The sequence below is a fragment of the Pecten maximus genome, chromosome 10 (genome assembly GCF_902652985.1).
Source record: "Pecten maximus chromosome 10, xPecMax1.1, whole genome shotgun sequence".
In the NCBI taxonomy this organism is placed as follows: Eukaryota; Metazoa; Mollusca; class Bivalvia; order Pectinida; family Pectinidae; genus Pecten; species Pecten maximus.
In genome coordinates this window covers 40,106,970-40,179,058 of record NC_047024.1, presented here as the reverse complement: position 1 = coordinate 40,179,058, position 72,089 = coordinate 40,106,970, and the positions used below count along the sequence as shown (strand labels likewise).

At 37.1% G+C, this 72,089-nt stretch overlaps 5 protein-coding genes across 5 annotated transcripts; 3 read left to right on the top strand and 2 right to left on the bottom strand.

Annotated features, from left to right (window-relative positions):
• Positions 1–755: 755 nt before the first annotated feature.
• Positions 756–16,068, bottom strand: LOC117336486. The gene is made up of 3 exons (XM_033897035.1): positions 15,132–16,068; positions 5,655–5,691; positions 756–2,385 (listed from the first exon to the last, which is right to left on the bottom strand). Exon 3 carries the CDS (start codon positions 2,341–2,343, stop codon positions 1,522–1,524), a length of 822 nt encoding a protein of 273 aa, XP_033752926.1. The 5' UTR covers positions 2,344–2,385; positions 5,655–5,691; positions 15,132–16,068; the 3' UTR covers positions 756–1,521.
• Positions 16,069–19,015: 2,947 nt separating this feature from the next.
• On the bottom strand, positions 19,016–35,654 carry LOC117336485 (DNA repair protein XRCC4-like). Its single transcript, XM_033897034.1, has 12 exons — positions 35,506–35,654; positions 35,122–35,263; positions 34,266–34,453; positions 31,523–31,693; positions 29,724–29,780; positions 27,993–28,047; positions 22,454–22,486; positions 21,719–21,812; positions 20,912–20,939; positions 20,174–20,292; positions 19,861–19,938; positions 19,016–19,505 (listed from the first exon to the last, which is right to left on the bottom strand). The coding sequence occupies exons 2-12, from the start codon at positions 35,261–35,263 to the stop codon at positions 19,487–19,489; spliced, it is 984 nt and encodes a 327-aa protein (XP_033752925.1). The 5' UTR covers positions 35,506–35,654; the 3' UTR covers positions 19,016–19,486.
• Positions 35,655–36,039: 385 nt separating this feature from the next.
• LOC117336484 (transmembrane protein 101-like) lies at positions 36,040–39,301 on the top strand. Its single transcript, XM_033897032.1, has 3 exons — positions 36,040–36,173; positions 38,215–38,395; positions 38,630–39,301. The coding sequence occupies exons 1-3, from the start codon at positions 36,064–36,066 to the stop codon at positions 39,095–39,097; spliced, it is 759 nt and encodes a 252-aa protein (XP_033752923.1). The 5' UTR covers positions 36,040–36,063; the 3' UTR covers positions 39,098–39,301.
• Positions 39,302–44,691: 5,390 nt separating this feature from the next.
• On the top strand, positions 44,692–49,659 carry LOC117336483. The gene is made up of 2 exons (XM_033897031.1): positions 44,692–44,771; positions 47,175–49,659. The coding sequence occupies exon 2, from the start codon at positions 47,183–47,185 to the stop codon at positions 48,422–48,424; it is 1,242 nt and encodes a 413-aa protein (XP_033752922.1). The 5' UTR covers positions 44,692–44,771; positions 47,175–47,182; the 3' UTR covers positions 48,425–49,659.
• Positions 49,660–57,466: 7,807 nt separating this feature from the next.
• Positions 57,467–67,531, top strand: LOC117335700 (glutamine amidotransferase-like class 1 domain-containing protein 1). The gene is made up of 8 exons (XM_033895867.1): positions 57,467–57,545; positions 60,603–60,679; positions 61,059–61,164; positions 62,487–62,594; positions 64,044–64,141; positions 64,769–64,862; positions 65,398–65,509; positions 66,307–67,531. The coding sequence occupies exons 1-8, from the start codon at positions 57,494–57,496 to the stop codon at positions 66,332–66,334; spliced, it is 675 nt and encodes a 224-aa protein (XP_033751758.1). The 5' UTR covers positions 57,467–57,493; the 3' UTR covers positions 66,335–67,531.
• The last annotated feature ends 4,558 nt before the right edge of the window (positions 67,532–72,089 follow it).

Here is a 72,089-nt window from a genome sequence, read left to right as displayed (position 1 = left end):
TTAGTCATTCAAAAAAAAAAAACTATAATGTAAGACAGTTAACAAATTACCGATAAATATTTAAAAATGTAATATAAAAAATATAAAAAATAAGGATATTTGATTTCGTCCAATAAGGTATATTAACCTGGTAGAAAGATACCGACCGCGGTTAATATTTTTCAACCAGGTCGATATAACGTCATATTTAACTCTTCAAAGGTCCACAATAGAAAAGTATTTTTAAATGCAAGACATCTCTATTACATAGTCATACATTATAGTATACACGTAACCCGGAACTACATGTAAGAAACCACATAGTTGTTTGATTATGATTTTGCTTTGCATGAACTACGAACTGTTACCAACCTATCGACACATTTAATTTATTATCGCGATGTCCATACTAAAGTCTAACATTTTTAATAAAATTAATTATCGGTTCATCTCAAATAAAATTGTGTACAAGAGGCTCCTGAGGTGAACGGAATGATGATTTCTGAGTTGTCTCCCCTACAATATGAACGTATTCTTGTAACAGCTGTAGCCGGAATTTTAATTGACAAAGGAATCGTCTGCGTTATGACGTGAAATATTTGGTAGAAAGACAAATGCTCCAAAGTATCTATTTAAAGAAATGTAAGTCGGGGAAGTAGGCCAAATAAAGTAGTACTTCGGACAAACACAATATTTACAGATCCATGTCTATATAGATCTGCATGTGTGCAACCGAGATATAACTTATAGACTGAATTAAATCTGCTACAAATAACTAACTGTCAAATATCTTTATTTTTTGGCTTGTAAATCATAAACAAATTAATCATATACAAGGAGTGGGTATATGTAGACATTATTCCTGTTCTTCTTACATGGTGCGAATTAATTATCCTGAGAAAGCACGGATTCTCCAATAATCAAGCCAACACTTCGTTGCATTTCTTCGTATAGAAATATAGTAAGTCCGGACAATCACTGTGGAGCAGAGTTTCCAATAGTAACTGCATTCATTATTCTGGAATTTGGTGTTCTTGTAGAATATCATCTGTTCAATACATTGCATTTTTTAAAACGAATATCTCCAGACGAGAGGAAAGTCTTCTTACACATAAAATGTCGACAATACATTAATCTTCCTACACAACAGATGCCTACGACATTTGTCTGTGTATCTGTTTTTACACACAAAATGCCTACGACATTAGTTTGACGTACACAAAAAATGCCTACGACATTAATTTGCCTTACACATAGAATGCTTACGACATTATTCTGCCTACAACTAAAATAGCTACGTCATACGTCTGCCTACACATAACATGATTACGACAGCGATGACCATTTACCGACACACTCACTAACAGTACATTCACAACACTTGGTAGCATTTGGCTGATTGGTCGTAAATCCAAATTCTTTATGAAAGGACAAAGATTACGGATCATGTAACTATTAAGATAGCGAAGCAGTGCACCATATATATAATGCTTATTGCCATTTATTAAGGATTTTCATAACTCATATAGAGGCCTATACCGTTTATACTAATGAACCAAGTCTGGTGTTTTCGGTCGTAAATTCTTGCAAATGTTCCGGAAATTTTGGATATTCCTTTTTAAAGCTGGCGCTTAATTCGTTAAACCCGTCGTTGCTGACTGAGGTTCGAACCAGCGAACCTTCAAGACTCTGAAACCGTGGATCTTCCGTTGTCTTGTCATAGAATTTATACAGAGGAACAATATCGGAGAACACCCCTTCGTTGTCGATAGTGTGAAATATTTGCGTGACGCCACTAGCGTTTTTGAGTTTGAATATAACATGTGGACTATTGTGGTCATTTGACGAAATTTCCAAATCCGGCAATTTTAAAGTTTCCAGTTCAGCAGAGGTAACTCTGCCGTTTCCTCCCACCGAACTGACTGCTCTTTTGGATAGCTGACTTGTTAATCGCGTTAGAATATCCTGCTTTTTATTTGGGTGGTCAATATCCGGCAACACAATTCCAACCTGCTGCATATGGTGTTGTCGCTTCTGCTGTCGAAGTAGGAATGACCTCTTGTGAAGGTCAAGGAGGCGTGTCGTTCGAGTCTTTTCAATCTTGATGTGTGAGAGCTTCACGTCAAGCATCTGTTGTTGGGTGATATTATCGTACAGTAAGACACGTGACACCTTGGTTTTCGGGAGAAGACTACGACGCTTATTTCCGTAGTTTGGCATGATACGTGGAGGACCATGCATGTACGCTAGACTAACACCTGCTTTCCCAGGTGACTTATTGTCACCGGAAGTTAATCTGGCCGCCGCCATATTGTCAGTTGGGTTTTGTTGGATACCAGGGATGGAAGAAGGTTCGGGATCCATCCTGGCCAGATATGTACATGGGAAGAAGGTCAGTCAAATATTCTGAAACAGAAGCAAAAACGAAATAACATTTAGCATCATCAAGAAAGACAACAATATACACTGAAAAGTGCATATATAGCTGAGCAGATTCTATTCTCGAATTTTGAAAAAGTGCATTTGTGAAAGCGATACTCACAATCAGGATTTTAACTTACATTTGTATATTTATAACCACAACATTTAAATCACCCTATCGAAAGATTTTCTAAATTACATTACTAACGAGACAAATATTAGATGTTCATATGGTCACAACAATTATCTAAACAGTATTTTAATCGAAATTGAAAATATTCCTTCGATAAAATAAAATTACACAGGACAATTTTACCGTAAATATTTTTTATTTTGGCCGAGTAAAACATAGCATATCTGAGTTTAAGATATATGAACGCAAAAATGAATTGGCGCACCAGGAGTGTTTGTCGAAACAAACAATATTCGGAAACTACAATTATCAGTTACAGTAAGACAGACATATATATAACATTACTTATATAATGGTACATGAAGATGATTAGCGAAAGATTTTTTGTTTGTTTTTTGTTTTTTGTTTTTTTTTTGTTTTTATTTTGTTTTTTTTCATTTGATTTTTCTGTATTGTAAAACGACGACGTTGACGTTTGATTGGCTAGTAGAATTGTGGAGGAAGTTTGTCACCGTTTTAGAGAACAATCGAGACTTACACATAATAAGAAATATGTTACTCATTGGGTGGTTGCCTGTAAAACAGTTAGGTTTTGAAATATTTTTGGTCAAATTGTCCAAATCTACTTGTTGTTGGTAGAAAATGTGGTCACAGAAACGACGGTAACTATATGACTGGAGGAGACGTTGGGATGGAAAAATGTCCATCAGCATTAATGTGCCAACACATCTTTCCGCTTTTAAGCTGACTAATGCGATATGGTTATGTAGGAGTATTCAGACTTAAAAGCCCACACTGTAACAGGAGACGCGATCATGTTATGCGATCAATTATCTTATGATTTTCAGGACCGTCACAAAAGATAAAATACATCAGCAGCTTTCAGATTATATCTACAGTCACATAAAGCAGAGCCGAACATAAATTGCATCACAGCCGCCCCATCTCTTCAGGGCCCGCCAGCGACGTCATGACAGAAACTCCCGACAGCTAGAGAGTCAAGAAGGAAATTCAACACAGGTCGCATTATACCTGAAGCCGTAATACCAACTCATTGTCGATGAAACTAGGAGAAGCTACGAACAAAATAAAGATGTATACGAATACCTTTGAACAAATGCAAAAAGGAAACATATTGATATTTCAAAGTTTGGTTCTGGATACTTTTTCATTGTGCGTAATAATTAAATTGATCATATACTGTAACTTCGGGATAATGAAATAAGATACGGTTTGTAATGAATGCAAAATATATAGGTCACGTGTCCCGGTGGGTTAACCTCGCCTGCTTCGTAGACGACACCCACTATCAAAATCTAGGTCTATCGCAAACACGAGTAGTGACAACCTATCTACTAGGCCTATCGACAAGTATCAAGAACGTCTTACTTCATATCGCATAAGGAAATATAATATTTCCAAAAAACAACGTAGGCCACTAGGCCACGTAAGCTATAATGAAAATAGCGATTGTGCTTGTATTGCCTCATTGCTAAAATGAATCCTACCTACAGCGAACAAGAGTTACGAAATCGTTACTTACGAAATCTTCCGAAGTCAGGTTTACGACGAAAACTTACGAACGCTTTAGTAAAACGGGCATGTCGTAACTTACGTTTTAATCGTAAGTTTTTTGTTGTTGTTGTTGTTGTTGTTGTTGTTGTTGTTGTTGTTTTTTGCGTAACTTAACATGATTAGTAAAACTCAGCCATGATGCCCATCATGGTCCCATGGTTGTTTCGGTAGTAATCGAAATTTGTCGCAAAAGTCTTGATAATTGGTGGATGTCCTTACACGTAGGGGAATCACGAACGTGACTTTCCAGAAATGAATAGTAATTGGAAATTGCGATCATCACATTTATCATACAGCGTAGTTGTAAGATGTCCCTGCTGTGGACGTTTTAAGAAAAGATCGGAAGTAAGTAACTGATGTTGAAGAATATGTAGGGCTCTTGATTGCATGGTCTAGAGGGTATATCTGATCGAAGGTCAGATTTTTTTTAAACAACTCATTGCCAATACTGTATATCTACGTTAAGTTTGTGTCGCATGTTATGATAAACTCTGGTATATGTTCAGCCTAACATGAAAGCAAAAACAAGTAGGCCTAGAGAGAGCACAGTTTGTGCCCAAGTTTAGCCAATATTTTGTTAAAAAGGTCTTGATACTAAACGCAACAAAGAAATTCAATCATTCTTACAATTTTATCCAGTGCATTTCCTCTTGTTCTTTTGTCGTGTTGTTAACTGTATACGCCAAAGTATAGGCCACAAAACAACGCTTAATATATTTCAGGAGCGTTGTAGATATTTTTATGTTTTCTGTTTTTGTGATGAGAGACGTAATTCACTAGGACACCTATATCATTTTGATGATTGTGTACTGATTTAGTAAGACATGAGTTCTTGTAAACAGCCAACCATATTTGATATTAGGACAATGAATGATGTAGTGAAGACTCTTTTAGTCATGACGTCACAATTTATTATGTTCAATAACTATATTTTCAGCCCTCTTCCTACGCATGCCATGATCAAAATTAACTATAAAGCCGTGCGATTATACGGACAATAAATTCCATCCTGCGAGCCCGTTGTGACATCATGATTGTAGTCATGAGAATGACGAAATGGCTATTACCTCTAAAGATTAAAAGTAATTTATTTTACTTAAATTTAATTGATGTTTACATAAGACATCAAAGTTGAAGGCATTTTAAATATTGCCAATGAAATGTCTTCTTATTGTACTTATAGTCGTATGAATGACTTTGTAGGAAACCATAATGTATTGCTCCTAATGCAGTTTAGTTCTTACCTTCTTAATCTGATCCGCGAATAATGTGTAATAATAAATGATGGTGTAAACATTACCAGTGTTATGCTTCAGTTAACAAAGTTTGTTTACTTTCACTTTAGTATAACATATTATAAAATATACTTTATGTTTAACACATTAGAAATTATTATTTTATATATCTAGATCGGCATCTGGATATATATTTTCTCCCATATAACAACAGGTCTTATGAACCATTGTTTGATTTGTGGTTAAAATTGATAAAAGGCATTCTGATGACTTCGTTAAACAATAAACCAAGATTAATTTATATAGCTTACCTCATAGGGTCATCCCAGTCCAATAAATCCAGCACATCTGTGAGATAGAAAAAGAAAGATGTCAATATTAGATATATATGGTTGTTTGGTTCCCTCTTATGACTACACTCCCTATACCACACTCATGCCGTGCATTGAATGTCAGAATTACAACGCATCCTGAACCCATTATCGCCCAAACTACTCGCAGCCCTGTCAGCCGAGCCCAGTATAAAAGACAGCAAAACAGTTCGTCTATCTGAGGAATAATAATTACCATAAATCGTAAACATATTTGTTACCTTTGTATTATCGATTTTTAATACGCGTACATTTTTATGAAATATTTCTTCATACAAACTTGCTTAATTAAGCAGAACTTAATTTGCGTGAAGCTATCACAGGTAGACCTCGCATAACCCACTTGATTGACAATTTCTATACACCTATGTGAGGCGTCAATAATGTCTCGCTTCAATTGACCTATAGCAATTCCTCTTTTCATTTTTATCCAATAGAGAGTCTATCCAATACGGATTTCTTTCACTTAAGCGAACTGACACTATCAGATATCCGCAGGCAATGGGTTTATATAATGCATTTAACACTGAACAAAATAAATATACATATGTATATATATTCATACTTTACAAGTGATGTAAACACACGTACCGCTATATAGATATCCCCCACTAATAAAAAAAAAAGTAGAATGTATTCAGGGCTTTCTGATGCATTTTAGATGACGTGAATTTTAACAAGATCTAACAGTTAGGGGGATGCATTTGGAGATTTTAAGATCAAATACACCTCTTAAAAGATTTGAGAGCAAAGGATGCATGCTGATAAAGTATCTGCATTAAGATAAATATTGATGTACTTCTCCTTAGGAGTGGTCGTAAACAAACATGCTTCATTACATGTTCTTCAGCTGTGACAAAGCATGTTTTCAACGTTTAAGACAGTTTGACATCTTTACATATTTTTAATATTTTCATGACCTGATTTTCAAATAGGTACATTCTGACCCTTAGCATTACTGACGAGTCCTAAAAGGCCGAAAAATGTGCATGATGCATTTTTTTGTATCTAACTGTATCGAACTTTAAATTTGTATTAAAAAGTGTCAGTATCTTGTGTATATCTTGTACCATCCGCTTAGGACATTACATACATTATACATGTGATGTGCTCATGTTTATTTGATGCTGTAAAACATTATTTTTCTCCAATTTTCTATTCCTTTCATATCTATGGTAGCCCGTTTGGGCCAACTATCAAATCTCGCACTCTTGCGATCTTATGTCGATAACGCGAGAATGCGAAAGAGCAAAAACGTGAGAATGCGAAAACGCGACGACAAAAACGCGAGATTAATCTCGCATTCTCGCCGTCGCGTTTTCGCTCCCTCGCCGTCGCGAGATTTTATATCTAACGAGCCACCATACATATCCGCCTGTCGCTACGGACAACTGAGGAAAATATAGGTTTTCACTTGTAGGTATAAAATTATATTATGTTATATTTGGTTATTTGACATTTCTATTTAGATTTTAATTGAGATTTAAGTCCTCGTAACGGCTATAGAATTGTGAAAAAATAGAATGCCATGTTTAATTAGAATCCGGGTACTATCAAAACCAAGAGGTCATGCATAACGGTTGATTAGCAAATCGACTTGAAGTGGTTTCTTTACAAAATGTTTTCTACGGTTCATCCATCACAGTAATTCGTCCTTAATTAAAGATGTTTAAGGGCGCAAAGTAATTAAACTGTAACATGAATGTAGGATGTGTGTATAGCTGCTCTCTTGGACGCTAAGTCACTGATGGGTTTATCATGTTCACTAACATAGTATTTAAAGAGTAAACTATTATTCATCAATAAAAGCTACACAAGTGACGTCACGAATAACATGTTCTTCACTTAATATGTGACGTGTGGCTTTAACTAAACGCAATTTAAACCTACCCTTAATCCAGCACAATGCTTTTAACACAACCGATTAAAGTGATATTAAAGTGTAAATGTTAATGTATTATTTCTATTTGTCGACCCGATCTAGTTACCAATACAACGCTATCATAACAACAAATTATCCATGTACACATATGTCAGAAGATGGAATGTTGGATAAATTGTCGTTAAAGTGCGTTTCGTTTTTAAACAAAGATGAATTCGTTCGTGAAGGTCAGAACGAACAAACGCGATGCCAATGTCACTCAGGAAATATCTGCTTAAGGCTCATTTAAATTAAATACCCTAGTGAAAGTATTGGATCAAACAAAAGACGTTGTCGTTCACCATGAATGCTCCGTATATTCAAGCTGTTTCAGAGACATTTGGTGATAGCTCTAACCAATAGTCTTTCACATAAGCTAAATAAATAGTATTCTAATCAGATACAACAGCATTTTAATATGTTTATATACCTAAATGAAATTAGTTCTAATGCATTGTGTTATCATGAATTTGACATTATGATATTATGATGAGAGTATGGATTTGACATGACGACAATCTGGTGAGAGTATGAATTTGACATGATGATATTCTGGTGATAGTATGAATTTGACCTGACGATATTCCGGTTTTGGTTATGGTTTTGTTTTTGTTTAACGTCCTATTAACAGCCAGGGTCATTTAAGGGCGTGCCGGGTTTGGAGGTGGAGGAAAGCCGGAGTACCCGGAGAAAAACCACCGGCCTACGGTCAGTACCTGGCAACTGCTCCACGTAGGTTTCGAGCCGATTTTCTGATGAGAGCATGAATTTGACATGATGATATTCTAGTGAGAGTATGATTGACCTGATGATATTCTGATGAGAACAAGAATTTGTCATGATGATATTCTGGCGAGAGTATGAATTTGACATGATGATTATTTGGTGAGAGTATGGATTTGACATGATATTATTCTGGTGAGGATATAAATACTATCTGTTCAGGAGTTAATGAAATATTTCGTACACAAACCTTTGGGCTACAGATGAACTCACACACGAATACACACAGATCATGGATAACCGTCCGCCCCGTTTACTAAATGGGAGTATAATACATTAGCAAGGTAAATTAAAATCCAGGATGTCCTTAATCTCTAAACATTATAGAGTATTGATCATACTGTCTGTTTACATACATATACAAGGATTGTTTGTTTTGGTGTGGTATTGTTTTAAGTCTTACAACGGTATAAAGTAGGTAAGTAAGTACAGGAACAATAAAGTCATTAACAAAATCAAGGTCATTGATGACTTCCCAATTTAAACACTTATTAAATGGTACCAATTGCCATGTGTGTCAATTTATCATCACTTTTATGCATTCGTGTATTCAGTCACAGATTCTAAGGAGTTTCCTACCCCCTCCATAATGTCATTAGATTTGCAGATAGAACAACAGTCCACATGTAATACTGTCTTCTTTCTGACATGCTATATAACTATCACGGAGCAAGTAGTTCACTATTATGTTTAATTTAGCTCAGCACCGACATTCTGCAGTAAATACTCCATACATTTGTTGCACATATAGATGAATGATTTCCCGTGGAATATAAATATTTTACGAGTATGACAGAAAATCGTCATCGAGTGGGAAAACAAATATCACTATATTCTGTCATATGAGTGAAATATATATACTATATTCAACTGAATGGGACATCATTAAGTTTTCTTCTTATTTCGTGTTTTACTAAGAATACAAAAAGAAAAATCTATGCATAAAAAATGTGCAGGTATCAGTAGCAGTATCTGTGACGTCGTGTCCTTATGACGTCACGCTTGGCAACATGAAGACGGCACTTTAAAAGCTTGTCTTGCTTGAATAGCGGTTGTCAAATAAGTACTTTATCAAAAACTGCAAATTATTATGCAGATATACAGCGAAATAATCATTTATTCTACATACGCTTCATTTGCATCTGAACCGAAAAATCGGTGGATTTCAATGCGGTAGATAGAAAGCGCCATTCTGATTGGTCAAAAAAGAAAAGTTACCATCACAGTGACAATACAAGAGTATAAACAAAGAGCATATACGTTTTTATCAAGTTGATAATTTCGTATCTTAATGTCAGTGAGATAAAAGTTTAAACAAATATAAACATTCGCTCCGTATTCATTTTCGCGCTATCTATAATGACCGCGAATAGAGCATAAAGATATACCCCACGAATATTACTAATTGTACAGTATATGACTTGTACAATTTCACACGTGAGATCTTATATCTTATTGATGTGTTCTTTTTAACAGAGAAAGTTTATTGTTGTAATAAATCAAACAGTAGGGTAACTCAATAACTGGTAGTTGACGACCATTGTTGTTTAGATGTGGTGCCGGGGTGTACCTCGGCTGACTATTACACCATAGGCAGAACTTCTGCTTTCAGCTGCCAACAATGCAGAAACACGTTGTCGGGGTCTTTAGAAACTATAAGTATAATATATGGTTCGAATTTACCTCCCCGAATCATTGATATTTAATGGGACTTTGGAATGATAAACTACTTCTAAAATTACATCATTGAATGCCATCGGTTTAAATAGGCTGTTCAACGAATGATCCCGGCATCGTCGTGAAAACAGGATTTAAACATTTCGATAAATTCTTGTAAATTCATATAACAAATGTTTAAAGTGACTTAACACTGGTATAAAGGATACAATATTTGCCGGATATACATTTTTTTGTAAACAACTGTAGCGAATAGATCGTTATCATATACTCATTCACTGTAAATTAAAATTTTACATTTTTCTGAATCATGGCATGTTTAACTGTAAATAATATTGATTTTTTTTCATGTACCGTATCGTCAATAAATTACCTTCTAACATAGCATATATATATTGTTGGTAACTGGTTTCACTTGGTTGCTACTAAATGAAGCAGGTATGGGATTAGGAATAGATTTACAACAAAATGGCGTCGTTTATGTTTTTAGTATAGCAACAGAAATATGAGTAAGTGAGTGGCATCAGTTCTAATGTAATCAATATTCTTCTCTATAAAATGTCACACCACACGCTAGATACATGATATATTATGTGACGATTTCAATAGTTGACAACACCTAATTCTAATTTATAGACAAGGACGACAACGTTTAGAGGTAGTCACATTGTGTCATAAAATGCTCTTCAGGATTAAGGAAAGCCTCGGCAGCTTCTAAAATGCAAAATATTTACATGACGACATCAGTATACAAAGGGCAATTTTATGAATACCTCTCATATATGACTTACACTCAATATATACTAGTTTTGGACTGGGTGAAGCTATAAAAAAAAGGTTTCCTCTGCCAATGAGATTCAATGTTAAGCAATATTTAACATGTTTCTGTCAGTATTTCTGTATTTAGTTTATTTTTTATTCATTTTTTCTCCCTCACTTTTTCAGTAATTCAGCAGGTTTTAGTTATTCTTATTAAGTATTTCATCTGTGAATCCAGTAATTTTTTTTTTACGTTTCGTCAGTAAATCAAGCTTTTTTTCGGTATTTTGTCAGTGAATTCTGTACTTTTTTATATTTCGTCAATAAACTCCGTTCTTTTTCGGTATTTTGTCAGTAAATTCAATACATTTTGATATTTCATCCGCAAATTAATTTTTTTCAGTATTTTGTCAGTAAACATAAAACTGAGTATTTTTCAGAATATCGTCAGTAAATTCTGTATTTTTAATACTACATGATACTGTACATGCATACATATCCTTGGTGGTGATCTTGACGTTGGGGATCAATAAAGTTGGATTAAGGCCTACACAAGTCATCAATCCTCGAAATAACAGCGAACTTTCATACTCAATAAGAAAGCATTATGCGTGAAAATTCATTAATTTCCACAAACCCCTGTTGCTTTATCCCAAGAAATTCGTATTGTGTGGAATATAAATTGAATACTTTCATTTCCGTAATGACTCCTTTTTAAAACAAATTTGCCCGCAATAATTAATAAGTGAGTAACCGATGAATCAGTTGGGAACTATTAAAACATTTCTTTTCAACGCGATAAATAACCTGAGCGTGCCTGTAGTATGTTTCTACTCGGAAGGTCTCCGAGATTAATGTATGAACCCTGAAGGAAGTACGAAATATCCAGTCATTATTTTACAATTGATTGATGTATCGATCTTGATATTTCAATTGTCGTCAACATTAATTATATATCCTTTCTAGTGAATTTTTATTCGAATTAACATCAGAACTACAGTCCATACCCCGATAAAACATTTTCCTGCGATGTCTTGACAAAGACGTTCAAAATGGAAATGGGTGCATTGTGTATTCAAATTGGTTCAAATAGCATGACACCAAAATCCCGAAATAAAGACACATGTATAATGTACATACATTTACATCACATTTTACATCAATACACACCTGTATATACATTGTATATGCGTTTTGAAAAAAAAATTAAAAAAAAAACGTAAACATATAAATAAACAAAACAGGAAGCATTCCTGTACCTACAACATTATCTTAAAACCAAATTTAACATCTAAAAAAAAAGAAAACATCGCAAGCAGAACTTTTACTTTTGATAAAGCCTGATCTAAAAACATACATCTATGCCTAATTAAAAACAGACATGTGGTCAGCATAACTTGTACTTTATATATAAAGTGATATCACTCGATTTAAAAGCTCACATTGAGAATTAAATCGTGGGAGACATAACACTAACATAATTAGTACTGTGAGTATAATATATTTACTCTGCCATAGTGTATTACCGCACACCGTACACATTCCCAAATATTTACCCTGTCTGAATAAAAATATAAAATATTTCTGTTCACGACTTAAAACACATTATTACCAAACTGACGCGTTTTACAAAAGGAATTTGCCCCGATCTTTTCTTTGTAGTGTTCAAATACACCTGGGAAATGCAGATTTTTTCTCTGTGTGTGTTTGTCTACGAAGCGATATAAGAAACGATTATTGATGTAAATTTGACCGGGTGGGTTATCGACAGCCGTCAAGTGTTTGTTTAAAACCTTTCTACACTGTTTGGCTTGAGGGTTAATAAAATCTGTCATCTCGATAGTTATTTAAAACCACTCTTGAATGAGAAGACTACTTTATAACGACTGAATAAGAGTCCTATACAATGAATGACAACAAATTTGACCTCCTCGTGTCGCTAACAGTATGCCAAGTATATATACTTCAGTCGGTTATATACGTATTCTCAGGGTACTTAATGGAATATACTGAATATATCAAAATAGGATAAGGCGTTCACAATAGATTACCTTTATTAATATAGGTAGCTATCATTACAAAAACATACTTTAACATAGTCTAATATAAGTATACCCCGAGGCTGGTAGATCAATATATTGATGATTTTACACTACTTATTGAAGAAGGTACTAGGAATGTCAGTTTTATGAAACAAGATCCCCTCCAACGAATTTCTGATAATTTAGATAAAATATAGGTTTCACGTATCATACAATGTATGATTTATCTATGTACAGTATTTCCAACAGAGTTTAGTAGTCTAATCTGGCAGACATTCTAGAGTGGTACACAAGCGGTCGCGATGCCGTAACTTGATGAAATATCTACAAGTGATGATAAGAATGTGTAGAATTTGACGTAAATGTTTAATTAATATCTTTTTAAAAAACAAATCTCAAAAGAAGAAATAGTCAATGCATTAAAGTATCAAAAACAAGATGTAACAAATCCCTGTCGTCCAAAAAAGGGAATGTTCAACAATAATTTAGAAGTCTGTATACATCAATGACGCTAGAGGGAGAATGTGAAGAAATAATTGCAGAGATCCTTAAAAATGAATCAAGGAAAACGACAGTCAATACTGACAATAAAAAAGAAATTATTAATCCAACTTAAAACTGATACAATAAGGGGGAAAATGGATTTGCTCTGAGGCCCTTAAAAGTACCAGGAGATAAGACCAGGTGTTTCGGAAGAGTAAAGTCTTGGTTAGGTCACATTATCAAAGTGAGAACTAGGGTGGTGACAACAGAACCACCAGGTATATCAACAACCACATAACTAGGGTAGTGACAACACAACCACTAGGTATATCCATATCGAGTAAGGTAATAGAACAATGCCATCCAAATTAGGATATCCATATCGGTTAAGGTAACAGAACAATGCCATCCAAATTAGGTCATATATAATGTCGAGTAGACCTTAAAACTTCGTCATGACTTTACCAACCTGCGTCTCCAGAAACCTTGTGTTGTTTTTCCATTAGTAATTGACATCTGTCTCGGAAATTTCGTCACAGGGAACATGTCCTTTGATATCGAATCAACTGATACGTGTGAACAGCGTTGATAGCGAAAGCAGGGATTTCACCGTCCAGAATTTCGGAACTTAATAATTTGGATATTGAAAACATCCCGCTTATCGCACCGCCTGGTTGCAAACTATCCCTGCTTTCATGGTTACGATGTGACAAGCGACGGCCATTTGTGATCCTACAATTTTTACTTGTGGAAGTTCATTAGATACATATGAGAAAGTGATAAAAGCATCAATGCGTCCTTGACCGATGTCATCTCCAAACAGACAAAAATACAATACAGCGTGTTGGGAGAAGCAGATGGCTCTATGGAGATTAAATGGCGAATACTATTGTTGTCATTTTTACAGGGTCCATGACTATTATCGTGAGGATGATATTACCGTGACGTAAACTGGTCCGGATATTGAAAGGCCAGCTTTAATTGTATCAATTTATATGTGATCAGAAGTTTTTATGTGAATGAATACTTACCATGTAATGGTGCAGAACATCAATCTCTGAAAAAGACTCCAGGAAAATACTCGCAATATACTGATCCATTTTACGTCACGGTAATATATTCGTCACGATAATAGGCATGCACCTTGTATTGTTTAAATGTTCGACTGCCTTTACGAAAAATGCCAGTGCAGTGATAGTCATGCTCCGGTTCCCATTTTGAGGACATGACATGCGTTGGCTATGACGTACAGCAATGACGGGGATCGATCACTCGAGCAGGCAAAAGTTACTTAAGACTCTGAAACACTTTTTCTTGTGATTTAACCAGATTTTATCTGGATTTGCTTTGGCAGCTCGGTTAAATTCATGAAGAATTCGGTATTTGGTTATTACAGAAAATGGTATGTAGAAAGAGAAGGCGTGGAGTTCAAATTTTCGCTGCAGAGTAATTGTGTTACGAATTCCAATAGCTGATATCTCCAACTATTGCCTAAGTACTAAAGGAACTACATTAAGTCTTTTAAATGACGATTATATGTAATTTAGTAAAGGCCAGGATGAATGAAAAACAAAACATTTTGTCGTTTGAATCAAAGTTATATTCAATTTAGTAAGTACCAAGATAAATATATATATATACATCTATATACAACACAGAACATGTGTGCAGCAATGCAAACATAATAGACTTAAAACTGTGCAACCAGTGGCTAAACAATTATATAAGTATATGGTATGTAGTTTTACCTACCTGCTAATAAAGCACAGTTGTCTTCTGTCTCAACTTAAACACTGTCCATTATTTTCCAATGAATGACAGACACCGAACACGTTTCTACATAAAAGAGCATTCTTAACTGTACAAACAGTTGTCAATTTGATATCCAGCACCATAAAACAACTTTGAATCAATTCACACCTCTCGTCTGCTCAAACAAGAGTAAAATGTATTGATCTGGATGATAACGTCAGAAACGTTATCGGCTAAGTGCACTAGTGAGATGGATTACTCCCGAGTTATCGATTTTCGGGAAAGCTATCGGAACTCTCCTGGAGGTATTACTCGTAATGGGAAAACCAGCACGATGCTTGTAGATTTAAAGAGATTCGATATATCGACTTTGAAATATAAACAAATCTCAGCGAAGTGGTTAAATTTGTTTAATAAGCTTGTGTGGTAAATTAAACAAACATTAGATAGCCCCTATTATTTTATCGCATCGTACCTTAATACTGGGTCAGTGGAGAGACTAGTAGTTATAACGTATCCAGGTATCTCATCGAATTCAATTCAACCTAGACCTATAAATTTGATGGCTACCGGTTAGAGACATCAGTATATGCCTCGACCAGGGGGCAGAACCCCAAGTCATCACACGGGCGAATGTTCATCTACCTGACCAGGGGACAGAACCCCAAGTCATCATAGGGGCGAATGTCCATCTACTCTCCAAGGGGACAGAACTCCAAGTCATCACAGGGGCGAATGTCCATCTACTCGACAAGGGGACGGAACCCCAAGCCATCACAGGGGCGAATGTCCATCTACTTGACCAGGGGACAGAACCCCAAGTCATCACAGGGGCGAATGTCCATCTACTTGACCAGGGGACAGAACCCCAAGTCATCACAGGGCGAATGTCCATCTACTTGACCAGGGGACAGAACCCCAAGTCATCACAGGGGCGAATGTCCATCTCACTCGACCAGGGGACAGAACCCAAAGTCATTACAGGGGCGAATGTTCAATTAAATACCTGATGTGAGACAGCGTCAATGTAGATTTCAGACAGGAAACAGTTATTTAGAATTAAGAGAAAATATAAGATCCCAAAAGTAGTTGCAGCTAACCGATCATGCAGTTTGGACAACTATGCCCTACTTGCAGAGCAGAGAAAGCTTCTTTATAGGAAATAAAATATCTAGTTAACATATAAATTAAGCGTAAAATCACAACTGCTATTTAAAACAGTACTGCTACAATTGTATGTCAGTAAAGAAAGGGCTCTAATACAACTAAAATGTATACATGTATAAAGTAAACAGGCAATGACACGGTCACAGCACCCTTTTTATCCGGTCTGAAAGTTGGTCGGCTGAAGGAAAGTCATCTACATTGTACATGCATATCGCTTTAATAATTATAAAAGATGACCCTAGAAATTCAAGCTATCTCTAGAATGTCTCAGCAATCCATGGGTCATTACAACCATCAATTTTATATGATTAATCCGGGTAAGGAATTGGTCCTGCGTAAAGCCAGATATTTAGCGCAATATACACCGAGCAGCAGAAATATCGATTAGATAGCGTTTAGATTGGGGATCGGACAGAGAAATCAGTTGTTTGGAATGATTGATAGATATCAACATCTACATTTCATTACGGAAGATTCACCAGGCTTCTGTTTGACCGTCCGTCCACGGTTTAGAACTTTTGTTAAGTTCCACGTTTACCTATAATTAGCTATATCACACAGGCGATGTATTGGAATCAAACATAATTTCTGTTCATTCCATTTGATGAACCTGGCTACTTTTTTTTTTACATGTCTCGAATTTTGTTCAATTTTGTGTAAAACCGTGAGCATATGGGCGTTGGTGTCACAAACATTTGTAAGCAGGAAAATAAAAAAAAATCACATTAAAAAGATGGAAAATAAGAAATTTGACATTTGAATGCGATAACAGATTGGATATAAGAAAAAAAACTTTTAATCAAAAACGGAAATATAAGTATTAAACGCGCGTAATGATTTTTTCTGCAATCCTCAGAGATACAGTACAACTTTCCAAAGAAGGACGGCAGTTGGATTATTGGGCAGTCGGCAGCGTGGCGTTGTAGATGCGATAAACAGTTTTGACACCATTCTTGAATGGCTGGACAAGACGCTGCATCAAAATCCTGCCATTATCTACAGTATGTCAGACTCTGTAACATTTAAATGGTTGTTACTATGCGTTTAATATATAAAAATGATTATCTTCTTTCAAAGATAAAGCGAGTTGTTCGTTATTCGGAAAAAAACGAGTCTAGCTTTACTTTTTCGGGGGTAAGAGCATATAGTACAGTAAAGTAACCTGTTTTGACGGACAAAGGCTCCCGATTCATCATTCGAACCGCGCATTAGATTTTTGTTTAATTGTCCAACTGCTTTACTTCAACTCTGAAATGAAGTCGGAAAGTTATCACGAATAATAAGCTTAATTTACAAGGAAAAACTCTTTACGATTTGTATACGTTTTTGTTCGGATTTCGTTGTTCGATAATTGTCTCGTACATAGGAAAGGGGTCATCTCCGGCTTCTGGATTTGAAAAAACAAACAAAACAAAAACAAATAAAAAAACCCAAAAAAAACCCAGCAAAATAAAAAAAACACCTGTGAAATACTATTCTCTGACTATATGGACAGTGTACCGAAGGGCTGGTCTCATTGTTTAGTTTATATCGACGAGATTACACTCTAATGTAAACAAGACAAGCGACTGATGCATAATGGACAAAATCGGTGAAAGAGCAGTGATACAATATTTGCATTAAAAGGTTTAACGCCTAAGGATATCCATAATGATATGGTAGTCATACAACAGTGGAAAGGTAGGTTGCAGATTTTAAGCGCGGCCGACACAGCCTTGAGGATGGCCCTTGTCCTGAAAGGCCTGTCAATGTTGCAACCCCAGAAATGGTCAATAAAGTTCATGATATTGTTATGACAGACAGACGAGTCACAGAAAGATGTATAGCCAGTAGAGTTGGCATTTCTCAGGAAAGAGTTAATTTTATTCTGACCCAGGACCTTGCAAAATGAGAAAGCTTTCAGCCCGATGGGTACCAAGACTTCCGACAGTTAATCAGAAGAACACCAGGCGCACATTATCACGTGCTAATCGTAACCTTTTTGAGGAAGATCATGCCAACTTTCTTCAGAGATTTGTCACATGGGTCCAGCATTTTACCCCAGAGGTCAAACAACAATCGAAACAATGGAAGCACCCTGGCTCTCCCCCGCCAAAGAAAGCAAAGACTGCTCCTATTAGTACGATCTCTTTCAAAGATGAATCATTGGTTTCGAGAGATTCATGTCGACTATGGTACTCATCATTATTTCAAAAGAAATTTTCCAATCTCTTGTGTGATGTAAAGTTCAAATAGTCCATTTTTGATGATATGCCCTATGGTTTCGCTGTCACAAATTTCACTACTGGTTTCTTATAGTTCGAAGTACAGGGGCTTGACACGATTTTCCAAATGATGGTCCATATACATACATGTATTAGACACTATATAGGCCAATGCATGTATATATATTGACCATCATTTGGAAAATCGTGTCAAGCCCCTGTGGTTGGAAGGTAACCGGGTAGTGACAAGATGGTGGCTACAAACATTTAATATATTGTAATAAATTAATAACTTGGTAGAGTTGACCATAACATCAGAACCGTATGAAACAATTCCATGAACTGCAATGCTATTTTACAACGACTGCTCTATTCATTTGAAATACTTATAGCGCCTGTAAAAATATATCATGAAAATTGTTTTATCAGTTTTGAACCAACCCTGACGGATGTCTGAAGGCAGATCCCTCACCAAAGAAAAGGTTTTTTTTTCATGTGACAACAAACTTTCAGTTGTTTTGATATGTTTATTTACACAAAATATAAATATGTATGTAGATCAGTATCCTAAAAAAAATGTAATATGTGACGTCACTTATTGTACAATAGATAGGATCATAGACTATTGTTCGTCAAAAGTTTCACAAAAACACAACTGACACTCTGCTGCCAAGTTAAAATTTCATTCGAAATTTCATGATGATGATGATGATTATAAGGAGAATCGTCTGACTGAAAAGTTTGGTGAAGAATATCTGTTGGTCCAACTGATGACAAATTTTCTAAGAAAACATAATTTTACTGTCACCAAGTATCATTAGTGTTGATATTACTGCATCATGATTCATTGAGAAAATTAATTAAATTTTATTTCATCTACAAAAAAGTTGTCTCTACATGTCATCTAGTAAATCGTCAATATCCACATTATCAGATGATCTGTTTGACCGGCCAGAATTCGACTTCCTCACGCTCGATCTCTTGTTAGGTGCCGGAACTGTTACTGAAATATCAAAAGGATGATGACTTCAGTATTTATCACGAATATCATTTTGTTCATGTGATAAAATTAACATACATGTATTTAAAACTTTTAACATTAACAGCACTCCATGGTATACCTACATAAGCTCATCAAATTCCAAGACTTTTCCAGGACTCTCTGTCATTTTTCAATGATTTTCCAAGATGTTTCGAACAAAACAATAAACTTTTGGTAAAATTAATATAGTTATGTAACATACCAATGTAGTACAAAGTTCATTTATGTCTTGATTGTCATCATATTAACAATTTTGTAATAGTTCGATCATTAAAACGTTTAATTTGAAACATGTAATAATCGTAAGGATACTTACGAACTATCTGAATTGACTCTCGGCAGGACCGGTTTAGATGGAGTCTGTTTTTTATTCCCTCCTGGCGGTCGTCTAGGCCTGAACAGAAAGAAAATGTGATACAAAAATAATTCCTCTGGCACCATTTATCTTGACACATAGATAGCACAACATGGCATATTGATGATTATTACCCAGATGATAAACATGGAAGAGGCCCAAACGGCCTATGTCTTTCACAATTTTCATTTGAAGTAGGATTACAAATATTTTTACATTTTGGTATAATAAAATTATTTCCCTAGATGTACAGAACCTTAAATCCGCAACTTACCTTCTGACGACTTTAGACTTGACGGTATCGATACTCTCGTCTAGTACTAATCCATCATCATCCTCTGTTTTACTTGGTTTAGCACCTTTCTTTCTCGTTCGTCTCGAAGGGGAGGGTGTCTGAATATTAATTTGTATCTCATATTATAATTTAGTACAAAAATGTATCTGTTTCTTTTGTTTGTGATTGTGTAAGAATACTGCTTCGAAAGATGACTGAATATATAACACGATATATATATAGTGAGGTATAATTCATAGTTTGAGGTCCAGTCTATAAAACGTAATGGAAACTAGTTTGAGATTCTGTTTATCATTAAAATTGGAACCTTCCTAAGTATTTCATCAAATTTTAAAAACAAATTAAAGGTAAGTCACAATGATTTTTTTTTTTGCATTTTAGAAATCCTAGTTGATCATTACTAATCACAAGAATTATAAATGATAATTAAATTGGTGACCTGAACTATTGTTCAAATCTAACAGTGCAAATCCTGATAAATATCTAATGCACTACATACAGTGCAGGAAAACTTATTGCCTTAACAGAGAACAGTGTGTCTAGTACATTTTTATAATGTTTTCCATTTTGTTGCGATACATTAATAATCTAATCAGTTGTTGAAGTTATAGATCTATAAAAGTTAGATTTAGGTTCAGATTTAGTTTCAATGTATCACCAATATGACTTAATAATTTCAAAATATATATATAAAAAAAAAAAAAAAAGACAACTCACCAGGTTTTCATCTGATGTATCTCCCTCACTGCAATGACAGGACGACATATTATAAGGTCTATACTCTACTGACACAGGAAGTCATATTGATACTCAGTTATGAGGGGGGAATATTTATATCTACTGTACAGTGGAATGTATGATATCTAGATTTATACGGCAATGTTATGATACATGTATTAACTTTCTAAAAAGGTTGTACAAAAGACAAACAAGATATTATCACCTTTTAAAAAACGTCATTGTTAGATACACTTATGCTGAATTATTTTTAAAAAAATGCATCATGTATTTTTTCATCCTTATTGATTATTAGTGATACTCAAGGCCTGAAAAGTGTTGATACCTGGCAGGAAACGGAGGAAATTTAAAAAAAAAACCTAGAAAATGTCTGTATGCCTCCAATGCCACCTGACACCCCAAAACACAGTTCCTGATATTAGCTACATGTAGTTACTTTACATCGGGAAAGGACCCGAAGGGATGGAACGGACATGGGTAACACTATATCCCCCCATTTAATGGTGGGGCATAAAAACAAAAAAGTTAAAAAAAAAAGTGTATTCAAAGGACATTTAATGACATCCAGAGTTGAAATCTATAAATGGAGATTTTCAATTTCCTTAAGGAGAGTAGTTATAGAGATAGGCTCTGCCTGGTGTCCAATCCTACTGACAACTTTTTTCTGTCAATAAAATTTGTTGAAATTGAACACATCAGTCATTTAGGGATACATGTAAAATGAAACATAAAAATATCTGAAGAGGAATTACGGTAAGTATAGAAGACATGTAAAATTTCCATCACCTTTCATCTGATGCTTTTCTCTTGCGAGCAGCTGTTGCGTTGGATGTTGTTTTCCTTGTCCCTGAGGTACTGGCTGAGGGTTCTTCTTCACTGTCTGTTGAAGGCAAAATATAACTGTTTTTACATTCCAAATAAGCCCATGGCTGATAAAAAAGCCCTCCCATATCGATTGCAGTTAGTCAAAAATGTTGCTCTACACGGTTTCATTGTCCTGTAACAGGCCCAACCCCTACATTGTAGTTTGAGTTAGAAGTATATATCTTGCCTTGTAGTAGCTGGTGACTACCTCACTTAACAACATACAGGAGGCCCATCACATGCTATCCAGAGAACACAACCACAGCAGCACAGACAGGCTTGATTGACAGCTTCCCAAGAAACACAAACCGACACAGGTAGTGAGCATCGAACCATTCACCTCGGATCTCCACCTGAGATATCAATGGCGGGCACTCTAACTAACTAAGCTATTGTGGCCCCTCTCAATGGATCGGAGATGGAGTTCAGCTAAACAAACTACATATACCAGTATACTAATCTTTACATAATTTGGCAATTCAGTTAAATTGTTGAAATTGATCAAATCAAACAAGAATTCTACAAAAGCAAATGGAAGTGCCACCTGAACAGTCGACAATCGAGAGATGTTCTTATTCGTATTGCCTTAACACTTATATTCTATTAGATGTTAGGGTATAAATTCATGTTGCATTTAAACTTGTAATGATTTTTTACCTGAAACAACAGGAGTGGGAGCTCCATTTTCTACTGCAAAAGAAAATTTGGCACACATTACTCATAATACTGGATAGATAAAAGTAAAATAAAACTAAAACCAGAGGGATCTTGGCGCCCACCATTGAATGATCTTTATAGGTTCCATGTCAGATTGATCTTTTCCCTACTTTTCCCTTCCTCTAAGTCTTACTAATCTGTGTAAATTCAGAAACAGCCCTCTAGTACTTTTCAAACAAGGGGAACCTATATATAAAATTTAAGATTTAGCGATAATGGCTGTCTGTCAGCCATGTTGTTTTCGGATTGGTCCCAAAATGCAACACCAGGGACCAAGGGGAACCTATATATGAAATTTGAGAAAGATCCCTTCAGTACCTTCTGTAAAATAGCGATAACAAACTTCAATTGTCAAAATCCAAGATGGCTGCCTGTCAGCCAGGTGGTTTTCTGACTGGTCTCAAAATCCAATATGCATAACTAGGCATAGAGGGCAACCTACAAATGAAATTTGAGAAAGATCCCTTCAGTACCTTCTGTAAACAAGAGATCCCAGAGGGATCTTGGCGCCCACCATTGAATGATCTTCATAGGTTCCATGTCAGATTGATCTTTTCTCTACTTTTCCCTTCATTTTACTAATCTGTGCAAATTGAGACATCCCTCCAGTACTTTTCAAACAAGGGAATCCTAGCTATATAAGAAATTTGAGATTTAACAATAATGGCTGTTTGTTTGCCAGGTTGTTTTCAGGACAGACTGGTCCAAAAATGCAATACAAGGGACCAAGGGGAACCTACTTATGAAATTTGAGAAAGATCCATTCAGTACTTTGAGAAATAGAGATAACAAACTTCAATTGTCAAAATCCAAGATGGCGGTCTGTCGGCCATATTGTTTTCCAATTGATCTCAAAATGCAATAAGCATAACGAGGCACCAAGGGGAACCTCCATATGAAATTTGAGAAAGATCCCTTCAGTACTTTCTCAGAAATAGCGATAACAAACTTCAATTGTCAAAATCCAAGATGGCTGCCTGTCAGCCATGTTATTTTCAGATTGGTCTCAAAATGCAATATGCATAACTAGGCACCAAGGGAAACTTACATATGAAATTTGAGAAAGATCCCTTTAATACTTTCTCAGAAATAGTGATAACAAACTTCAATTGTCAAAATCCAAGATGGCTGCCTTTCGGCCATGTTGTTTTCAGATTGGTCTCAAAACGCAATATGCATAACTAAGCACCAAGGGAAACTTACATATGAAATTTGAGAAAGATCCCTTAAATACTTTCTCAGAAATAGCGATAACAAACTTCAATTGTCAAAATCCAAGATGGCTGCCTGTCGGCCATGTTGTTTTCAGATTGGTCTCAAAACGCAATATGCATAACTAGGCACCAAGGGAAACCTACATCTGCAATTTCAGAAAGATCCATCCAGTACATTCTCAGAAATAGCGATAACAAACTTCAATTGTCAAAATCCAAGATGGCTGCCTGTCGGCCATGTTGTTTTCGGATTGGTCTCAAAACGCAATATGCATAACTAGGCACCAAGGAAAACCTACATCTGCAATTTCAGAAAGATCCCTTCATTACTTTCTCAGAAATAGTGATAACAAACTTCAATTGTCAAAATCCAAGATGGCTGCCTGTCGGCCATGTTGTTTTCAGATTGGTCTCAAATCGCAATATGCATAACTAGGCACCAAGGGGAACCTACATGTGAAATTTGAGAAAGATCCCTTCAGTACTTTCTCAGAAATAGCGATAACAAACTTCAATTGTCAAAATCCAAGATGGCTGCCTATCGGCCATGTTGTTTTCGGATTAGTCTCAAAACGCTATATGCATAACTAGGCACCAAGGGGAACCTTCATATGAAATTTCAGAAAGATCCCTTCAGCACTTTCTCAGAAATAGCGATAACAAACTTCAATTGTCAAAATCCAAGATGGCTGCCTGTCGGCCATGTTGTTTACCGATTGGTCTCAAAACGCAATATGCATAACTAGGCACCAAGGGGAACCTTCATATGAAATTTGAGAAAGATCCCTTCAGTACTTTCTCAGAAATAGCGATAACAAACTTCAATTGTCAAAATCCAAGATGGCTGCCTGTCGGCCATGTTGTTTTCCGATTGGTCTCAAAATGCAATATGCATAACTAGGCACCAAGGGGAACCTACATCTGAAATTTCAGAAAGATCCATTCAGTACTTTCTGAGAAATAGTGATAACAAACTTCAATTGTCAAAATCCAAGATGGCTGCCTTTCGGCCATGTTGTTTTCAGATTGGTCTCAAAACGCAATATGCATAACTAAGCACCAAGGGAAACTTACATATGAAATTTGAGAAAGATCCCTTAAATACTTTCTCAGAAATAGCGATAACAAACTTCAATTGTCAAAATCCAAGATGGCTGCCTGTCGGCCATGTTGTTTTCAGATTGGTCTCAAACGCAATATGCATAACTAGGCACCAAGGAAAACCTACATCTGCAATTTCAGAAAGATCCCTTCATTACTTTCTCAGAAATAGTGATAACAAACTTCAATTGTCAAAATCCAAGATGGCTGCCTGTCGGCCATGTTGTTTTCAGATTGGTCTCAAATCGCAATATGCATAACTAGGCACCAAGGGGAACCTACATGTGAAATTTGAGAAAGATCCCTTCAGTACTTTCTCAGAAATAGCGATAACAAACTTCAATTGTCAAAATCCAAGATGGCTGCCTATCGGCCATGTTGTTTTCGGATTAGTCTCAAAACGCTATATGCATAACTAGGCACCAAGGGGAACCTTCATATGAAATTTCAGAAAGATCCCTTCAGCACTTTCTCAGAAATAGCGATAACAAACTTCAATTGTCAAAATCCAAGATGGCTGCCTGTCGGCCATGTTGTTTACCGATTGGTCTCAAAACGCAATATGCATAACTAGGCACCAAGGGGAACCTTCATATGAAATTTGAGAAAGATCCCTTCAGTACTTTCTCAGAATAGCGATAACAAACTTCAATTGTCAAAATCCAAGATGGCTGCCTGTCGGCCATGTTGTTTTCCGATTGGTCTCAAAATGCAATATGCATAACTAGGCACCAAGGGGAACCTACATCTGAAATTTCAGAAAGATCCATTCAGTACTTTCTGAGAAATAGCGATAACAAGAATTGTTTACGGACGGACGGACGGACGGACGGACGGACGGACGACGGACCACGGACGCAGGGCGATTTGAATAGCCCACCATCTGATGATGGTGGGCTAAAAAGCGATAACAAACTTCAATTATCAAAATCCAAGATGGCTGCCTGTCAGCCAGGTTGTTTTCTGACTGGTCTCAAAATCCAATATGCATAACTAGGCACCAAGGGGAACCTATATATGAAATTTGAGAAAGATCCCTTCAGTCCTTTCTGAGAAATAGAGATAACAAACTTCAATTGTCAAAATCCAAGATGGCTGCCTGTCGGCCATGTTGTTTTCCGATTGGTCTCAAAATGCAACATGCATAACTAGGCATCGAGGGGAACCTACATATGAAATTTGAGAAAGATCCCTTCATTGCTTTCTCAGAAATAGCAATAACAAACTTCAATTGTCAAAATCCAAGATGGCTGCCTGTCGGCCATGTTGTTTTCCGATAGGTCTCAAAATGCGATATGCATAACTAGGCACCAAGGGGAACCTATATATGAAATTTGAGAAAGATCCTTTCAGTCCTTTCTGAGAAATAGAGATAACAAACTTCAATTGTCAAAATCCAAGATGGCTGCCTGTCAGCCATGTTGTTTTCCTATAAGTCCCAAAATGCGATATGCATAACTAGGCACCAAGGGGAACCTACATATGGAATTTGAGAAAGATCCCTTCAGTACTTCCTGAGAAATAGCGATAACAAACTTCAATTATCAAAATCCAAGATGGCTGCCTGTCGGCCATGTTGTCTTCCGATTGGTCTCAAAATGCAATATGCATAACTAAGTACCAAGGGGAGCCTACATATGAAATCTGAGAAAGATCCCTTCAGTACTTTCTCAGAAATAGCGATAACAAACTTCAATTGTCAAAATCCAAGATGGCTGCCTGTCGGCCATGTTGTTTTCTGATAGGTCTCAAAATGCGATATGCATAACTAGGCACCATGGGGAACCTATATATGAAATTTGAGAAAGATCCCTTCAATTCTTTCTGAGAAATAGAGATAGCAAACTTCAATTGTCAAAATCCAAGATGGCTGCCTGTCGGCCATGTTGTTTTTGGATTGGTCTCAAAATCCAATATGCATAACTAGGCACCAAGGGGAACCTACATATGAAATTTGAGAAAGATCCCTTCAGTACTTCCTGAGAAATAGCGATAACAATCTTCAATTGTCAAAATCCAAGATGGCTGCCTGTCGGCCATGTTGTTTCCCGATTGGTCTCAAAATGCGATATGCATAACTAGGCACCAAGGGGAACCTACATATGAAATTTGAGAAAGATCCCTTCAGTACTTTATGAGAAATAGCGATAACAAACTTCAATTGTCAAAATCCAAGATGGCTGCCTGTCGGCCATGTTGTTTTCTGATAGGTCTCAAAATGCGATATGCATAACTAGGCACCAAGGGGAACTTACATATGGAATTTGAGAAAGATCCCTTCAGTACTTTCTGAGAAATAGCGATAACAAACTTCAATTGTCAAAATCCAAGATGGCTGCCTGTCGGCCATGTTGTTTTCTGATAGGTCTCAAAATGCGATATGCATAACTAGGCACCAAGGGGAACTTACATATGGAATTTGAGAAAGATCCCTTCAGTACTTTCTGAGAAATAGCGATAACAAACTTCAATTGTCAAAATCCAAGATGGCTGCCTGTCGGCCATGTTGTTTTCTGATAGGTCTCAAAATGCGATATGCATAACTAGGCACCAAGGGGAACTTACATATGGAATTTGAGAAAGATCCCTTCAGTACTTTCTGAGAAATAGCGATAACAAGAATTGTTTACGGACGGACGGACGGACGACGGACCACGGACGCAGGGCGATTTGAATAGCCCACCATCTGATGATGGTGGGCTAATAACATGAGGATAAATAAAATTATAACTTATTAGAATCATTGTCTTATTTACTTGTACAGCTGTTTTTCCATTCCACAAAGACCTCATTTAAGTATATCTGTAGGTGAAATAGTTAAACCCTTTCACCCCTACTGACCATATTGAATTTCAAATGATGATCGTATGGAAGAGTCCACTTAACTTTCTAAGGGTTGAAAGGGTTCAGCAACATTAAGCCATGTCTAGATGTTTTTTGCTTAAAAAAAATGCCATAGTTGTCAAAAGGTTTTTAAACACAATCAATCTATTAGTTTCCAAAATATTATAGGATTTCGCTGACATGACAATTTAATATACTTTAAAATATAAAAAAGAAATATAAACATTTCAAATCCCTTATACAGTATTCCATGCATATAATTGCATGTAATTCTGTTTTTATAATATGTGTTTACTAATTGGGTGATAAAATCAACTTACTTTGATCTTTCAGCCTCTGAATCTTCTCCTTTTTAGCATTCAGCACCGCAACAAACTGTTAACAAGATATTAAAATGAAAAAGAATGTAGAAAAATTGTTTGATGAATATTCAATCGTTTTGATAAAAATGTAGCGTGGTTCTATCAACATCACACATTTGACACCCGTTCCTACTGTACACAGGTCTAAATACCATATACATGTATAACCTAATAAATGTGCTGTAGACTTACAAAAACACAAAAGGAGTGCTTAATAAAAAGATGTACAGGAAAAGTTTCCATGTGAAATCTGGAAGGATTTAAAAACATTTTTTTTTTTTTTTATTTACCATGCATATTTGAATATTATTATGTACATGTAGTAAAAACAATCCAGGGATTGGTTTGGTTTGTTTTTGTTTAACGTCCTATTAACAGCCAGGGTAATTTAAGGACGTGCCAGGTTTTGGCGGTGGAGGATAGCCAGAGTACCAGGAGAAAAACCACCAGCCTACAGTCAGTACCTGTCAACTGCCCCACGTAGGTTTCGAACTCGCAACCCAGAGGTGGAGGGCTAGTGTTGAAGTGTCAGGACACCTTAACCACTCGGCCACCATGGCCCCTTCCAGGGTCTTTGTTTAAAGATTACAGATTATATAAGCAGGTCAGTAAAATAAGGAACTTTTATTTATTGAATAAGTGCGCCCTTCCTCTTTTCTTGAAGAAAGCTGAGGGTGCACTTAATACTGCAGGTGCCCTTATTAGGATGAAGATGGTATTTATCTTCCTTTTAATTTGTTGTAAAATGCACCTCTGTATCTACTGTAGAAGACATTCGTATTGTGTGGACCCTTTTAAAGAATAGTTCCCCAGTATTTCGATGTTTGTTTGTGGAATTATCACCCAGTGAACAGTCATTTGGAGGCAGGCTCCCCATGTAGTAGCTGGTGGCTACCTCATTAAACAATATACAAGAGGCCAACACCTGGGTAGCAGTCAGTGTATAATGAGGCGGATTACAATTGTAGTAGCTGGTGGCTACCTCACTGAACTCCATACAAAAGGCCCACACCCGACCAGAACGCAGTGTCTATGTGTTGCCCCCTTGGCATATCACAGAAAAAATCATATGGAGACCCGGATGGGTCATTGGCGGATGGGTCATTGGTCGTATCAGGCTTTAGTAATACTGGTTTGGTTTGGTTTGGTTTATTTTGTTTAACGTCCTATTAACAGACTCCCATGCGTGCGACATGCATGCGTTTGGTGAGTGTGTTTTGGGAGGCTGCGGTATGTTCGTGTTAGTCTCCTTGTGATAGGCCGGAACTTTTGCCGATTTATAGTGCTACCTCACTGAAGCATACTGCCGAAGACACACAGCATCACACCCCACCAGGTCACATTATACTGACAACGGGCGAACCAGTCGTTCCACTTCAAATATGCTGAGCGCTAAGCAGGAGTAGCAACTACCATTTTTAAAGACTCTGGTATGTTTCGGCCAGGGGACAGAACCCAAAGCCTTCCTCACAGGGGCAAACGCTCAACTTAAGGCCAAAAGTGAGGCATTGTCAAGGGAGACATTAGGAAGTAGAAAGTTGTTAAGAAAGAAGAGAAAAGATAAGATCCCAAGTTTAGTCGCCTCTTACGATCATGCAATGGGGGCAGCAGGTACAATTCTTACGCCCTACCTGCAGGGCAGACCTCTGTTTGAGGATCATTTATGATGTAAAGTGTTGCTACATGTACCTTGGAGTATAAGTCCTTTTCCATGTCTTCTTTCGCCACAACACATTTCTCCAGTCTCTAAAAATCAAACACATTATGTTATCGAATTGTGTTTGTAATTACAATGTATCGTAAAATGTTGCTCTACAAATATTTTGCCCTTTATCATACAGTGAAAACACATTATGATATGCACCACTGTCAATATCACCCCCTCTTTACTTGGTCAAATTATCAAGATTAAATATTTCCTCATTTTTCAATTACTTTTAATAAAAATATATCACATGTGTTTGGAAACCAAAAATTTGGAAAAAATGATGTTTAAGAGTAGTTTTAAAATCGAAATATAGATGTTTTTCCTAGCATCCTGCGAGATGCGAATTTCCATTGAATATTCCGCAATATTTTTTGACAGTTCTAGTTAATATCATATTGAAAGGCTACTTTCTTTTGAGTGCTGTGTAGTTTCTCAACTCTAACGGATAGATATAATTAGCCTTTCTATATTGATGTCAACTAGAACTGTCAAAGCTACTGTAAACCAATGGCTAACTTCAGTATACAGTTTGTACATGTATATAAAACAAAGATGAGAAGTAGCAAGTTGATAGTTACAAGTTTATCATATTGGATCTGCTGTTGATAGTGCAAAAAAAATATATCCATGATGGAAAATCAAATAAGTTTCTTGATTAAAATCATAGAAAATCATAGAAATATACAATTTCTTCATAAAAAATGAAAAAAGTATGGAGGAAAATGGGCAGAGCAAGGTCATTACACATTTCACTGTTTCTTCTTTATTATTACACTATTTGACCAAAGGGCAGCAAGAGTTATTGGCCTTTATTCCACAAGCCATGTATTTATAATGACCTCACTACCAAAACAGGCAAAATTTCATTCTGCAAAAAAAATGTATGAGCCCTGGAAAGTATCTGCAAATGAAAACCTGCATAGACATCTACATATTGTCCCTGACATTACTTTCTCCAACAAATAGTTTCATTGAAAATGGTTGGCATGTTTAGGAAGAGTTCAGCAAGTTTGGTAAGAGATCAATGTCCAGATAATCTTTTTAGACAGACAGAAAAATGGACAGATATAAGCTAATGCCAATATGATACCATTGTGATTTTGTTGTAGGGGATTAATAACTGGTTTAATCTGGTAGAAAATTAGTGTACAGTTATTATCCAATTGTTATCTATTATCAGCAAATAAAAAACAAGAGTAAATATGAATCTCTTGTATGTAGAATATAAATCTCCTGTATGTATAATATAAATCTCCTGTATGTAGAATATAAATCTCCTGTATGTATAATATAAATCTCCTGCATGTATAATATAAATCTCCTGTATGTATGTATAATATAAATCTCCTGTATGTATGTATAATATAAATCTCCTGTATGTATAATATAAATCTCCTGTATGTATGTATAATATAAATCTCCTGTATGTATGTATAATATAAATCTCCTGTATGTATAATATAAATCTCCTGTATGTATGTATAATATAAATCTCCTGTATGTATGTATAATATGTATAAAATAAATCCCCTGTATGTATAATATAAATCTCCTGTATGTATAATATAAATCTCCTGTAATTATATAAGTATAATATAAATCCCCTATATGTATAATATAAATCTCCTGTATGTATAATATAAATCCCCTGTATGTATAATATAAATCTCCTGTATGTATAATATAAATCCCCTGTATGTATAATATAAATCTACTGTATGTATAATATAAATCTCCTGTATGTATAATATAAATCTCCTGTATGTATAATTGACCTTACCTTTAAAGCATTAACACGCTCCTGTGCTAAGTTTTCATTTTCTATATTCAGTGTTCGAATCTGGTCTTTAAACTCGACAGTTTGGTCGATACAGTACTGGAATATTTGTGCTACAACATCTTTGCTCTTCTCCTCGTTACATGGTTTAAGAGACGTTGTACCCAGCAGAAACTATTAAAGTAAGAAGTCACAGTGTCAATCTCTTGCTTCAATAGGAAGAATTTTAAGCATATTGTACATATTTGGAACTGAAAATCTGCATAAAATTCATTAAATAAATATCAAAGACAAGAGATCTCAGAAGGATCTTGGCACCCACTTTCAAGAAAGGGTATTTAGGGAGACACCAACAGTCAGGGTCATATAAAGTATGGGTATTTAGGGAGCCACCAACAGTCAGGGTCATATTGAGTAAGGTTGTTTAGGGAGACACCAACAGTCAGGGTAATATTGAGTATGGGTGTTTAGGGAGACACCAACAGTCAGACACATACTGAGTATGGGTGTTTAGGGAGACACCAACAGTCGGGCTCATATTGAGTATGGCTGTTTAGGGAGACACCAACAGTCAGGGTCATATTGAATATGGGTGTTTAGGGAGACACCAACAGTCAGTGTCATATTGAGCATGGATGTTTAAGGAGACATCAACAGTCAGGGTCATATTGAGAATTGGTGTTTAGGGAGACACCAACAGTCAGGGTCATATTGAGCATGGGTGTTTAAGGAGACACCAACAGTCAGACACCATTATTGTAGTATGGGTGTTTAGGGAGACACCCAACAGTCTGGCTCATATTGAGTACGGCTCTGTTTAGGGAGGACACCAACAGTCCAGGGTCCATATTGAATATGGTGTGTTTTAGGGAGACACCAACGTCCGGGTCATATTGAGCCTGGGTGTTAAGGAGACACCAACAGTCCAGTGTCAAGAGTATGGTGTGTTTAGGAGACACCAACAGTCAGGGTCATATTGAGCATGGATGTTAAGGAGACACCAGCAGTCAGGGTCATATTGAGCATGGGTGTTTAAGGAGACACCAACAGTCTGGCTCATATTGAGTATGGATGTTTAAGGAGACACCAACAGTCAGGGTCATATTGAGCATGGGTGTTTAGGGAGACGACAACAGTCAGGTTCGTATTGAGTATGGGAGTTTAGGGAGACACCAACAGTCAGGGTCATATTGAGTACGGCTGTTTAGGGAGACACCAACAGTCGGGGTCATATTGAATATGGGTGTTTAGGGAGACACCAACAGTCAGGGTCATATTGAGGATGGGTGAATAGGGAGAAGTCAACAGTCATGGTCATATTAAGTAAGGGTGTTTAGGGAGACACCAACAGTCAGGGTCATATTGAATATGGGTGTTTGGGGAGACACCTACAGTCAGACACATATTGAGTATGGGTGTTTAGGGAGACACCAACAGTCATGGTCATATTGAGAATTGGTGTTTAGGGAGACACCTACAGTCAGGGTCATATTGAGAATTGGTGTTTAGGGAGACACCAACATTCAGGGTCATATTGAGTATGGGTGTTTAGGGAGACACCAACAGTCAGACACATATTGAGTATGGGTGTTTAGGGAGACACCAACAGTCAGGGTCATATTGAATATGGGTGTTTAGGGAGACAACAACAGTCAGGCTCATATTGAGTACAGCTGTTTAGGGAGACACTAACAGTCAGGGTCATATTGAATATGAGTGTTTAGGGAGACAACAACAGTCAGGCTCATATTGAGTACGGCTGTTTAGGGAGACACCAACAGTCAGACACATATTGAGTATGGGTGTTTAGGGAGACACCAACAGTCGGGCTCATATTGAGTACGGCTGTTTAGGGAGACACCAACAGTCAGGGTCATATTGAATATGGGTGTTTAGGGAGACACCAACAGTCAGGGTCATATTGAGGATGGGTGTTTAGGGAGACACCAACAGTCAGGGTCATATTGAGTATAGGTGTTTAGGGAGACACCAACAGTCGGGCTCATATTGAGTACGGGTGTTTAGGGAGACACCAACAGTCAGGGTCAAATTGAGTGTGGGTGTTTAGGGAGACAACAACAGTCAGGGTCATATTGAGGATGGGTGTTTAGGGAGACACCTACAGTCAGGGTCATATTGAGGATGGGTGTTTAGGGAGACACCTACAGTCAGGGTCATATATTGAGGATGGGTGTTTAGGGAGACACCAACAGTCAGGGTCATATTGAGTATAGGTGTTTAGGGAGACACCAACAGTCTGGCTCATATTGAGTATGGGTGTTTAGGGAGACACCAACAGTCAGGGTCATATTGAGCATGGGTGTTTAGGGAGACACCAACAGGCAGGGTCATATTGAGCATGGGTGTTTAAGGAGACACCAACAGTCAGGGTCAAAGAGTATGGGTGTTTAGGGAGACACCAACAGTCAGGGTCATATTGAGCATGGGTGTTTAAGGAGACACCAACAGTCAGGGTTATATTGAGCATGGGTGCTTAGGGAGACACCTACAGTCAGGGTCATATTAAGGATAGTGTCCAGGGAGATATTGACAACCAGGATGATGTGAGGATGGGTGTCTAGGGGGAAGCTGACATCCTGGTTTTTATCAGACATCAACATTGTACAAGTCTAGGGAATACTTAGGGGGCAAAAAAATGTAATTTCTAATGGTGATCATAGGTCAGGGCAGCTGTTTATCATTCAGGTGTCTAATTTCTGGATTCTCACACACAAAATATTCATACCGCTATTTCTTTTGATGGCACATTTCTTTTCCATGAGAGTTCAACTGAATTGGCCAGATTTTTAAGTGTGAATCGATACTCATTATCATTAGTAGCCTCCCCAGTGAAAGCTTCCACAGTTTGTCGTTGATACTCCTGAAGATATTTGTTACTTTTCTTTGTTGGATCACCAAAGTTGATCTGAGTCACTGAAAATTTAAAAAAAAATATTTGATCAAATTACATGAAATACAGAGAAATATCAATTAAACTAATTAAGTGTTATTTTATAATAAAGTGAAAAAAAAACTAAATTTTTACAGCCAAACATCAAATAAAACATACATTTACATTACACAAATCATTGTATTTTTGTTTATAACAATAAACATTTTGTTTTGTATTATAATTATGAAATCACATATTTTCTACAACTATATATCCTACCAGTAATTTTTATTTTTAACAGTTTTACTGTTGACAGTATTTTAATTTCCACTAAATAATGTATCAGGATAGGGAACATGTAATGACGAGACCCGGACTCGAACCCAGGACCTCCAAACTCTAGGACATTTAAACCGTTTGAGCTACTTGGCATACAGCATTCAGCCCAGTCCAGTTCTGCTACACTTCTCCGTCCTTCAACAAAGTCCTCGACCCCGAAGACACACACGAGACCCTATACCACCTATGTGGGTATCTATTTGGGTGCCATATGTAACAGGAGAGGGAAAATGCAACGACCAGACCAGGACTCAAATCCGGAACCTCCGAACTCTAGATGGACGCTCAATTCATTTGAGCTGACTTGCCACTATATAATTATATACATATAGATTGGGCCCAAAAAGTTAAATTACTGGATCATTATTACCTTGTCCTCTCCAGACTTTGAGTCCATCACAGAGAGTCAATTTAAATTTACAATCAGGTTGATCTTCATCTGTCAAAGTTGTCAACAGAAAGACTTGTTTATCTTCATTTAGGTCGAGCTTGATAAATGCCTTCCTCTCCATCTTGAAAAAAAAAAATCAATGAAAAATAAAAAAAAAATACTCATAATTTATTTAGTCATTTAGAGGGAAATATAGGACTGCACATTTGAACTTTAGATGTGGTACTGGATAATGATCGAGCACATTTTGTTTAGAATATCTGGACATAATTTTATGAACACTGGTGGTAATATATCAATGGTATGCACGTCAATTGGGTGTATGTGAAGTTTAGTATTAATCATGCACACCTGTTAGTCTACCTTTACCGAAAATACTGCAGCTGAAGGTCCTGTCAAAACCCGGTCTCCAAACTGCCTAAACTCCTTGCAATGTAAACAGAAAGTGGTGGTGCTTAACAGGAAGTTGTCTTCTAATGCTAAATTTAAAACTTGCAAGTAGAAAATGCGGAAAAAATGAAAATGGACTGAGAATAACCCCTATCAGCTCCATAACTATAACCACACATTGCATTTAGTTTTTTTTTTTTTGTAATTAACACTTTAATTTTAGGAACGAATGATAAAACAAACAGATAATCAATAAACAGTTTTTGAGACGATCTGATGAAGGAACATTCTAATATCAGGAATGTGACGCATCTTGTCCAGTTTGCCGGAAACTGAACAAAAATGAAACAACAAAAAGGATTGGGCAGATCATGGACGAAGATAGCTTTTTCTCTAGATTTTCTACATACATTACTCTTTACTACCTTGGCAACGACGCAGATTGAAAAAAATTAAAAAAAAAAACAATAACGTCCCCGTATTAATCGGAAAGCTAAATCCGGACATTAGGAAAGCCCATAACTAAGAAAGATGGCCGCCGCCTTGTTGAAGTCGACGCCTGAGTTTCTCCTGGCCCGCTTCCCTTTCATCAATGCACTATCACTTTTAATGTTGCTAGCAGAGCGGGCACAGCATGAAACGTAAGTCTGGGTTTATCTCAGTTGCAAACGTTGAAAGGTTTACGTATAATCGACATATATATATATAAACATTTTCTCTCGTCTAACGAACAGACCGACTAACGATGTCGATGGGTACGGACCGGGATATGGTCCGCGTGATTTCGTGTACGCCGCACCCGGTCCCGGACCCGATCCCCGTACCAGGATTATTGTTATTATTTTTTTTCTCAACAGCGACTTAATGAGTAAATCTCATTTTTTCTTTTAAATCCTTTAAATCTTGAATATTATTTGAAAAACCTTTAAACAAAGAGGAAGGAATTCCGCAATATGGGAAAGAAATGTAAACAAAATAAAAATTTGATTTGGTAGCGTGCGTTTCATTGAATTTTGCTTCCTTAGCTGCATTTCAATTAAGCCGCAAGGCTTACATGTATATTACATTCTGTAACTCGGAGTTGCCGCACTGTCTTTACTATATAAAATGAAGCCATTCACCGATACATCTTTTAGCTGTAAGATATACATGTATGTAATCTAAAGGATTTTCCTCCAGAGATTCCAAACCTGTGGTCCCATATGCATTACATGTACCATATGAACTGTGAGTTTGTATTTTGTGTTTAGTCTCTGTAGCTGCGATAATGTAGCTCTGGACGACGGACAGACAATTTCCGATAGATGGTTGTTTTTATTTGTATTTTATTTCGGATTTTAATGTGTTACATTTGTGGGAAGGGAAGCGAGTTAAAGATCAATTAATAGGGACATGCTAAATTGTTATGTAAACCCATACAATTACCGGTCACACAGCAGGTGGGCGGTGCTACGGGATTACTTTGTCAGATCTCAGGGATGGTAGATCTAGACATGAAATGGCCTGGACAGTGAAGTGATCACCGAAGGCTGGATTCAATATCAAAATACTATGATATACACTCCTCCGATCGCAGTAAAATTTTGCACGATGTTAGATAAAGCTATAATCTCTGTTATAGAAAAAATAATCAAAAAATATAAATTTACGACTTCCTGGGCATGAAAAAATCGTCCTAGACACTTGAGAGCTGACCTCAGCCAGCTGAATACAGGGTAACTTCATCGTAACTTCGTTTAGATTTAATGCTAAAGTTTAGTATTATGCACTCGTCCGAGCGAGGTGGAATTTTGCACGATGTTAGATAAAGGTATAATCTGTATGTTACAGAAAAAATAATTAAAAAATATAAATTAACGAATTCCTGGGTGTGAAAAATATGCCCAGGACACTCAAGTGCACGCTGCACTGCAACTTCAGTGCTGCATTTCCATATTATGCAATCATTTGATCGAGGAGAAATTTTGCATGGTGTTAGATAAAGGTTAAAACAATTATCAAAAAATATTAATTAACAAATTCCTGGGTGGGCAATATGTCCCTGGACACTCCCTGGTCACTCATTACATTTAGGTACGTAAAAAATACACCGCCGAAGAGCAGTGTGGTATAAATGTTCGTTAACTAGTCTCTGTGGTAATTTTGTAGTTGCCAAACAGAAATTTTATAAAGAATTGTTGCTAAAATGTATGGAAGTACGTATGTATTGTAGTGACCAGGCCAAGGAATCACGAACCCAGGACCTCCCGCTTGGTAGGGGAGCGTTCTAACCATTGTGCCAAAAGTCCAGTCGTTTAACTCGAGAGCCAAACGCTGCCCAATTTTTATTTTTACCACATTCCTCCTTGTCTTCATTTAGAGGTCCTTTCATCTCTCTTTGAGATCATACTACCCCTTTCGACTTCGACTTTGTTGTGACCGGACCGGGAATCGAACCCGGGACCTCCTGCTTGCATTGGTAGGCGAGCGTTCTAACCATTGTGCCAAAAGTCTGAACGTTAGACCTGAGGGTATAACGCTGCCTAATTTTACCACAGTATACTGTATTATTTTAAATTTAATACCAAGGCCCATGGTTCAGTTACATTCTTTGAATCTCCAAACTCATTTTATTGACTATTCACTGCTATGTTATAATCACTCTAAAGTACACATTGTTATATTTGCTCTGTATCGTTACAGCCAGCCTCCCATGCATCCTAACCTGATATACGCCAATATCGCAGTGTTCCTCATAAGTGGATTCCTGATGTCTGGAAAAGTGATGAAGAAAGAACTATCATTAGTGTGCGCAGGACAAATGATTTACTTCGCCTTCAACATGTACACCAACACACACCTCCACTACTCACAGTGGCAAAGGGTATGTCTTTTTTTCTTTGTTATAATACTTTGACCTTAGACCCTTTGACCTTAACCAATGACCTCTATCTCATCATCTAATCATGTATATATGTAAAACTTGATTTAAAGAAACAATGGTTTAAAAAAAAAAGAGGTTCATGAGATATCTAATTTTTTTTTTTTTTTAAGTTTTATGTCATAATTTTTATTTCACATGCTGTTGTATTGTAATGATGTGTATTGCTAATTCCAGATACGTATGGGCATTCGGCATTTAGGATGTGCAGGGATGTTCATATTGTACTCTCATCTTCAAGACAGAATGACATCCGGCCATCTACGCAGACTAGGGGAGATAACTGTTGGAATAACACTCATTGGACTTACCTACATTCTCAACAACAGTGCCGAAGACAAACGTGCCTTTCTCACCCACATAGTCGGCGGCGACTGGAGTAGATACTTTTATACGCTCATCATCGCATGTGCAGCCATGAGTTTTTTCTCTGGTTATTTCCTTCGAGATATGTCTATTTCTATGATAATTCTATTGACATTATCCACACTGTTTGTGGACTGTGACTTCACATTTTGGGTGGACAGACGTGGAATGCATTATTGGAATCAAATCCGAATTGTGCTGGACGATATATTCCTTATCTTGGGCTTTGCAATGGTGACAATACGATTTGATAATATTGTGAAAACGAAAAACGATTGATATTAACAGAAAATTAATTCATTACTCAAATATTGCTCTGATTATGATATAATGTATATGATTATTATTATTACCACATGTTTTTCTTGGATTTTAAATAGTTTAATGGTAAATATTAAAGAAAACATAATACCAGAACTTACATGTGATTCAGCAAATCCATTTCATTGACTTTAATTTGATCAAATACAAAGTACAAAACAATTTGTTTTTTATTGTGTGTTATGACAATTGTTAAAGATCTGTTTCTATCAGGTACATATGTATCAAATTAAAACCTGATCATTCAATATTATAAAAACGACAATAAGAAAATCAAGTAACAGCAGATGGACCAGGGTTAACTCCCCTGACTGGTGGTAAAAAATGATCTGTGACTAAGGATTTAATATGTTGTCTAGAAAAATGCAGAAATTAAATTTATATATTTATAAATGTTTTGTTATATTGATAAATGTTTTGATATATTGATAAATGTTTTGATACATTGATAAATATATTGATAAATGTTTTGATATATTGATAAAGTTTTTGATATATTGAAAAATGTTAATATAATCACTTTATAGGATCTCGGCCAGTTTTCATTTCATATGGGATTTTATAGAATGAGTCTTTCATTTTTTGAGGCTTAAATATTAGAACTTAAAGACAAATTTGATAAATAATTATTTACTGTATAATATATAATTTTGTATAATCTCATACAAAATGAAAACCAATTAAGGATTTCTTAAATCAAATACACAACAAAAACATACATTTAGAAGTTTAAATGTTGAGGACAAAATCAATGGGAGGCATCCATTTAATTGTTCCATGTCCATATTATGATATAACGTTACAATCGATCTCTGGAGCACAGTCATTGAAACACGCTCCAGAGTACATGTATATTACACAAATGAAATACACACAAATATGGCAGAATTCACTAGATAGTGTGATCAATAAATTAAATACACAATAAGAAGTATACACAACCGAAGAAAGAAAGTACAACGAGCTTGATCGGAAGAACGCTTGTTTTGGATCTCTTCATACCTTAAGCTTTCAGTCAAGGGGAGTTATCCCTGATGGTGATCTGTCAAAACTCAAGTCAGAGGCCAGGGAATTAACCAATGTCCCTGTGAGGGATAAGTCCGGATTATTAGTCAGGGGGAGTTAACTCTGGTCCCTGTTGGGGATAACTCCTGACTATTAGTCTGAGAGAGTTAACTCTGGTCCATGTAGGGGATAAGTTCAGACTATTAGTCAGGGGAGTTAACCCTGGTCTCTGTGGGGGTAAGTCCAGATTAATAGTCAGGTGAAGTTAACCATGGTGCCTGTGGGGGATTAGTCCCTACTACCATTCAGAAAGTGTTAGCTCTGGTCCCTGCAGGGGATATGTCCGGAATATTAGTCAAGGGGAGTTAACTCTGGTCCCTGTTGGGGATAACTCCTGACTATTAGTCGGAGAGAGTTAACTCTGGTCCATGTAGGGGATAAGTTCAGACTATTAGTCAGGGGAGTTAACCCTGGTCTCTGTTTGTGATAAGTCCTGACTCTTAGGCGGGGGAAGTTAACCCTGTCCCTGTGGGGGTAAGTCCAGATTAATAGTCAGGTGAAGTTAACCATGGTGCCTGTGGGGGATTAGTCCCTACTACCATTCAGAAAGTGTTAGCTCTGGTCCCTGCAGGGGATATGTCCGGAATATTAGTCAAGGGGAGTTAACTCTGGTCCATGTAGAGGATCAGTCCCTACCACGAGTCAGGGGAGTTAACTCTGGTCAATGAAGGGGATCACTCCCTACCACCAGTCAGGGGAGTTAATTCTGGTCCATGTAGGGGATCAGTCCCTACCACCAGTCAGGGGAGCTAACTCTGGTCCATGTATGGGATCAGTCCCTACCACCAGTCAGGGGAGCTAACTCTGGTCCATGTATGGGATCAGTCCCTACCACCAGTCAGGGGGAGTTAACTCTTGTCCATGTAGGGGATCAGTCCCTACCACCAGTCAGGGGAGTTAACTCTGGTCCATGTAGGGAATCAGTCCCTACCCCCAGTCAGGGGACTTAACTCTCGTCAATGTAAGGGATCAGTCCCTACCACCAGTCAGGGGGAGTTAACTCTGGTCCATATAGGGGATCAGTCCCTACCACCAATCAGGGGAGTTAACTCTGGTCCATGTAGGGGATCAGTCCCTACCACCAGTCAGGGGAGTTAACTCTGGTCCATGTAGGGGATCAGTCCCTACCACCAGTCAGGGGAGTTAACTCTGGTCCAGGTAGGGGATCAGTCCCTACCACCAGTCAGGGGAATTAACTCTGGTCCATGTAAGGGATCAGTCCCTACCACCAGTCCAGGGGAGTTAACTCTGGTCCATGTAGGGGATCAGTCCCTACCACCAGTCAGGGGAATTAACTCTGGTCCATGTAGGGGATCAGTCCCTACCACCAGTCAGGGGAGTTAACCCTGGTCCATGTAGGTGATCAGTCCCTACCACCAGTCAGGGAGAGTTAACTCTGGTCCATGTAGGGGAACAGTCCCTACCACCAGTCCAGGGGTGTTAACTCTGGTCAATGTAGGGGAACAGTCCCTACCACCAGTCCAGGGGTGTTAACTCTGGTCCATGTAGGTGATCAGTCCCTACCACTAGTCAGGGGAGTTAACTCTGGTCAATGTAGGGGATCAGTCCCTACCACCAGTCCAGGGGAGTTAACTCTGGTCCATGTAGGGGAACAGTCCCTACCACCAGTCCAGGGGAGTTAACTCTGGTCCATGTAGGGGATCAGTCCCTACCACCAGTCAGGGGAGTTAACTCTGGTCAATGAAGTGGATCACTCCCTACCACCAGTCAGGGGGAGTTAATTCTGGTCCATGTAGGGGATCAGTCCCTACCACCAGTCAGGGGGAATTAACTCTGGTCCATGTAGGGGATCAGTCCCTACCACCAGTCAGGGGAGTTAACTCTGGTCAATGTAGGGGATCAGTCCCTACCACCAGTCAGGGGAGTTAACTCTGGTCAATGTAGGGGATCAGTCCCTACTACCAGTCAGGGGGAGTTACTCTTGTCCATGTAGGGGATCAGTCCCTACCACCAGTCAGGGGGAGTTAACTCTTGTCCAGGTAGGGGATCAGTCCCTACCACCAGTCAGGGGAAGTTAACTCTGGTCCATGTAGGGGATCAGTCCCTACCACCAGTCAGGGGAGTTAACTCTGGTCCATGTAGGAGATCAGTCCCTACCACCAGTCAGGGGAGTTAACTCTGGTCCATGTAGGGGATCAGTCCCTACCACCAGTCAGGAGGAGTAAACTTTGGTCCATGTAGGGGATTAGTCCCTACCACCAGTCAGGGGGAGTTAACTCTTGTCCATGTAGGGGATCAGTCCCTACCACCAGTCAGGGGAGTTAACTCTGGTCCATGTAGGGGAACAGTCCCTACCACCAGTCAGGGGAGTTAACTCTGGTCCATGTAGGGGATCAGTCCCTACCACCAGTCAGGGGGAGTTATCCCTGGTCCATGTAGGGGATCAGTCCCTACCACCAGTCAGGGGAGTTAACTCTGGTCAATGAAGGGGATCACTCCCTACCACCAGTCAGGGGAGTTAATTCTGGTCCATGTAGGGGATCAGTCCCTACCACCAGTCAGGGGAGTTAACTCTGGTCCATGTAGGGGATCAGTCCCTACCACCAGTCAGGGGGAGTTATCCCTGGTCCATGTAGGGGATCAGTCCCAACCACCAGTCAGGGGAGTTAACTCTGGTCAATGAAGGGGATCACTCCCTACCACCAGTCAGGGGAGCTAACTCTGGCCCATGTATGGGATCAGTCCTTACCACTAGTCAGGGGAGTTAATTCTGGTCCATGTAGGGGATCAGTCCCTACCACCAGTCAGGGGAGTTAACTCTGGTCCATGTAGGGGATCACTCCCTACCACCAGTCAGGGGAGTTAACTCTGGTCAATGTAGGGGATCAGTCCCTACCACCAGTCCAGGGGTGTTAACTCTGGTCAATGTAGGGGATCAGTCCCTACCACCAGTCAGGGGAGTTAACTCTGGTCAATGTAGGGGATCAGTCCCTACCACCAGTCAGGGGAGTTAACTTTGGACCCTTCCGGAACATCTAGTGTCATTATCCGTTTATATTTTCAGAAGTCGCCATGCAAATTCATAGTTTTTGTTCCAAGTACATATCCTACTAACTCGTTCCTTTTAAAACGAGAATATCCAGCAATATGCTAAGCGTGCAACTCTCAATTCATATTTGAGCTTTTTCTGATAGAATTCTCCGATTTTATGCACATTGGTGACATTAGTAACTACTTTTGAGTCCCGGATATCTCTTCGATTCCGTGGATTCGAAAGCACTATTTAGATATTCAAAAACACTTACATGCATTTATATATATATTTGAAAGACATCGATCTATTCTAAAGACTTTGCTGTCCGTTAACCTTACTCCCTTCGACGTTATACATGTTATATACCATAGTAACACAAATGACGAAGGAAGACAACTTTTTGACTCCCGCCCTGACCGGGCCTCGAACTCACGATCTACGGCACCCAATCGCCTAGCCTGAAATACCCGCAGCTCTTACAAAAGAACGTTCCAATTGCTGGTCGGCCCGATACCCTGACATGATCATTGTGGAAGTCGTCTATTAGAGAATATCACAAAGTTCACATCATCTATCCGTTATAGGTTTTATCATTCTAATCTTCTTTATTTTTTTTGGGGGGGGGGGGGGGGGGGGGGGGAGGCGTTAAAACCCAAATCAAATAAAAAAAGATAATAAGTATAGTATATTGTTTGGCCCTAAAATGACCCTAGCTGTCATTGAAAAACCGTAGAACCTTAAGAAACAAATAAACAAACAAACTGGACCATCAAAATTAGTAACCTTAACCAACAAGGTCAAACAAGGTCAAACGGAGTTTTAGTAACCTCTGATGGAAATTCGGGCTCAGATAGATAATATTTTCGAAAATTATGCTGTAACAAGGGCATAAAAGATGGTTCAAATGAATGACCATTACCATCTATGAATGTCGCAGGGGCCAAAAGTTAATTATTTCAAATAATGTTGACAAATACAGCAACTGCCAGGAACTAAGCTATTACATTAGGCAAACAACATACAGGGAAATGGATTGTAGTACCCGTATGAGTTCTTGTGCCGCTAGTTTTAAGGATGAAACTTATTGATACGTTTACCTCGGTTTTTATATAGGAAAATGAAAGTAAAGGTTGACATGGATACCAAAATATGCGAGAGACGGATCCCGGAAGCGTTGAGTAAGTTTAAAATCTACTTGTTTACATATTTTTTATATAAATATAAAATTATTTTTGGGTGCACGTGCAATAATCAACAAATGTACCTTATTTACACTTAAATCATTTTTTCTTTTTCTTTTTTTTTTATATTTTCATAAATAAATGTGCCATGCAGATTATGATATAATGATGCACACCATATGCCTTCGTTACCTACATTCCGTTCCACACGAATGAAGAATGTTCAACCAATCGGAGTGAATCATTAAGGGAAAATGAAAAAAAAAAAATTTTTTTGACTAATTAGTTTCCATTTTTATATCCTGGTATACCCCATGAAGATTTAGTGCGAGAATGTTTAAGTCTATCAGTAATGCTTAGAGGTCATACGGAACAGTTACACAATCAACAGGTAAGTTAAGACACATGGGTACACAACATTTACATCATCGCCGTGTTCTGAATTTCCGGGTTGTTCTCCATCCTCAGCACAGGGACGTGTGGGTCAATGCAAGGCTTATGTTCAGTACCTGTACGAGGATAAGAGGACCAATACATTGTGCAGGTGACGGGAAAGTTTTGTTACAGGGACGTGCGAGTCAATGACGTGATATGTGTTTAGTACAGGGACGTGTGAGTCAATGAGAGAATGTGCTTGTTACAGGGACGTGTGAGTCAGCGAGAGGATATGCGTTTATTACAAGAACGTGTGAGTCAATAACAGGATGTGTGTATATTACAGGGACGTTTGAGTCAATTAGGGAGTCAATAACAAGATGTGTATTTATAACGAGGTGTGATTCAATGACAGGCTAGGATGCCTGTTTATCACAGGAACGTACAGGAACGTTTAAGCCAAAGACAGGATGTATGTTGATCCAAGGGGCGTATGAGTCAATAACTGGATGTTTATTTATTACAGAGACGTGTGAGTCAATGAGAGAATATGTTTATTATAGGAACGTGTGAGTCAATGACAGGATGTTTATTTATTACAGAGACGTGTGAGTCAATGAGAGAATATGTTTATTATAGGAACGTGTGAGTCAATGACAGGATGTGTTTGTTACAGAGACGTGTGAGTCAATGAGAGAATATGTTTATTATAGGAACGTGTGAGTCAATGACAGGATGTGTTTGTTACAGAGACGTGTGAGTCAATGAGAGAATATGTTTGTTACAGGGACGTGTGAGTCAATGAGAGAATATGTTTGTTACAGGGACGTGTGAGTCAATAACAAGATGTGTGTTTGTAACAGGGACGTGTGAGTCAATAACAAGATGTGTGTTTGTAACAGGGACGTGTGAGTCAATAACAAGATGTGTGTTTATTACAGGGACGTGCATGTGAGTCAATAACAAGATGTGCGTTTATTACAGGGACGTGTGAGTCAATAACAAGATGTGTGTTTGTAACAGGGACGTGTGAGTCAATAACAAGATGTGTGTTTGTTACAGGGACATGCGAGTCAATAACAAGATGTGTGTTTGTTACAGGGACGTGTGAGTCAATAACAAGATGTGTGTTTGTTACAGGGACGTGCGAGTCAATAACAAGATGTGTGTTTGTTACAGGGACGTGTGAGTCAATAACAAGATGTGTGTTTGTTACAGGGACGTGTGAGTCAATAACAAGATGTGTGTTTGTTACAGGGACGTGTGAGTCAATAACAAGATGTGTGTTTGTTACAGGGACGTGTGAGTCAATAACAAGATGTGTGTTTGTTACAGGGACGTGTGAGTCAATAACAAGATGTGTGTTTGTTACAGGGACATGCGAGTCAATAACAAGATGTGTGTTTGTTACAGGGACGTGTGAGTCAATAACAAGATGTGTGTTTGTTACAGGGACGTGTGAGTCAATAACAAGATGTGTGTTTGTTACAGGGACGTGTGAGTCAATAACAAGATGTGTGTTTGTTACAGGGACGTGTGAGTCAATAACAAGATGTGTGTTTGTTACAGGGACGTGTGAGTCAATAACAAGATGTGTGTTTGTTACAGGGACGTGTGAGTCAATAACAAGATGTGTGTTTGTTACAGGGACGTGTGAGTCAATAACAAGATGTGTGTTTGTTACAGGGACGTGTGAGTCAATAACAAGATGTGTGTTTGTTACAGGGACGTGTGAGTCAATAACAAGATGTGTGTTTGTAACAGGGACGTGTGAGTCAATAACAAGATGTGTGTTTGTTACAGGGACGTGTGAGTCAATAACAAGATGTGTGTTTGTTACAGGGACGTGTGAGTCAATAACAAGATGTGTGTTTGTTACAGGGACGTGTGAGTCAATAACAAGATGTGTGTTTGTTACAGGGACGTGTGAGTCAATAACAAGATGTGTGTTTGTTACAGGGACGTGTGAGTCAATAACAAGATGTGTGTTTGTAACAGGGGCATGCGAGTCAATGACTAGATGTATATTAATCGCAGGGACGTGTGAGTCAATGGCATGATATGTATTTATCACAAGGATGATAATCAAGTACGGTGTATATAGATCACAGGGACGTGAGAATCAATGACAGGATCTTATTTATCACAGGGATGTGGAAATTAATAATAACGTGTCTGCTTTAATAAACTATCACAGGGACGTGAGAATTATTGTCGAATATCAAAGATCAAATGTGTCAATTTTGATAATATTTTTTACCAATTAGATTTTGAACCATTATTTATAAGGTCATCGAAGGAAAAATATGAATGCGTCAAGGAAATTTTATTTGCGATAAAAGTAAATCAATGAATGCATAAATTATACAGGCCCATTGGGTCTTTTGTTTTACATCTCTGTGTTCCTTGATTTTCCCAGAGTTCCACATGGACAGAATCCAAAGAGAGGTTGTCCAAACATTGTTTACCTTCCTGGTAGACAATGTGGATCCGCGATATGTCATGGCAGAACTCTACAGGCGGAGGGGGATGTCTCGCCAACTGATTCGACGAATTAATGATGACGAATGTAGTCGACACAGATCAGAAAATTTTTTTCTAGAAATTGTGGATACCTGTCCGTTTCACATACTTATAAATTGTCTGAGACATACAAGACACACATTCGTGGCCAAGAGATTGCTCAACACGTATTGTCGAATGAAACGGGACGGGAACACTGTCCAAATGGCGGTCAACCAACAACTTGAGAGCCTGTCAATCACAGACGAGAAATATGTGTATGAAGAATTAAGATTGTATCGCGATAATGGCGCGATCGAAACACTTGAAAGACGTGTTAGCGGACTTGTGTGGAGATGGGATACCGAATACAGAGATAGCAAATCAACAACGAAGAAGGCTTGTATGGCGCGGATTGTCATGGACGCAAAATTGGCCTGGATTCGGTTCTTGTTGGAAGCAGACAAACCATGTGACGTACTTTCGCAAATTCATGATGTGGGGAGTCTGATAATTCACACCGAGCATCCACTAATTTCAACGGTGATGGTTTTGGCTGTTCAGGTACAAATGCTGCTGTTTCCTAGGAAATCTAATTTGGAAGATGCTGTACAGAAATACAACAGTATCAAACTGATGGCAGCGTCTTTGCCGTTGGACGCGATTCATTTCGTTAATTTCTATGTTGCCGAATTCTGCATTGACTGTATTTCGTATGAACGTACCGGAGAACAGGGCATCAGACAAAAAATGAGGAACTCTCTTGATAAAATGATGGCCAGCGTAAATGACATGACCAGTGGGAATGAAGTGGAGAAGCAGTACCGTTCATCGTTCATTAGAAGAAGTCTGCTGGTCAAGGTGCTTCTGTGCCTGGGTATGACACACCGAGGAAAATGTATCACAGAGTCCGTATCCGAAAACGACATAGTCTCGGCAAAGCACGATCTTCAACAAGTCTTCAGTGAATGGGAGAAACTAGAAATGAAATGGAAGATGCTTTTTCATGTTGCACAAGCGAGGCTGCAAATGTTTGAAGGGAACCATGAAGAAGCCCTCGCGCAGGCTGAGCATGCGCAGAGCTTATCTCATCAGCTCCATCACTCTGAGGAAAGGCGGAATATCTTTCACCTTTTGCAGAATGTTAGGAATACCTTGAAGGGCTGAACAAAAATAAAAAGATATGTACATAATCATGTAAATATAGATACAACAAAGCTTGATAGTGACGCTAATCTGAAACGAAATGTCATCGGAATCTGACAATGAGAAATTTTCTGAGATTTTGTTCTTCTGAAAACAACATTAGATCTACATAACAATGCGTAATAAACGGCTTTTATTCCAAAAAATAAGGAATAATAATATAATGTATGAAAATTACATTAACTATTCTGTGACAACCATCTACTTTTAGAATCAAAACTAACTTATTGAGTTTTTGCTCAAACTTTTTATACGTGCTGTGTATAGTGACACAAGGAACTACATTACTTATTTTCCCTGTACAGTTACAGGTTTACCGCCTACATGACCCTAGCCGGAGTTTCCTCTGACCCCAACAACATGTCTGGTGACATATCGTTGTCATAACTCCATCTACTGCTAGTTTTTTTTTGTTTTTTTTTTTCGCGTGCTTTACAGTGTTTTCCTTCGGCGTGGCTGATCTGGGATTTGAACTTCCTGACGTTAATGTTTATCGTAAGGCAGATTCTTAACATGTACGTGTTTATGGGTACACTTTGTTGGGGTAACTTATAGTATTGATTCATATAACTAACTATACATACGGTACTTATCATTTCTTTAACTTTCTTGTTTTAGTAAACACGATATTTGATGGGGGGGAAAAGTCAAATACATGTCAAATAATGAGATCATAAGAAATAATATTATATTAACCATCCACACATCAACTTATACATCATACTAATATATAATTATGTATGTACATCAAAATATGCTTTAATACATTATTGCAGTTGTTTAATCGTTTATGTATGTATGACGTGCTAGGTTTTCGAGGTGGATGAAATTAAGCCGGGGTACCAAGAGAAAACTATCGGCCTATCATTAGGACCAAGTAACTGCCCCACGCAGGTTTCGAACTCACAACCCAGAGGTGGAGGGCTAATGATAAAATGTTGGGACACCTTAACCACTCGGCCACCACGGCCCCTCACGTATGTGGTGGATAGCTATAGCTGTGGTTTGTTTGTGTTTGTCTTGTGATAGCGGGAACTGAGAACGTTCAGTTCATGAAGATAAACCCAAAGACGCTTAATATTCCGGAACAGCTGATCTCGATTACTCTCTTGTCAATTTTTAAGGTCTCCATAGATTTTTGTTTATATATTTGCTCTGTTTTATCGATTTTGATTAAAATATTATATTTTTGTGTATATTTATGTCTCTTCTCGTTCATGGAAGAACAAATTAAATTGTATAGCTGTATGTTACTCAATATTGGCACCATTTGAAAATGTAACTTAATTTATTAATTTTTATTTTGTTTCATTTCATTTTTTTTCATTTATTATTATTTTTTTGTTTATTTATTAATTTTTTTTTTTTTTTTTTTTTTTGTAGTTTTTTGAAATTATATATGTAATTGAGCTCCATAGAAGCAGGGTATTTCTCAACGTATTTGCATTTGTCACGGACGATTATTATCTTAAGGAATTTAATATGTTTTAACCTACATATTACACGGGATCCCCAACTCACTGTGTATATTTGTACAATGCATATATACTACTGTATAGGTGAATTGAAATTGAGGTTCACAGGGGCATGTCTAGTCTTATATCAACAAGGGCCCAATGGACCCGAATCGCTCACCTGCTATCCAGTGATCCATTTCATAGATAAACATAATTAAGAGCAGGTGTATCAGAGACCATATATAAGATCCAAGGCCAATTTAACTCTTTCAAACTTAAATTATGATCAAGGTCATTCATTCATTCAACTTACTAGCCTTCATCCAAGAACGCTAAAAGCCAAATAAAAGGTCTCCGGACCTTTCAATAATTGAAAATAAGTCATGAAAATATTTTAGCCTATTTGACTGCTCTCGACTTGAAAGGTCAATGTCATTCATTTAAACAAATTTGATAGCCCTTCATCCCAGCATGCTACAGACCCAATATCAACACTCTGGGACTCTTGGTTATCCAGAAGAAATTGTTAAAGATTTCAGCCTATTTGATCCCTGTGACCTTAAATGAAGGTCAATGTCATTCATCTGAACAAACTTGGTAGCCCTTCATCCCAGCATGCTACAGACTCAATATCGACTCCCTATGACTCCTGGTTATTCAGAAGAAGTCATTTAAGTATTTCAGCCTATTTGATCCATGTGACCTTGAATAAAGGTCAAGGTCATTCATTTGAATGAACTTGGTAGCCCTTTACCCCACCATGCTATGGACCCAATATCAACTTCCTGGGACTCTTTGTAATTGAGAAGAAGTTGTTTAAAATATTTTAGCATATTTGACCCCTGTGACCTTGAATGAAGGTCAAGGTCATTCATTTGAACAAACTTGGTAGCCCTTCTCCCAAGCATGCTATAGACCCAATATCAAGTCCCTGGGTCATTTGGTTATTGAGAAGAAGTTGTTTAAATGGAAAAGTTGACGCCACCAGATGGCCGGACGGACGACGGACGCTGCGCCACGGCATAAGCTCACTTGCCCTTTGGGCAGGTGAGCTAAAAACTAGTCAGAAATACCTATAATATACATGTATAGGTATTTCTGGCTATTTTTAATATAAGACTAGACATGCCCCTGTAGTAGGTTGAGAATCTGTGCAAAGTCATTTTACAATGACCAGACAAATCCATGTATCCATGTGTTGAGGAACTTTTGCACGACAGCAAGTATATATATATAAGTATTATTGTACATAATGAAATCATGTGATGTTTTAGAATGTGATTTATTGACATATGAAGACAATGACACACTTATACAATGACTATAAAACAATTATACACCCACCTCTCTCTCTCTTATCCACACACATCAAACATCTACTCATACTAGCACTGAGTTTCTGACATTCCCTTTTACATAAAACATTTATCATAATACCCTATAAATACATACATAATGTTTGTAGTGGGCACATTTTAAATCTCAAGGGAAAACAAACACCATCTCGTCCTCCCGAAGACATCCATTGTAAAATTCTGCAGGGACTTTTAATTATACTTCATGTCGGAGTAACTTTCAATTTGCTAATAACTTCCAATTAACAAATTATGAATACTTATTAATTAACAAGGCTCAAAGTGGAGCCTATTTTAGTGGCCATGGCGCCTTAAATTAACCATTGGCGACCAGTTATTGACCTATAAGGCTTCTGCATGGCCAATAAAAAAAATTGTGTAAATTTGCAATTTGGTTGAATCTTTCAAAGGTTGCAGTCAATGCTAAAATGACAGTCAACATCGAAAAAGTTACAGAGAGATGTTACACTGACCTAAAGAATTGAAAGTTTTTTTTTTTTTATTATTACGAGGACAGCTAGTCCGGGCAACTTACTTCGAACTGGCACCTAGATTTTATGACTTGGTAAGACAAATAGGCCACCTGGTAAAAATATCCACTTTGAGCCCTGATTAATATAAAATGATATATCCAGTACTAAAAAGATTTTTGTTTTCATCAAGGCATTCACTCCAATTTAGGAAATGTAAATAAAAAATAGTGAAATGTCCAAGATGTTTGTAGTTTTTATCTTATAAACGGAAGTTGACTAGATATATCACTATTCATGTACATAACATGTATTTATAGACGAATATCTAACCGGAGGCCTTTCCATTTATGCAGACAAACCGGTTCTATAATTTTTCTTTAAGTGTAACACTTCAGGCATAAATCCTGATGGACCTGCAAATTTTCATACAGTCATTAAAAGTCATGGTCAAGGATTTTCTGAAAGCAACATAAAATAAAAAGGTCCGTCCTTATTTCATAAATGAACAACTTTGGTCCAATCAGTCGAACATTTTAATTGTGTGGCCCAGGATTTGGATATTTTCCTCTCGTACAATGATAATCAGTTGGTCCATGGCACTCATTTGTCGTTCACATTTGTGTATTCCAAAACAGAACCGTTTTCATTCCATTCATGAGAAAGTAAATTTTCAATCAGCAGTCGTCCTTTTCTTTATCCAACTCATTTATTCCCCGATATTCCTAATAATGCGCTGATTACAGAACCAATGATATAGTTGTTGTCCTAAGTGATATGAACTAGCTAGGTCAGAAACAGCACACTGACCGCCATCCCAATACAGCAGAATGCCACGTAAGGACTCAGTCGTTCACCTGTGAACCAGATAAAGTACATTGTGTATTCCATTAAATATGCATTAAAAAGATATGAAAATTCTGAGTAACTCCATTAAATATGTGGAGGCTCCTACACGATCAAATATGTAAATTATTAAACAAGTTAAATCATGTCATGAGCCTATTGTTTATTAAACAAGTTTTAAATTAATAAATTCCATTTTACACAAAACAAGAGGCCCAGGGGCCTTAACGGTCATCTGACTCTAAATTAAAACCCTTATATTATTGTAGAATGTATTCTCTGTAGCAAGTATATAGTGGCACTGTTGGCCATGGTGGCCATCTTGGATTTCTGACTGACCCAATAAATAACAACACTTGGTCTGGACCATCTAAGGATAATTTCTGGTAAGTTAGAGCTGAATCCCACTAGTGGAATTTGAGAAGAAGTTTGAAATAGGCATTGTTCAGGAAAACCATGATTGCACAATCATGTAACAAAATGGCCGCCATAGCTGCCAAGTCAATGATTTTACTAGGCCGAAAAATAACAACACTTTGTTGGCCCTCCTTCCTTAACATCCTCACCCATTTCGAGCTCAATGGCACCAATGGAACTGGAGAAGAAGTTTAAAATGTGTTTTTCAAGATGGCGGCCATCTTGGATTTCAGACCAATCAAAAAATAACAACACTTGGTCAGGATCCTCTCAGGATCATTTCAGGCAAGTTTCAGCACAACAGCACTGGTGGAACTTGAGAAGAAGTTTAAAATGTGTTTTTCAAGATGGCGGACATGACGGCCATCTTGGATTTTGGACCGACCCGAAAAATAACAACACTTGGTGGGGATCATCTCAGGATCATTTCTGGAAAGTTTCAGCCCAACAGCACTGGTGGAACTTGAGAAGAAGTTTAAAATGTGTTTTTCAAGATGGCGGCTATGGCGGCCATCTTGGATTTCGGACCGACCCGAAAAGTAACAACACTTGGTCGGGATCATATCAGGATCATTTCAGGCAAGTTTCAGCTCAATCCCACTCTTGGAACTTGAGAAGAAGTTCAAAATGTGTTTTTCAAGATGGCGGCTATGGCAGCCATCTTGGATTTCGGACCGACCCGAAAAGTAACAACACTTGGTCGGGATCATATCAGGATCATTTCAGGCAAGTTTCAGCTCAATCCCACTCTTGGAACTTGAGAAGAAGTTCAAAATGTGTTTTTCAAGATGGCGGCTATGGCAGCCATCTTGGATTTCGGACCGACCCGAAAAATAACAACACTTGGTAGGGATCATCTCAGGATTTATTTCAGGCAAGTTTCAGCTCAATAGCACTGGTGGAACTTGAGAAGAAGTTTAAAATGTGTTTTTCAAGATGGCGGCTATGGCGGCCATCTTGGATTTCGGACCGACCCGAAAAGTAACAACACTTGGTAGGGATCATATCAGGATCATTTCAGGCAAGTTTCAGCTCAATAGCACTGGTGGAACTTGAGAAGAAGTTTAAAATGTGTTTTTCAAGATGGCGGCTATGGCGGCCATCTTGGATTTTGGACCGACCCGAAAAGTAACAACACTTGGTCGGGATCATATCAGGATCATTGCAGGCAAGTTTCAGCTCAATGGCACTATTGGAACTTGAGAAGAAGTTTAAAATGTGTTTTTCAAGATGGCGGCTATGGCGGCCATCTTGGATTTCGGACCGACCCGAAAAATAACAACACTTGGTCGGGATCATCTCAGATGGCCTACTTTGGTCCAATCAGTCGAACATTTTAATTGTGTGGCCCAGGATTTGGATATTTTCCTCTCGTACAATGATAATCAGTTGGTCCATGGCACTCATTTGTCGTTCACATTTGTGCATTCAAAAATACAACCATTTTCATTCTATTCATGAGAAAGTGAACTTTTGATCAACGGTCGTCCTTTTCTTTATCCAACTTATTTATTCCTGATATTCCCAATAATGCGCTGATTACAGAACCAATGATATAGTTGTTGTCCTAAGTGATATGAACTAGCTAGGTCAGAAACAGCACACTGACCGCCATCCCAATACAGCAGAATGCCACGTAAGGACTCAGTCGTTCACCTGTGAACCAGATAAAGTACATTGTGTATGCCATTAAATATGCATTAAAAAGATATGAAAATTCTGAGTAACCCCATTAAATATGTGGAGGCTCCTACACGATCAAATATGTAAATTATTAAACAAGTTAAATCATGTCATGAGCCTATTGTTTATTAAACAAGTTTTAAATTAATAAATTCCATTTTACACAAAAAAAATGCAGGTGTAAGATTCTATTTATGAGATAAATGTAACTCATATTTATCAGAAAATTAATGAAAGCTATCAAATTTATTTCTCTATAAGACAGGCTATGGCCAGTTATTTCATGACACCTCTACAGAAAAAGATATCTGATTTCTTAATTAATGATATTTACATCATTATAACAATAGACCTTTGAAAGAAATTTAAATTTTGAAAGTGGAAATTTCAACTTAGATGTCCATCAACAACTGGTCAAGTGACCTACATACCTATTCTGGCACACTTCCAAAAAGTTCCCAAGAGCCTGAAAAAAAAATAAAGAAATAGACGTTTACACTTGGAGATAGACAGAGATGCAAGGAGTAATACCCATTGCAATAGTGTCCATTTTTATTATGGAAAGGAATAAGAATATATCAAAAATAAAAGACATTCTATTAATTGATATATGATATATATGTATAGGTAAAGTTATTAATCAATCAACAATGAAGATATATACTCCTAAATTATAAGAGGCAGCAGCTGGTCGCACAATTTATTATCTGACGTTATTTTGCCGACTGCGACACATCGCCTGCTCCCGTAAATTTCTCCCCATGTCATGATCAACCTCTAACACTAGTACTGTTGGGAGAACAATGATTAATGTTCATGAGACACGTTCCAGGGTTTTCAGCTGATCCTCAAGAGTATTTTTCATTCTTGCATTTGAACTTTGAATGGATAATATTCAAGGGGCATTGCAGATCCTGTATTTCATCAAGTGACATAAGATATCTTATAATTACATACAACATGAAATATCTTAAGATATCCCTAGTAGTAAGATATCTGGTATCACTTTATGAAGATAATGATCAGCATAATAATTTTCATATGCTCCCTGAATAAATTTTAAGTTGTCTTGCCATAAATATCTATCAAAAATATGCTTTGGTCAGGTTATGATTTTACAAATAATATCACAACTTATAAATTACTGAATTTCAATTGGCTCACGATCAACTGAAAGACTGTAGAACTGACCTGGAGGAATGACAAATTATATCAAAATTATTTCTAAATCTCTGAAAAATTGTATGTTTTACCGAGAAATTATTTCTAAATGTTTAGAAAATGTTTTGTGTTTTACTGAGAACAGGAACTCTAATTAAAGGTCCAGCTAATTATAAGCAATTACATTACTTATCAATATTTACCAGTAATAAATACTCACCCAGTTTTGTTCCTGTCAATAAAGCTAGGAAATATGGAGCGGATGTAGGCACAAGTGCATATCAGCAACAGAATTACTGTCAGGAGGCTTTGGAAATTAAACAGGGCCGACTGAAAAATGACAAAAATGAGAAAATGTTCTATAGGGATGGAACTTAGAACTGAAATAAAGTTTATTCATCAATACAGGATCACTTATCCTCTACACACTACATATGCATGAAGTATATACTTATCTTTAATATGAATTTCCAGTAAAAAACAAATGATTATAAAAGACAGCAAGCTATTAATTATCATTCCATGTATACTGTGTAAGATCAGAGACATATATACATCATGTAGATCTATATATGTCTCTGGTAAGATATTGTAATGTGTTATGTCAATAAATAATCTAAACAAGTCCCTGTGTTATAACTACAGGGGCATGTCTAGGCTTATATTAGAAAATAGCCAGAAATACCTATATATATACTGTCAATATATAGAGATAGTTCAGGCTATTTTTTTATATATAAGATCTAGCTAGACTAGACATGCCCCTGTGTTATAACACTTTAACATTAGCCTAGATCTGCAAGTTCGTGATTGTTTGGGATAGCTGTTTAGAATATTCAGTGATCATATATTCTAGCAGGTCTTTTATTATACAACTTTCCTCTGTACACCAGACTTGGACATTCTGACATGTACAGCTAGCTACGATGAGCTATGTCTGTATCACATGTACAGTGTCAGTGTACTCCTATAACATAAGAGGCCGCTGGTCGGCTCTTTTTCTATCGGATGTTACATGGCGCCTGTCAAAAGTTTCTCGCCATGTTGAACCTCTAACATTGTTGGAGTAGAGTACATGTAAGTGTCAGTGATACTACAGTGTAAGTCGTCTAGATAGAATATTTGTTTTCGCAATGGGTGTGGTAGCCGTTCGTAACATACATTTAATCGTTAAAAGTGTATCACTGTGTCTTCAAAAGTATAATATGACAACGGCACTAAAATCTGAGCATTGTTCACATTTTATCATTTACTTTTTATGACAGATTATTTCACTGAGTTAATACCTACCATGTTGACGTGTATTCCGGACGGAAAATGTAACGAAGGCGTTGATTGGCTGAGTGGAACATAGGTGTCTAATCAAATTCACCGTCTTATTTCTGGAAGCTTTCAATTAATATGGATAATACGATTGAATCATTTCTTTATTTTATTATTCACGCGTATTTTGTGAAGTGAAAGATGATATTTTTAAGTGATTTTCTCACTTTAATTTAAATCTGCAGTATTAGCATAAACTAAATATATTTAATGTTTTAATTTCATTTTCTTTGAATATGAAATTTTTCGCTGCCACCTGTAAATGACGAGCAACCAGTTCAAGATAGATAACTCTAATCGTAAAAACAAACTGAAAAGATGGCTGCGCCCAGACCAAATTGTTTGTTGGTGCTCAGTGCCGGAAATGAAGGTTATTATGTCACATGATTAGTACTTCTTGTCACTTAAACACGAAACCGTATTTTTTCATGCTTTGTTCGTTCGTTACCATGAACGAACAGGAGATTCCGTAGTTACTGGAACATATTTATGGAAGGGGCGTGTCGGTCAGTTGTCTGGTAATCAAACATTGAACAGGTTGGGGAAAACTTCCAACTTGCGTAAAATATGCGAACTCGCCTATACGCCAGTTCGAGGATAGATTTGTTACTAATTAGACAAAATTGATTTAGCAGTAAATTTTGATATACACTGTAATTTAATTGCGATCTAATTTACGACAAGGTAAACACTGCATAAATGTTTGGTACTTTCCAACGTCCAACGTGATTTTGGCTATTTTTAGTTACAAACGTATAACTCAACTGGCATATAATATGCAATACGCTGATTTTTAAAAATAATTTTTTAAAAGAATAATTTAAGTAACAATTTCGGGTAATGTTGACATAAGAATATATAGACTCTATATATATATATTTTTCCATTGTGACGTCATAATAATTTTCAATCCGATTAAAATCAGCTGTTACATGCGTAGTGCATAGTAAACGTAGCCATGTAACAGCTGATTTTAATCAGATTGTAATAAAAAAATTTTAATTTTTAATTTTTCTCCTCCTCCTCCTCCTCCTCCTCCTCCTCATCATCATCATCATGGATGACAATAACAATCATCTTCGTGATCATGATCATGATCACCATCATCATTGGGACCTAAGACTATATTGGGTCTTAAGGTAGCAGTGTACAGTAAAAATGCCAAATTCTGAAAAATATGGCACATGCTTTAGATATGTAAACATTGCCAGTTAACCTTACATATAACCTCTAATAAAGTATATATATTTGAAATCTGTACAACATTTGCAATTTTAATAGAGCTCTGAAGGATAAGTAAACTGATATTTTCTGTGATTTTTAGAGCTGTGAATACCATGGTAACAGCTTAAAAAATTCTCAAAAATTGCAAAATATTATGATATTTGACCCAAAATGGCACAATTCTCTACACAATTTTTTTTCTGAAACCTATTCAAAATTAAATATCTCTATCCCAAAGACAGAATTAATCTTGTTTGGACATATGTTGTAAATTAAGTTTTTCCGCTATCTTACCTTTTCTGTGGGCTTCCATTTTGCGCTGTAGGCCAAACTAAATTTCCTGTGTAAACACACGTTCGGAAAATCCGGATATTTAAAATCCGGAACCAATTTATTGATTTTTGTTTTAATAAATGTGAAGCCTGTATGTACTACTTCATACTGGATATACCAATTATAGTGTACATTTATTTTTTCATTTTTTATACATATCATAATACAGGAGTTATTTGCTTAACAAAAAAATTGCCCATGGCCAGGCTGTCTTACTGTGGTGTGCTACCTTATACATCACTTTTGTTAATTCTAATTTTACTAAAAAGCCAATGAATGTCTAGAATATGTTCCGACGAACAAAATGACATATCGGGTTACTGTGTATCTTTAATAGTCACCGAGCATTGCTGATTTCCCTGAGAGGTGTATTTTGACAACTTTTCTCCCAATCCAGTAATAAGGGGAGGTAATTTTAAAGATGAAAACTCCCATAATTCTGTATATCTCTTGAATAAAGTTGTGTTTTGAGTTGAATGTGGTACTTTGAGTCTCTGTGCATGTAATCAAGCAAAAAATACTATACAACTATCAAATTTAGCCTTGTAATATGACGTCATAGTTACCATGACGTCATCAGTAACTATGATGTCATCAGATGGTATCCATGACGTCATAAATACTCAATGGTGTCATAATAAATAACCAAATTCCTTTCCAAACCTCAGCTTAGCAACACATGCAATATTCTAACTGATAAATCATGACATGACATCCAAGATTTCAAAATGTCATGCCTATGACATCACAGTCATCTGTTTCCACCCCGGTAATTCAGATATGTACCAATGATCATATGAAAGTGTCCGCTGATCCCATTTTATGCGGAAAATGCTATTTTTTCTGCTTTACCGAAGGAAGTGACAATAATTGACAATATTGTATCAACCGTACACTCCATCAATTGAAATTACATGCTTACCAATGTATAAATAAATTGAAAATAATGGTTTCACCAAATATTTCAAAAAATAACACTTACTGTAATAGTTTCCATGGATACGGGGTAATAAATCAGGTAAAACAAACCAGAATTCAGTCTATATGGTTTGTTAGATACCCAATAAGTTATTTTGGGTTTGTTATAAAACATAGAATATCTTTTCAATTTACACTGACTCATTAACATTATGCTTAATTAACCCACCCTTAAAATGGGTAAATATGCGAGTTACCTCCCTTGATTCCTCTAATATGACAAGCCTGATAATAAACAAGTTTTAAATTGTTTTTATGCATTTTTGAGCAATAATGAACTAAAATGAAGCTTAATCAAGCATAATTAAGCATAATTTCCAAAAAATAACATTTTTCAGCCCCTATAAGGTAGCAGTGTACAGTAAAAATGCCAAATTCTGAAAAATATGGCACATGCTTTAGATATGTAAACATTGCCAGTTAACCTTACATATAACCTCTAATAAAGTATATATATTTGAAATCTGTACAACATTTGCAATTTTAATAGAGCTCTGAAGGATAAGTAAACTGATATTTTCTGTGATTTTTAGAGCTGTGAATACCATGGTAACAGCTTAAAAAATTCTCAAAAATTGCAAAATATTATGATATTTGACCCAAAATGGCACAATTCTCAACTGGCTTTCAGACTAAAGGTCATTTGGAATATAAGGGTGGAACCATACAATTTGAATTTCGAAACTATGGATAATGGTCATGATCAAGTTTTAATGATTGTTAAGAAATGACATAAATTGGTGTAAAACATATTTAGTTTCCATCTAAAGAAGAAATGGTTGGCATGATATTTGTTCCATTAGTTGATGTACGTGTATATATGTCTTATTTTTTGTATTGCACAAAATTACATCAATTGTGTCTGAGTTGACAATTGTTTTTTTATTGACAGGCGTGTCTGCACAGTCATTTATCCAGGCCTACAACCTAGCAAGCTCTAACTTCAACATCCAGTTGGCATCTCCAGGGGTAATCATCTTAATAAAAAAAAAACATCAAATCCAAATTAAAGGGCATTAATTACAAATAAAAAAAAATACAAGATACATGTAATAAAAATCTCATACAGATACATCACTGTTGCTTTAGGGTGATGAATAGTGAATCCAGTATCCAAATGTATAGAAAGTAATTTGAATATAATTCCATCATGCAGTCAAAAACTTTGTCTCTAGACTAATATTTTTATATAATCCCCCTGTGAGATTTAATTAATCCTTATAAATTTGATTTTCTGTGATAATTTGATAGATTTTTGTTGATATTTCGGTTTCTGTAATCATGTTTTTCATTATGTTGTATCTCTGATATAGCTTTGTTTGTACTCTGTTTCCAATGTTTCCTTTAGGGTCGCAACGTTGAGTACACTCAGCAGGACGAGAGCAACCGACGATGGTTCAATGAATTTCGTAGCAAGTCAACCTCTACACCTATTGCGTTGGACACAGTTGATGGTAATGTCTACATTATTGCATTAAGATTGAGTTGACTGGTTTTATTCAGTTGCTTATTTTTTCAGATGAAGTAATGCAAGTGTCCTTTTATATGATATGATATAAAGCAACAAATACTCTCAGCTCTTATATATTTTGTATTAACATATTTGTTTGCTTTTGAGTCTTGGTGTCCATGTAGTAGCTGGTGGCTACATCAATGAATATGTAAGAAGCCTGTCTTTTGCTATCCAACATCCAGCACAAATCTGGCAACAACACCAGAACAACCACACCAGACATCCTATCACTCGGCTTCCTAAGAAATTAGTGTGCGAGTAGTTTGAGCACTTCTGAATCGACAAATGAACAAACTGTTCTGTTCATGATGCCCACCATTTTCTCTTGGACATATCCAAATTGTGCATTTATATTTTATTGTAGAATTGAATTGTATAGCATAACAAAGGCAATTCTTTTGTCCTAGTGTTATATATAGAGAAATTCATGTATGACCCTTTATTGTGCCCTTCATCTATCGTCAGTCAGAGAGTTATGGCCCTTTATGGTGTCACAGAGTTATAGCCCTCTATTGTGTCACACAGTTATTGCCTTTTATTGTGTCACAGAGTTTTGGCCCTTTATTGTGTCACAGAGTTGTAACCCTTTATCTATCTTGGGTCACAGAGTTATGACCCTTTATTGTGTCACAGAGTTACGGCCCTTTATTGTGTCACAGAGTTATGGCCCTTTATTGTGTCACAGAGTTATGGCCCTTTATCGTGTCAAAGAGTTATGGCCCTTTAATATGCCACAGAGTTTTGGCCCTTTATTTTCCAAAAGAGTTATGGCCCTTTATTGTGTCACATAGTTTTGGCCCTTTATTGTGTCACAGGGTTGTGACCCTTTATTGTCCCAAAGAGTTATGGCCCTTTATCTATCTTGGGTCACAGAGTAATAGCCCTTTATTGTCCCAAAGAGTTATGGCCCATTATCTATCTTGGGTCACAGAGTTATGGCCCTTTATTGTGCCAGAAAGTTTTGGCCCTTATTGTCCCAAAGAGTTATGGCCCTTTATCTATCTTGGGTCACAGAGTTATGGCCCTTTATTGTGTCACAGAGTTATGGCCCTTTATTGTGTCACAGAGTTGTGGCCCTTTATCTAACTTCGGCCACAGAGTTTAGGCCCTTTATTGTGTCACAGAGTTGTGACCCTTTATTGTGTCACAGAGTTGTGACCTATTTCTTATCTTATGTTACAGAGTTATAGCTCTCTATCATTGTTGATATTTATTTTGTTAATGTTGATGTTTATGTGTATTTTATTGACATTGATTTCTAAGCTGCACGGTACAGTGCCCTCCTGCTGCCCTCTGCCCCTGGGGCTCTGTACGACCTGGCCACCGATCAACACCTGGGACAGATTCTCTCCCACTTCATCAGTGAGAAAAGTAAGTCAGTAATACATTGTACGCAATAGTACACAATCATATTATCTTATCAGTAATGACTGAAAAGTTTGATTCATTTCATTTTAGAAGAAACTAATGTGTACTTTCTTGACTGCAAAACTTTAAATTTGCCTTTTTTCCCCCTTTTACATCCAAATTATGATAATGGGATATGAAACATTCATAAAATGCTATCTCCCATCTCTTATCTGAACATCAGATCTATGCTTGAGTACAGTTTGTAATAGTTGATACATGAAAAGCCTAGATATTGGGAACATTAGCGTAGGAAGCTTTTAAGACATCGTGAATTTTTGCAGCAAAGCAATTGGTGGTGCAAGGATCACTCATGTCAATTTTCATGTTAATCAATTCATTATTTCCTGACGTTGTCATATCCCCTTAAAACAGAAATTATCTCTATAGATAATAAGGGGACATGTTTAATTCATTAACCCTTTCAACCCTAAGAAACTTTAGTGGACTCTACCATTCTTTCATAATTTGAAGTCCAATATGGTCAGTAGGGGTGAAAGGGTTAAAAATGTTTTGTTTTATTGGGCCTCCCCATTGAAGAGGTTTATAGTTGGGATTGGAAGTTCCTTTAACCATTGGTATTTGTGTTAGTCTGTTAAAAGTTTGTCTCAGGATATCTGGATCTACCAGCAGTTAAAATGCTTTGTTTGTGTGAAGGTGCTTTTATACCCCTGTAGCCCTGGTAAATACTAGTTGCAATATACGGATCGGCTAGATAGAACTTCTCTTTAGCTCGATCTGTTGAGCGTAAGACTAGTAATCCAGAGGTCCCGGGTTCAATCACTAGCGGAGGCATCATTCGCTCTGTTACATCCTTACAACAACATTAGAGGTCCGTTTGTCCATCAGTCATTCCATCGTTCTGTGTGTCTGAGTACAGAAGTTTGTCTGCACTCCTCCTACAGTTTAAGTTCCTGTTGTGACGTTATATAGTGAAAGTTACTTTATCTGATCATCCATGTTTGCCTACGTCAGAATTAAAAAGTTTGTGTACAAGATATATCACGAACATCTGAAAAGATCGTGTTCATATTAGCAGCGTAGTTATCTTATTAATACACCTACAATAGATTGGGTTTTGGTAATAATCAGTTAGTAAGGGTTGATATCAAGGAGTCAAAGGTCACAAGTGAAAATATTGTGCACAAAAATATATACAATGTATATATATATATACACAGGAATAACTCGGGAGGGGACCATGGGGCCATTTGTCCCATATTTTCCAAAAGGGCCCACCAAAATTCACAAATTTCTTCATTTTTCTATGTTTTGGCCCCATACGATTGATGAAATCTTGTCAAAATGGCCCATGATTTTTGGGTCCAGGGTGAACCCTGTATACATGTAGCTGATATTAATTTTTAATTGGTTTTAATTTTAATTACATCAATTGTTTTGTCCATTATACAGAAGGTATATGTGCTGTTGGTCATGGCGTAGCTGGTCTTTTTGCTTCAAAGAAAGATGGTGGACGTTCCTGGTGTTTTGACAGCTACAGTCTAACAGGAGTCAGTATTGTCTCTTGAGCTATCATCAACAACACTCCCCTCGATCACCTCTCCATAACCACAACACTTTCCACACTTCTTCATATCCCATGCACTCCAAACCAAAAACCCTCAACATAACATCCATCCCCGATTCCCTCACCCCCACTTCACAACTCTTCCATCCAGACCCTCAACTCCTATACCCTTGATACATAATCCCACCCCCACCCCCACCCTTCAGAAAAAAAATGTCATCAAATCAAACTATTCCTTAAGTCCCTCTCCCCTCTTCCAGCTCTCAACTTGAAAACTCCAATCTCTAACCCACTATACCTAAGCTCCCAATAACCTTTACCCTCTAACCTTTGTGTACATTACTAGTCTAGAGGTCATTTGTCTTCAAACTGTTTGTCAGTGTAAGGAAACAAATATATTTGTATTATGTCTAGTCATTGCTAGAGTTCTGTGGTCAAAGGCAAAAACAGAAAAGCTATTTAAGGAATTTTAGCTCATACATTGTATATTAATTATTTGCTTATAACTGTAAAATGAATAACTCTTTAGTGATTAGATATTTATAGACATTTGTTAACTTAAATTTCTATAATTTTTGAATGAATATTTTGTATTTTCTGCAATTTGTAGCCGTCGGTGTTTGAGCTTGCCCGATCTACAGAATTTGCTTCCTTGCCCATCATTATAGAGGATTTTATCAAAGACAACGGTGGAAATTACAACTGTAGGTATAATCTTACTTACTTGTATAGACACGTTAACACAGGCTGCTGTTAAATTATAAATGGATACAATTTATAAATTAGGTTCACAGTTCAGGGTGCAAATATATTAAGGTCAAGGGAATGGTGATCGTTGCTGTTTATAGAATGTCATTGCCAGCGCTCTGGGAACTTACTTATACTTTATATGATCATGAGTTTAATTGTGAAACAATTTTTGTGCTTTCTAGAGAAAAATTTAGGTTGTCATGATAAATTTGTTGAAAAAGTTAGATATGTAGTAATAGCATATTGTGTGTATTTGCTGTTGTGTTCATTTAAAAGATGTTATAGACATTTAATCTGATTTTGTTTATATCTTATACAGTCAGTAAACCTGATTTTGTTTAATTCTTATACAGCCAGTGAACCTGATTTTGTTTATATCTTATACAGCTAGTGAACCTGATTTTGTTTATATCTTATACAGGCAGTGAACCTGATTTTGTTTAAATCCTATACAGCCAGTGAACTTGATTCTGTTTATATTTTATACAGCTAGTGAACCTGATGCTGTTCATATCATCATTGACCGTCACCTGATCACTGGTCAGAATGTCCAGTCAACATTAACAGCGGTACAGAACCTGACACTGATGTGTGCTCCGAAGTAAGTTTTCCATAGACCAGAACCCTTAGTTAACTACACTGTATACACCTAAATACCATATATTGTAATAGTACTGTATATAATGTATATTATAGCCAGCTATCAACAACAGTCATATACATCATGTAAGTTAAGTGCTTCACAAAGTGACATCCAAGTTAATTGGAACATTGACATGTGAAAGATTTTAATATAAATTAATATAAACCATCAGAGCACAGATTTATATTAGAAATTTTGTTTATATTATACACTGTCAAGATTGTCTTTGGTGCTTATTGGATAGCTATGCTAACACAAACCTCAAATACAACACAACTTTTATTTTATTTTTATCTATTTTCAACAAATCAGAGAAAAACATCACAAATTTAGATGCTCACTTTGACTGAAAGCAACATATCTGCAAACAAGACCTTTTGTTTTGCACATAATTGGTTTAATACAAAATGTAGATAAGAAAATTTTTTGAAACCTTTATTTTTGGAAACATATTTTTTTATACATCTTTCATTAACTTGATGTAAATGTAACAAATATATTAAAAAGTTTGAACAAATGTTAGCTAATTGCCGTCATCATATTAAGTTTTAAAAGGCTGTATTATTGTTTCTGCCCTGTCTATTTACATATCAGATGGTTGTATGTGGCCATGTAAGTCGGGAACTGTCTAGATCTTTTTAAATTACTACAGTACTTTGAATTTATGCATTCAATAGCAGAATTCCTCCATAGCGTTTCGTTGCACTTTTGATAATATTTTCTGATTAACTGAATATCTTTTATTTTCCCTACAGGCATGCCAAAGTGATGAGTCCGCGGTGATACTGCCAAAGCAACCATTATCAAGTTATTTGACTATCCAGTCTGTGTTTTAGAGAAAAAATTGTTCCACTACTCAGTCAGGTTTTTAAGGAACAAATTGCCCCACTATCCAGTTAGTGTTTTAAGGGACAGATTGCCCCACTATCCAGTCAGGGTTTTAGGGGACAGATTGCCCCACTATCTGGTCAGGGTTTTAGGGGACAGATTGCCCCACTATCTGGTCAGGGTTTTAGGGGACAGATTGCCCCACTATCCAGTCAGGGTTTTAGAGGACAGATTGTCCCACTATCCAGTCAGGGTTTTAGGGGACAGATTGTCCCACAATCCAGTCAGGGTTTTAGTGGACTGACAATTGAACCTTCTGTGATTTGGAGACAAGTTTGCTGTTTTCCTCACACACAATCCATGCAGGCACTGTACTTCCCTGTTACATATTTCTACTTTAATTCATATTCGTTATTTAAGAGTAAAAGTGATTATCAGATTATCTACTAGGATAAAAAAAAACTTGATTATCTACAGAGGTCAAAGGTGACTGGATTATCTAATGGGGTCAAAGGTCACTGGATTATCAAAAGAGGTGAAAGGGGGCTGGATTGGGGTCATAGATTACTGGATTATCTACTGGGAACAAAGATGGATAAATATATTCCTTGCTATGGATGGTACAAGACATTGTTAATGTTGTTCAGTTAGGTAGCCATCAATTTTTTTCAAGCGAGGCAAGAACACTGTTTCCAAAATGTAATCCCAGCCCGGGCCCAGGTGGTACTCAGAAGATTTGAGCCAGTCCCGCTGAAAAAAGCATGAAACCAGAACATCCCAAGTCCCAAAATTCCCTGCTGGACTGCAGATACATCATATTGCATTACAGAAACAATTCATCCTACACATAAATATTGACCTTTCTGAAAACACTTAAATAAGATCATGGATAAAATCATCTCAAACTATTTGAAGTCTATCAGGAACTTTCGTTATCTTTACCATATGTGAATTTCCTCGTTTTGTGAAGAGTGTGTATGTTTTCTATGTGATAATTGTCATTTTATGTCAATAGTGTATTATGTCAGTGTAAACTGAAAAAAGAATATATTGTGCAATAATTATCATTTAATTGTGATCAATTTCATTGTATATTTATGTACTGATCATAAGTCATTCATTAGGAAAAAGATAAATAAATTATCTGACAACTGTCAATGTGTTTTTTCGTTTTATCATTATAGTACTGCTGTTACTAGATATAGAACGATTTACCTCTGGGCCGAGTTGTTCAAAAGGTGATTAGGCTAATCACATTTTAACAAAAATTTTATAACCCTGATAAAATCATTTTTTCTACGCCAGTCCATCAAATGAAATTTAGTACAATATATACGGATGTTTCATCAAAGAAGTAAAACACATATAAGAATGGTCCATTTTGACGTTAATTATTTGTATAATGATGGATCACACGGGTTATCCAAATACGACCAAATGGCACAATTTGAAGTCCATGTTTCATTTTTTTCACAGAGGGTGCCCCCCCACCCCCCATCCCCTCCGGACCCCCATTCGAAAGTACGCTCGCGCCTGCGGCGTTCACGTGCTACATTTGCCCACCATACATCTTGCTGCCATATCGACTATAACAACATTAAAACCACTGTTCAATACTTATATTTACATTGTCTTACCATTTCCGTCAACTTTGAAAAAAAAAACTGAAATTTTTTTTTTTTAAATCTTTTTAAATGTCACATGGCCCACTGGGAGTTATAGCCTGAGACACTGGGTGTTATAGGCGTATGTTGGCAACTGCCTCTTAGCATTGTGTCAATGGGGAAATGCGGAGAAAATGTAAATATATCATAGTGCGTGCGCATTCAAACACCTTCGGCTACGCCCCTGGTTGGCGCTGTAATTTTTTGAAGGATTCTGTTCTATGAATTATAATGTCGATGATATTTCAGGTATTTAAACTTCAGACACAATATAATTTCTTTTAATGCAAAACGTTGTTTATTGTAGTGTTCCGCTAAAACATGTATCACATTATATATTACTTGCTTAATATTTACATAATATTTTCTCTATTTGATTTGATAATGCGGCGTTAAAAATCATAGTCAAATATTCATTTTTTTTAATATATATATATATGTATGGACAACATTGGTTGCTCATGATCAGAGAGGGTTGTACTTTACTGTTCTCTACGTAACGACCGGGGACCATTCATTGTTATATTGTTTTTCATTCAGATTTAACAAGATATTTCGAACAAAATTTAAGTTATTATAATATAATTTTCACGAGAATATCACTAAAAACCGATAATATATACAATGTATATAATACAACATGTGTGCAGGTTTAATCGATTTCTAATGGCAGAACAAATGTACATAAAATTCTTAAATCAACAGGAGTTATCTTTCTTACATGTACTATAGCGCGTGCATCAGTGAAATCAAAATCAAAGTCACTACATTACCAGAGAATCCTTGTCACTTCATTACCAGGGGATCCTTGTCCCTCCATTACCACGTAATCCTTGTCACTTCATTACCAGGTAATCCTTGTCATTTCTTCATTACCAGGGAATCCTTGTCACTTCATTACCAGGAAATCATTGTCACTACATTACCAGGGAATCCTTGTCACTACATTACCAGGGAATCCTTGTCACTACATTACCAGGGAATCCTTGTCACTTCATTACCAGGGAATCCTTGTCACTTCATTACCAGGGAATCCTTGTCACTTCATTACCAGGGAATCCTTGTCACTACATTACCAGGGAATCCTTGTCATTTCATTACCAGGTAATCCTTGACACTTCATTACCAGGGAATCCTTGTCACTACATTACCAGGTAATCCTTGTCACTACATTACCAGGGAATCCTTGTCACTACAATACCAGGTAATCCTTGACACTTCATTACCAGGTTATCCTTGTCACTTCATTACCAGGGAATCATTGTCACTTCATTACCAGGGAATCTTGTCACTTCATTACCAGGGAATCATTGTCACTTCATTACCAGGAAATCCTTGTCACTTCATTACCAGGGAATCATTGTCACTTCATTACCAGGGAATCCTTGTCACTTCATTACCAGGGAATCATTGTCACTTCATTACCAGGGAATCATTGTCACTTCATTACCAGGTAATCCTTGTCACTTCATTACCAGGTAAGCCTTGTCACTTCATTACCAGGGAATCATTGTCACTACATTACCAGGGAATCCTTGTCACTACATTACCAGGGAATCCTTGTCACTTCATTACCAGGGAATCATTGTCACTACATTACCAGGGAATCCTTGTCACTACATTACCAGGGAATCCTTGTCACTTCATTACCAGGAAATCATTGTCACTTCATTACCAGGGAATCATTGTCACTACATTACCAAGGAATCCTTGTCACTACATTACCAGGGAATCCTTGTCACTTCATTACCAGGGAATCCTTGTCACTTCATTACCAGGGAATCCTTGTCACTTCATTACCAGGGAATCCTTGTCACTTCATTACCAGGAAATCCTTGTCACTTCATTACCAGGGAATCCTTGTCACTTCATTACCAGGGAATCCTTGTCACTACATTACCAGGGAATCCTTGTCATTTCATTACCAGGTAATCCTTGACATTTCATTACCAGGGAATCCTTGTCACTACATTACCAGGTAATCCTTGTCACTACATTACCAGGGAATCCTTGTCACTACAATACCAGGTAATCCTTGACACTTCATTACCAGGTTATCCTTGTCACTTCATTACCAGGGAATCATTGTCACTTCATTACCAGGGAATCTTGTCACTTCATTACCAGGGAATCATTGTCACTTCATTACCAGGAAATCCTTGTCACTTCATTACCAGGGAATCATTGTCACTTCATTACCAGAAAATCCTTGTCACTTCATTACCAGGGAATCCTTGTCACTTCATTACCAGGGAATCATTGTCACTTCATTACCAGGGAATCATTGTCACTTCATTACCAGGGAATCATTGTCACTTCATTACCAGGTAATCCTTGTCACTTCATTACCAGGTAAGCCTTGTCACTTCATTACCAGGGAATCATTGTCACTTCAATACCAGGGAATCATTGTCACTACATTACCAGGGAATCCTTGTCACTACATTACCAGGGAATCCTTGTCACTACATTACCAGGGAATCCTTGTCACTTCATTACCAGGGAATCATTGTCACTACATTATCAGGGAATCCTTGTCATTACATTACCAGGGAATCCTTGTCACTTCATTACCAGGGAATCCTTGTCACTTCATTACCAGGGAATCCTTGTCACTTCATTACCAGGGAATCCTTGTCACTACATTACCAGGGAATCCTTGTCACTACATTACCAGGGAATCATTGTCACTTCATTACCAAGTTATCCTTGTCACTTCATTACCAGGGAATCCTTGTCACTCCATTACCAGGGAATCTTGTCACTTCATTACCCAGGATTCCATGTCAGTACATCACCGGTACCCATGATTCATTGTCACTCCATTACCAGGTAATCCTTGTCACTTCATTACCAGGTAATCCTTGTCACTTCATTACCAGGGAATCCTTGTCACTTGATTACCAGGGGATCCTTGTCACTTGATTACCAGGGGATCCTTGTCACTTCATTACCAGGGAATCATTGTCACTTCATTACCAGGGAATCATTGTCACTTCATTACCCATGATTCCTTGTCAATACATTACCCATGATTCCTTGGCGCTACATTTTCAATAATTCCCTGTAATTACATTACCCATGATTCCCTGTCACTACATTACCCATGATAACTTGTCACCACATTACCCACGATTTGTTGTCACTACATTACCCATGATTCCCTGTCACTACATTACCCATGATTCCTTGTCGCTACATTACCCATAATTCCTTTTCACTACATTACCCACGATTCCTTGTCACTACATTACCCATGATTCCTTGTCACTACTTTACGTATGATTCCTTATGACTACATTACCCACGATTCCTTGTCACTACATTACCCATGATTCCTTGTCACTACATTACCCATGATTCCTTATGACTACATTACCCACGATTCCTTGTCACTACTTTACGTATGATTCCTTGTCACTACATAACCAGGAAATCCTTGTCACTACATAACCAGGGAATCCTTGGCACTTCATTACCAGGGAATCCTTGTCACTTCATTACCAGGGAATCCTTGTCACTTCATTACCAGGGAATCCTTGTCACTTCATTACCAGGGAATCCTTGTCACTTCACTACCAGGGAATCATTGTCACTTCATTACCAGGGAATCCTTGTCACTTCATTACCAGGGAATCCTTGTCACTACATTACCAGGGAATCCTTGTCGCTACATTACCAGGTAATCATTGTCACTTCATTACCCATGATTCCTTGTCGCTATTTCCATAAGTAACTTGTAATTTCATTACCAGGGAATCATTGTCACTTCATTACCCATGATTCCTTGTCAATACATTACCCATGATTCCTTGGCGCTATTTCCATAAGTAACTTGTAATTTCATTACCAGGAATCATTGTCACTTCATTACCCATGATTCCTTGTCACTACATTTTCAATAATTCCCTGTAATTACATTACCCATGATTCCCTGTCACTACATTACCCATGATTCCTTGTCACCACATTACCCACGATTTGTTGTCACTACATTACCCATGATTCCCTGTCACTACATTACCAATGATTCCTTGTCGCTACAT

Coding starts and splice junctions, on each gene's coding strand:
- LOC117336486 (XM_033897035.1), bottom strand. CDS start 2,343: ATGGATCCCGAACCTTCTTCCATCCCTGGTATCCAACAAAACCCAACT.
- LOC117336485 (XM_033897034.1), bottom strand. CDS start 35,263: ATGGAGAGGAAGGCATTTATCAAGCTCGACCTAAATGAAGATAAACAA. Junction 31,694..34,265: donor TGCCATCAAAAGAAATAGCG/GTATGAATATTT, acceptor TTACTTTAATAG/TTTCTGCTGGGTACAACGTC. Junction 19,939..20,173: donor AAGTCTAAAGTCGTCAGAAG/GTAAGTTGCGGA, acceptor CTTTCTGTTCAG/GCCTAGACGACCGCCAGGAG.
- LOC117336484 (XM_033897032.1), top strand. CDS start 36,064: ATGGCCGCCGCCTTGTTGAAGTCGACGCCTGAGTTTCTCCTGGCCCGC. Junction 36,174..38,214: donor GAGCGGGCACAGCATGAAAC/GTAAGTCTGGGT, acceptor GTATCGTTACAG/CCAGCCTCCCATGCATCCTA. Junction 38,396..38,629: donor ACTACTCACAGTGGCAAAGG/GTATGTCTTTTT, acceptor TGCTAATTCCAG/ATACGTATGGGCATTCGGCA.
- LOC117336483 (XM_033897031.1), top strand. CDS start 47,183: ATGGACAGAATCCAAAGAGAGGTTGTCCAAACATTGTTTACCTTCCTG.
- LOC117335700 (XM_033895867.1), top strand. CDS start 57,494: ATGGCTGCGCCCAGACCAAATTGTTTGTTGGTGCTCAGTGCCGGAAAT. Junction 60,680..61,058: donor TCCAGTTGGCATCTCCAGGG/GTAATCATCTTA, acceptor TGTTTCCTTTAG/GGTCGCAACGTTGAGTACAC. Junction 61,165..62,486: donor TGCGTTGGACACAGTTGATG/GTAATGTCTACA, acceptor TTGATTTCTAAG/CTGCACGGTACAGTGCCCTC.